General features: G+C 44.2%; 4 protein-coding genes and 2 pseudogenes across 4 annotated transcripts; 2 read left to right on the forward strand and 4 right to left on the reverse strand.

The window, feature by feature from the left end:
* Nucleotides 1-2580: 2580 nt before the first annotated feature.
* On the reverse strand, nt 2581-6425 carry LOC142004830 (olfactory receptor 5V1-like; annotated as a pseudogene).
* A 2459-nt stretch (nt 6426-8884) lies between these two features.
* On the reverse strand, nt 8885-9850 carry LOC142004831 (olfactory receptor 10A4-like). Its single transcript, XM_074982515.1, has one exon. It carries the CDS (start codon nt 9845-9847, stop codon nt 8885-8887), a length of 963 nt encoding a protein of 320 aa, XP_074838616.1. The 5' UTR covers nt 9848-9850.
* A 14408-nt stretch (nt 9851-24258) lies between these two features.
* LOC142004832 (olfactory receptor 6B1-like) lies at nt 24259-25233 on the forward strand. Its single transcript, XM_074982516.1, has one exon. It carries the CDS (start codon nt 24271-24273, stop codon nt 25231-25233), a length of 963 nt encoding a protein of 320 aa, XP_074838617.1. The 5' UTR covers nt 24259-24270.
* Nucleotides 25234-31873: 6640 nt separating this feature from the next.
* On the forward strand, nt 31874-32851 carry LOC142004833 (olfactory receptor 2AP1-like). Its single transcript, XM_074982517.1, has one exon. It carries the CDS (start codon nt 31874-31876, stop codon nt 32849-32851), a length of 978 nt encoding a protein of 325 aa, XP_074838618.1.
* A 6162-nt stretch (nt 32852-39013) lies between these two features.
* Nucleotides 39014-39958, reverse strand: LOC142004835 (olfactory receptor 5BS1-like). The gene has a single exon (XM_074982518.1). The coding sequence runs from the start codon at nt 39956-39958 to the stop codon at nt 39014-39016; it is 945 nt and encodes a 314-aa protein (XP_074838619.1).
* A 6664-nt stretch (nt 39959-46622) lies between these two features.
* LOC142004836 (olfactory receptor 10A7-like) lies at nt 46623-47582 on the reverse strand (annotated as a pseudogene).
* Between the last annotated feature and the right edge of the window lie 18144 nt (nt 47583-65726).

Below are 65726 nucleotides of genomic sequence, written 5' to 3' on the forward strand. Positions count from 1 at the left end.
AAGGTAGTGCAAAACTGCCAGAAGACAACAACCTGGTTCCCTTAAAGCCACCCTGCAGTAGGTCCCAACCCTGTCACCCAAGTCAGATGTGATGAGGATCACTGAAGATCTTATTCATCACATAAAAAAGTTCTTCCAATCCCAAAGGATAGTGCACATTACACCCAGGTTAATGAACATTGCAGATCCTAGCTTAAATACATGTGTATAGACACTGCTTAATAACTAAACTAATCATATATATTATTTGTGCTGTGTCCGTCCATCTGCCTTTCCGGGCAAGGTTCTACCATGTTCCCCCCTACACACACATACACCTTGGTAGTCCCAGATCCCCTGGCCAGCGCAGGGCCTGGCTCAGCCTCCCAGTGGAGCCCCCGCACCATGCCAGCCCCTCCTCCACCCAGCGTGGGGCCTAGCCTAACCCCCACAATGACGCTTCCCCCTGCTCACCCTAGTCCCTTCCTCAAACCGCACTGGGCCCAGTCTAGCTCCCAATGGTGGTCCTCCTCCAGCCAGCATGGGGCCTGGTTTATCCCCCAATGGAAGTCATCTCACCCAGGCAGCACAGGGCCTGGTCCAGCCCCCAGTGGATGTCATCCCTCATCCAGGGTGGGGCCCAGCCAACGTACTTTGGATGCGTATTACAACAAGTCTAGAACTTTCTTCCAGCCCAACTTCTGCTTGCAAGCAGAGCTACAACCAGGCTTCTGGTATTTCTTTAAAAATTAAGAAAAGAGAAAGAGTATTGGTTAGAACATTAGTAACACAGCAGTCAGGAATGCCATTCTGAGCTCAGGGTTTGTAGTAGAGTGGAGGAGGCTTGTAGTGGCAAAAGCATCACTCCAGAGTGGTCAATTCAATGCCCATATTAGGGGTACAGGGACCTCAATCCCCAGCTTGAAGCTTTCCCCATTGAGTATCCAAGCCAATATAAGATAAAAAGGATTACATCCCAAGGGTCTTTGTAGGAATTTTCTGGCAGCCTTTTCACTATTCAGTTCTGGCTGAATAATAGGCTTTGGATGTAACCTTCTGTCTGTCAAACATCGTGGTAAGTAAAGTAAGTTCATTTATCTATTAAGTAGTTCATATACAGTTTGCCACAAACATTAAGAGACATATAAAAATTGCATCAACTTAAGCAAGGTAATATACCAGCACTGTCTGGTCAAACTCTCAACCTCTAACAAGACATAAATAAACACACAAAATTAGTATTACTTATATTCCCATACCATATAGATTTGCACTTCAAAGATGTAGTCTATCTAAATGAATACCCCCAAGTACAATTTGTAAACCTTTCTAACATGTCTCTAAAACTAACAGAGCGGTAGCCATGTTAGTCTGTATTCCAACAAAGTAAACCAACTGTCAAGTAGCACTTGAAAGACTTACAAAACAGTTTATTAGATGATGATGCTGTATAACTGTCAGCCTGTATTGGAAATGCTATTAATCTGAAGAAGTGGGTCTGTCCCACAAAAGCTCATCACCTAATAAATTATCTTGTTAGTCTTTAAAGTCCTACATGACTGCTGGTATATCTCTAAAAGGTTATTTCTGGGTCCTTTGACAAAGGCCTGGCTGGTATGATTTAATTGAGGTTGATCCTGCTTTAGGCAGGGGGCTGGACTAGATGACCTCCTGAGGTCCCTTCCAGCCCTAGGATTATATGATTTGGACTGGAAACTCCCTAGCCCTTCTCTGAGTATAGGCCACATGTCAGCGAGATGTAATGTTTTAATCATATAGGATTCACACCAGGAAGTGATCAGAGTTGCAAAGGATACTTTCTGACCTATTGAAAAGTGGGTGTGGTTCATTAAAGTCCTTGATTTCTGTCATTGAGTTATTTCACTGAGTCATTGAGACACTTTCCCTGTGTCTACACTAGCCCCTTCCTTTCAGAAGGGGCATGTTAATGAGTGGGTTTGAAAGATGCTAAAGAGGTGCTGCCACGAATATGGAGTGCCTCATTAGCATAATGGAGGCTGTGACGATTCGAAAGTGCTGCTTTTCGAATCATGCACTGCCCGTGGAGACGGGGACCTTCCGAAAGGACCCCGAGTTTTTGAAAGCCTCTTCTTCCTATCTGGTGTTAGAAAGAAGGGGTTTTCGAAAACTGGGAGGTCCTTTTGGAAGGTCCTCATCTCCATGGGCAGCGCACAATTTGAAAAGCCACACTTTTGAATTGCCATGACCGCCATTATGCTAATGAGGCGCTGCATACTCATGGAAGCATCTCATTAGCATCTTTCGAACCCGCTCATTAACATGCCCCTTCCAAAAGGAAGGGGCTTGTGTAGACCCAGCCTTTGATATCTTGGAATGTTTTGCCAAATTAATGGAGTGGTCAATTTCTTTTACCCAGGGGCTGTTCCAGAGCTGGTCACTTTGACTCTTCTTTGAAATTCACAGTTGATCACAAAACTCCTTGGCTAGTTTTGCTTTAGGGACATCAGTGTTCTGAAAGCATTCCTTCTAGCTGCTGGCCTTCTCTGAGCATCTTTGACTTTCTCACCACTGAACCTCCAGAATACATAAGCCACTCACTGGTCACTAATTTAAGCCACTTTATGGGATATTGCTCTTCGTTAGGAAAGCTAAGGTTTTGCTTCCAACCTTTCGCAGGGCAGCTTTGACCTCCTTGTTCCTCAGGCTGTAGATGAGAGGGTTACACATCAGAGAGATGACAGTATAGAGCAGAGAAAAAGCCTTGTTTAAAGCTGGTGACTGATTTCCTATAGGGGCTCCATAAACAATAATGATTGTGCCATAAAAAATAGAAACAACCAGAAGGTGTGAGGAGCAGGTGGAGAAGGCTTTTTGCTTCCCAGTTTTGGAAGGGATTCTTCAGATGGTCAAGATGATCCTAGAGTAGGAAGTCAAGATTAATAAAAATGGGGCAAGGGCCACAAAGGCAGATACCGTGAAAGTCAGAAATTCAACCAGATGGGCGTCACCGCAGGCGAGTTTTAATAGAGGCTTGAAATCGCAGAAGAAATGGTCAATTTCCTTGGACGCACAGAAAGACAAGGTGAAAGTCAAGACCATCGTTACTGTAGCTGTCAGGAAGCCTGTTATCCAACAGCTAACTCCTAGCAGAAGGCAAACCTTGAAGTTCATAACAGAAAAATGAGACAACGGATGGCATATCACTAAATACCGATCATAGGACATGACTGCTAACAAGAGGCATTCAGTGGAGGCCAAAGAACCAAAAATACACAACTGGGCTACACAATCCATGAATAAAATCACTTAATTCACTGTAAGGAGACTTCTTAGCATCTTAGGGACAATGGTGGTGGTGTAGCAGATCTCCAGCAAGGATAAATTACCCAGGAAGAAGTACATGGGGGTGTGTAAATTACAATCAGCTACTCCCACCAGAACAATCAGGATGTTGCTGGCCATGGTTACAGTGTAGATGAATAAAAATGTCACAAAGAGTACGGGCTGCATTGCATGGACATCTGCAAATCCCAGAAGAAGGAACTCAGTGAGGGCTCTTTGATTTTCTTTTCCTATTGTGTCCATCTGCTTGATCTAAAAGAAATGGGCACAAAAGATAATTAAAGTGTTTCAGAAATCTCAAGGTTAGAAGAGACCAGTGTGATTATTGAGTGTAATGCAGGCTAGAGAACGTCACCAAAATAATTCTCTTTAAACAAGAGCTTCTTTCTCATAAATGTTATCATACAATGGAACCTAGCCAACTACAATCCTCTTAATGGAAGTAAAAGTAACCACAATATGATTCTTGTGAATCCACCTCTCCCTACAAAAACCCAGTAAAAAAAGAATTAAAGAGAAAGAATCTCAACACACCCAATGAGTCACATTCAGTGGCATCAGAGAAAATGGCAAGTTTATTAGCATTGTTTAACTGCTTCAGTTGAGCTTCAGAAGAGACCCAAACGAAGATCATGCCAATATCTACCTATCTATCTATCTCTATACACTGTATCTATCTATCTCTCTCTCTCCATACACCATATCTATCTATCTATCTATCTATCGTTGTACATCCCCTTCATATATCTATTCTCATGAGAACTGGTCAAAAGTTTAGAGTGAAAACCATTTTTTTCTTTTAAACAGGATTTTAAACTAAAGAAAATTTGTTGCAGAAAGTGCCTTCTTTTTCCTCAGAAATCAAGAAGAGCAAACACCTATCAAAACAGACATTTTTTGGCCTTCAACTGAAAATTTTCATGCAAGAAAACTTCTTTGTTTCTTGTTATTTGCTGGGGATGTTTTGACCTAAACATTTTTCAGTTTCTACTTTGATAATTAAAAGATGACATTTGCCTTGTGGCATTTTACACCCATGATTCACTTGCTTGGTGTAGATGTAAAATGACCACGTAACATACAAAACTACAAGGAATCAAACCCACTATTTTGACTGTAATTTTATATTGTGGTTTGCTTTCCTGTTCTTGACAAATGCCAGAAAATGATGACTGCATTTATTTTGATTAACCAGCAAAATCTTTCACCTCTGATTTGGCCGTGGTCTTAATACACTATTTTAACCCTCGCTTTCACCTCTACAACAATTGAAATCTTGTTTCTCTTGTTTATTCTTTTTCCAGCCTGTTGCCCTCTATGAAAGAATTACATGAAAATATACATCATTTCCAGTTTTTACCTCCATTCCATAAGTCGTGAATCAGCATATCCCAACTCAGATGTATACATACAGACATATTGTCTCATTTTGCAACCCACAGGGCCTAATTACATTATTTATCGAGTATGATCAGAAGTTCTATTTAAACCAAACTAGTAAGTCCTGTGGGGATATTCTCCTCCCAGCTGCAATGTCTAAGGGCTTCTGCAAAGTCCTTTGAAGTCAGCAGAACATTACATCAGACACTAAGATGGTGCAGTGAAAAGGTGAAAATTATGCCACTTTTGGCTTCATCGAGTTCCTTTCTGCACAGAAGTCCAAATTAAACTTTTTGTAGATGGAGAGCACCCTAATGGTGGGTTATGTGAATGGAAATGTCTCAGTTCCAGCCCAGACAGTCCTAGTGACCTTACGTGTTCAACTCATCATCTGATCTCCTGTGTCGCAGGAGAAAATCAGTTCTTTTCCCACAAGGACCAGTCACATATGAAACTCCCTCTCAGGGAAGCTGGCACCTCTTTCTGATTTGCCAGCTACAACCTTCTCCCAAAGTCAGGTGCCTAAGCTGACTCTAGGAGACATAGGTATTTTTGAGAAAACCTGGGCGGGAGGAGCAGGAGCTGTAGGTGGTCACCTGATAACTCTACCAAAATATTGAGTTCCTGGGGGGCATGTGGATACCAGATGAAGGCCCCTCCCACAGATTAAAGGGAAGGAGCTACTGGACCCAGCCTTACTGAATATGTGGGATTACTAATGAAAACCAGAGGTGGGAGTGAAAGTCACAAGGCCAAAAGCAGGGAACTTGGAGGTGGTAATTTGTGATGAGAGCCCTTATTTGGGAAGTTGAAGATATAGATTTTCTCTTCTGCCTGACAAAGGGAAACAATAGGGTCTCCCACTTCTCAGATTCATGTCCTAACCACCGAGCTATGGGATATCTAGGTTGGATGGCTCTCAGTAACTCCTGTCCAAGCTAGTCCACTTTGGACGAAATCTGTGATTAGTCACTGGGCTAAAGATCTGGAGTGGAGTGGATGGAGGAGCCATGTTTACCGCACAGGTGGGAAGCCCTGGCTCAGGTAACCCTTCTTCAATGAATACGTAACTCAAAGTGGAACAACAAAACTAAGAGAAAGCCATGTCCAGCTCCCTGTATGAGAAAGGTTAATCTGCTTTTTTGAATGGCAAAAGATCCCCATCTAAACCCTTCCCCCCATCAGGCAGAGGGGGAATTGGATGTCATGTGAGTGTTCTCACCAATGGACTAAAAGTTATGAGGTAGGCTCCTTTTCCAGCTGTATTTTGAATGAGCCAGAACTCACTACGCCTCTTCTGAATACACCTGGCAAACAAGGCCTTGCAGGATGACATTGGTGGTCCCCTTCATCTCCCTTGGTTTCGAGACTGCAGACAGGGCCCCACAGACAGGGCTCAGCAGGTGAGACTGCATATCTTCCCTGCTTTGGGGATAGCAGGCAAGGCCCCACAGGTGAGATTGGTGGTTCCCTGTCTATCATCCCTGGTTTGGGGATTGCTCTGGAGCTAAGCCACTGAGCCAAGGAGTCTGCACACCAGGAGTCAGAAATATAGGCAACCAGGAAACTTCTACAATGAAAACTTAGGCTCTGAGTAAACATCCAGGACCATGGGGTGAATAGGCACCTCTGAGTGGAGGTTTTGTGATTTTCAGGGTGACCTAAACCTAGGCTTTAGGCACCTAATGTGCAGTTAGGAGCCTAACTCTGTTATACCTCCAGACATATGTGCCTACCTGCATCTTTAGACATTAAAATAAATTTGCAAATCCATTTCACAGTGTGATGGAGTTGCCTGGGGACCCGTACGCACCCTGGGGTTTGTTACGAATGTTGAATGGTAGTCAGAAACACGGGCAACATTTTTGTTTTTACTTGAGAGCAATCCACGCACTTTTCGTTGAAAAAAAATTTTTTTTTAAATTTTAGTTAGGTTAAGGCTCCAGTGTAGCCCTAGCTCAAAGCAAGCCATGAAAATTAGCATGATGCAAATTGCATAATTCATTTCAAGGCATCTTATTTAGAACCCAGTGTGGGCTGCACTGCACTGGAGTTCAAAATAAACACTTATTTCAAACTTGCCAATAATCTTCATGTAATGCACATGTTTGGCCCTGTGTACACACAAGTGTATCCTGAAACAGAATCAATAGTGTACCCTTAGCCTTAAAGAAGACACCACTGACAGCAAATAAAAGCAAGGTCTTCACAGAGCTGCTCCATCCATCGGACAAACTAGGGAGGCTGCCCCAGGCCCCACGCTTTTTTGGGGGGCCCCATGGCAGCTGCTCCAACCATCCTATGGACAGGAAGGATGGTGGGGTATATGTAGGGCCAAGGGTCAAATGGTGGAAGCAGCAGGTGTTGCCTTCCCTTTCCCACGCACTCACCACAGGGTGAGTGCCACATTGCGGGGAGAGCAACACAAGCCATCCTGTCCCACTGCACCTCATTTCTCTGCAGTGGTGGGAATCAGAGTGCCCCTCTGGTTCCTATTGCCTGTGGAGGTTGCAGAGGGCTGGGAGGGCACATGGTGGAGCCACCTGACCCTCGGCTCCAAGTAATCCCCAAGCCTCATTGTTTGTAGGGAAGGGTAAGGAGGCAGGGCAGGGCTGGAGCAGGGATGGGTCATGGCTTGTGGTGCAGGGGAGGTTGCCTGGGGCACTGGGAGAGGTGTTGCTCCAAGCCCTGCCTCCACCTCAGGATGGCCCTGCTCTTCACATGAAACATACAATGATAGCACAATGTGATCTTCTCAGAACTCATGAAAACATATAAGCAAATCTTTTAGTTCAAACGCACAGAATGCACCAATTTCCTCGTCTACATCTTCAATTGATTCCCTACAAAGATTCATCTCTGGACTTAAATTGAAGGAACGGAGGTTTAGGTTGTACGTTAGGAAAAACTTTCTAACTGTCAGGTTGGTTAAACAGTGGAATAAATTACTTCCAGTAGCTGTAGATTCTCCATCATGGGAGATTTTTAAGAGCAGGTGTCACGTGAAAAGACATAAGCAGGCCCGAGGGCCAGGAGGGCAGTTTCCATTCCCAAAGTAGAACCAAGTTCCCCTCGTTATGTTACAGCCTGTTACAGCCTTAAGCCCTGCAAACATAAACACCAGGCAGTCATATCACCCCTCATACCTACACTTGATTTGGGAACCAGTAAATATGGCAATTTGGCTTTGGTCTCATGAGAACGCTAAGAGAGACATTGAACCGCTGCACGCTCACCTGATGAACAGCTAAAGGATAAAATCACTGTGTGGTCCTGCCTCTGAAGAGTCTCCCTTGGGAATTTCAGCCTCAGAGATGCCCCAGATTCCCCCAGCTGGAGCCATGTCTGCTGTAGCCCTGGTGTGAGGCAATGGGGATGGGACTTCCAGTGTTAGAAGGGATGTAAGTGTTCCAAGTGCCTTTTACTCCTTATATACGTTGCTGTATGATGCTTTTGTTTGCTCACGTGTGTACTGTAATAGTTGTATAACAACCATTCCACAGCATTAACTCTGTAGGGGCAGTAGAGAAGTAAGCTTAATAAAGTAAACTCTCCCGAATTGACACTGAGTTGAAGCAAATCCAAAAGGTGTCATGAGGAGTCATAAGGAGGAGGGAGAAAACTTCTTCTTGGCCTCTGAGGATAGAAGAAGAGGCAACGGGCTGAAACTGCAGCAAGGGAGGTTTAGGTTGGACATTAGGAAAAAGTTCCTAACTGTCAGGGTGGTCAAACAGTGGAATAAATTGTCAAGGGAGGTTGTGGAATCTCCATGGCTGGAGATATTTAAGAACAGGTTAGAGAGATGTCTTTCAGGGATGGTTTAGACAGTACTTGGTCCTGCCATTGGGGCAGGGGGCTGGAATCAATAGCTTCTCGAGGTCCCTTCCAGTCCTAGTGTTCTTTGATTCTGTGATTCATAATCCTGTCTGCCCATGGCCTTGTGAGCTGAGACAGGTTTGAGAAACATCTATCAAGGATGATCTAGATGCCGTCTGGTCTTGTTGTGAGAGCAGGGAACTGGACTTGGTGACCTTTTGAGGTCCCTTCTGGTTCTAGTATTCTGTGATCCTATCATCTAACCAAGAGTGTTAAACTTTAGTTACTTTACACTGGCTTTGGACAAGTAACAAGACAGGACTTTGAAAACAGAGCACTTAGATTCTGCCCCAATGCCTGAACCTCATAGTTCACACGCTCTGTTTCATTGCACCCTTAAAAAAAGTGAACTCATGAAATCTGCAAATTTCCTGAGTGCTTTCCTTATAGCCCCCATGACCTCTTTGTTTCTCAGGCTGTAGATGAGAGGGTTGACCAGAGGAGTCAGGACTGTGTAGAAAACAGAGAACACTTTGTTCAGTTCTTGCAGCATCTTGGTTTTAGGTAAAATATACACAATGATCAGAGTCCCATAGAAAGTGGTCACCACAATAAGGTGGGAGGAGCAGGTGGAAAAAGCCTTGTGTCGTCCAGCACTAGAAGGGATTCTCAGGATTGCAGCTATGATACAAACATAGGACATCAAGGTTAATAGAAACGGTGGCAAAGTGAACAGAAAGGAGCCAAAGAAGGTCATAAGTTCCATCTCACGAGTGACACTGCAGGACAGTTTTAACAACGGTGTGAGATCACAGAAGAAATGGTCCATTTCATTAGGGCTGCAGAAAGTTAGCTGTGATATTAAACAGAAAATTATAGTAACAACCAAAAATGCACCTATCCAAGACCCCGCTGCTAGCTGGAAGCAGAACCGATCATTCATATGTGCTTTATAATGAAGAGGTTTACATATTGCTAAATACCGATCGTAAGACATTGCAACTAGGAGGTAACATTCTGTACCTACTAGAGAACCAAAGAAATAGAATTGTACCAAGCAGCCAACAACAGAAATGCTTCTGTCTCCAGTCAGGAGACTGCCCAGCATCCTGGGCAGGATGGTGGAGCTGTAGCAGGTCTCCAAGCAGGACAAGTTCCCCAGGAAGAAGTACATGGGGGTGTGAAGGTACTGATCAGCCACAACTAGGACAACAATGAGGATGTTCCCAGCCACAGTCACCATGTAGATCACTAGAAACAGCAGGAAGAGAAGAACCTGTGACACAGGGACCTGCCCAAAGCCAAGGAGGACGAATTCAGTGATGGCCGTTTTATTTCTCCACTCCATCTTTGTCACTGTCTTGTCTAGGGAAACACCACGCCAAAAATAAAACTCAGAGACAATAAACATTAACCACATCTTCTACCAAATTCCAGAAATGTTCAAAACTCGTCATTCATTGCTATTTACCTTTTCAAATGGGATCACCCCATTTATTTGTCTGGTATCCCACATGGTGGAACAAATTGTACTTATTCTGCCATCCGAACTCCACCAAAAAGAGCTCCAATAATCAGTCATGCTACCCAACTTAGAAGTTCTTGGGAAATTGCTTTACTTTGTATTTTTCTTGAAACATAAAAAGGTGGACAAAATAATTGTTTTGTCACCATTTTTTACCAATTTAGCAGAATATGGAAATTTTCACAAAATCATCTACCTAATTTAAAAGAGCCCTTTTGCTTCCAAAAGAAGGATGGTGGTGAAAATTTTCACGCCAGAACTCGAAGATCTAAGTGTTGTCATGAAAATTCATGATTTTTACAAACCTTCCGTTATATGTGAAATATAGGAGCCGAGAAATGCTTTTACTCAGTAACTAGTCAGCAGCTGATAATACTCGTTATTTGTTATTTGGCGAGGGGGTGGGGATTTCCTTATTGCTCATTAACATTTTTCACTCTTGTAGATGCTCATGTGTTGCACTGATTGTTGTGGGATATCTACTTGAATTGAAGAAACTAGGACAACACTGGCACCACTGGCAGGGATCTAGTTATGCTCGCCCTGTTGGCCATGTATCAGAATGCTCCCAGGAATTCCTAATGCTGAATCACATATGCACTGAGTGTACTGAAGATGGGCAGGGTTTAACTCCTGTCCCTGGCTATGGGATTCCAGGTGCAGGCCTTCTGTCTAACACCCCTCTTGCCAGGTCTGAAATTAGTGCCTTCTCCCCAGTCCTTCCTAGTTGTGCTTGTGCATTCGCTAGAATGCCTCTCAAAGTGTGAGCTCTCTGGTTTACTGTGAGAGACAACAGATGCCTGGACAGAGTTAGTACAAGGTTCTAAAACCCGACTCCTATTTACTTACCAGCATGAGAGAGAAACAGAGCTACCCGAAATAATGAACACACCTATCTGCAGTTCCCCTGTTCAGCTTTGTCTCAATTCGGTAGAGTTCTCCGAGATTCGGAAACACCCCTTGGGTGTCTGGAATCCTTTGCTACCAACTCACGACTTATCTACACCAGCCAGCCTTATCTTACTTGGTTGGTCCACAGCTAACCAAGCTGGAATCCAACATCTTCTATCCAAAAATTTGTCCTTCTATCTTTTCAAGTGTCTTGAGTCCATAGGTCTCCAGACCAACACCTGATTCATTTGGTTTGCTTCTGCTGTTTTCCAAAATCCTCCATCACCAGCCCAACCTGTGACAACCTGAGTGAAATAACTAATCCAACCACCAGCCCACTTCCTAAGGGCACCAAGTGCTGAGTCACAGTGCAGCCATTAAAGTTAATGACTTCCTATTGCCTGGTAGGCACAGGTTGTACCTTTCTTGTCTGGCACAGTAGGTACCTGACTGGTGCTGGATGAGAGAATTTGCTGGACAAGAGGATGTCAATATTTTCTTGCATATTATAAACAGTTCCTCTATTTACTGGGCTCTTAGGAGACATTATACGGGTAAATTACAGCTCAATAACAGCACAGAACAAAGAGAGCCAGGACTGGTGACTATAAACAAACTTTTTTGGCCCATGGGAAACTTGGCCACACCCATAATAAATGGTCACCTGGTGAACTAAAATCACGTCAGATTATGGAGTTTGCCAGATGAGAGAGTTCCTGATTAGAGAGATTCAACCTGTACTGTCCTTTGGCCCATGTCAGCAAGTAGTGAACTCCACATCGATGGAGCACTATTTCCACATACCTCCGTTTTGTAATAACTTCATCACTTCAACCAGAGTTCAAAAATTGCGCAGATAAATTGCCTGAGTCACGCAGCCAAAGTGCACTCGGTCCATAAACCTGACGACAAAGGACAAAAATCACCCTCTGCTACCAAAATGTTGGACAGTCTGGGGCTTGGGTGCCTCTTCCTGCCTCCCTTTCTCTCTCTCTATCCCCCGCCTCATCGCTCCAGGATCTAACAACTCCCGCTATTTGCTTTCAGCAAAAATGGTCAAACCGGAGTGAGACAAACCATGCCCCAACATCCATGCATTATAGGAAATGGGTTCTGAATATAAATATGCATAACTCAGAGATGCTTTGGGCGAAATGCGTTGTCTTATGTTTCACTTTAATGTTACAACTTGCTATATCTGTACATCATATTTTTGCGAACGAATCATTCTACTATGTGAATATGGAAATATGAAGTGTACGTCTGTTTATAGTTTTAAAGGTGTGAATGAAATCCATTTCCGTTGCTTCTGGAACAACCCAATGGAGTCGTGTGTCTGACGAAGCAGGTCTTTGCCCACAACAGCTTATGCTCCAAAATATTTGTCAGTCTATAAGGTGCCACAAGACTTCTAGTTGTTTTTGAAGATACAGACTAACTGTGCTACTCATCTGATACTTGTCACCAAAGGATACAGTTATCTTCCCTAATGAATGAGCCATCAACCTGATGATTTGTAAAGTGCTTTCTTTGTCCTGTACACCTGGGCAGTGGTTGGTTTAGGAAGACATGTGGCCATGCCACCGTGCAGGGCTCCATTTTGATATCCAATTTGTTCCCATTGGGGGAGATGCTTGAACAAAGAATTCCCGCCCAGGGAAAAGCCTGTTTAAGCAACAGTAATCTTTAAGTTCCTTCATCTTCAGCTTCCTCCATCTTTTGTCTTACCTGCCTTGGAAATTGCGTGACACATGCTAAGAAAGACAGAGAACTTTACTGGAGACCAAGGTGAGGATATGATCATTTCTGACCTGAAGATTTCACCTGATATAAAGGCAGTAGTTTTTGGGTAAGAACTTAGAAGGGAACAGAATTAGCTATCTGTTTTCTCTTTTGTTTCATATGGTAACTCACTTCGATCTGTTTGTTCTTATCTATAACTAATTAAATCCTACCAGTTTGCTTAATAAAATCTCTTTTGTTTATAATCAGTCCCAATGTACAATATTATTATTCTGCATCAGATTTGCTAATTACACGGCACTGTTATCTGACTACACGTTGCTATCGGAATTTTTACTGAAATGTGGAGCCACCTGATGGAGAGCTGTCATGTCCATCTTTGCCAGTTCCAGGGATAGCAATCCTTAATAACTGACCAGCAGAACCCATTTGGTTTCTGTTAAATCATAACAATGTTGCTGTGAATGCAAATTTGGCATTCCTACCCATCTAGACCCCAGTTTGTTTTGGAAATCCAGTGACATTTCAGTTTCAGATGAGAAAAGGCTTCAGGAAGACATTATTCAGCACAAAAAAACAAACAAACAAAATAAAAAATCATTTCCCTTTAGAGGTAGGAATTAATATGGAAACTCTATGGCTGTGTTCCTCAGGAGGTCCAAGAGGTTTGCCATTGTTTCTTCCGGCCTTGGAATCTATGAACATGTGTATTTTTATTTCCCCATCTGTTTCTACCCTTTCAAATAGGAAGAGGGAGAAAAGGTTGCTTTACCTCGCAGACCAATTTCCATGATCTGTGAAAAAATCTCTTCATTTGGAAGACTGGCATGTAGGTTTCACTCTCAGCTGTCAATCACCATCTTCTTCAACCACCATCTCCTTCACTTGACTTCATTCTCTCGTTAGTGATCCTGAGGGTTCCCCTTCCTTTTTATGCAATACTAAGGAGCCTGCATCTCATCCTGAGTCATTATTTATTCTTCACGTGAAAAGGAGGCAACTCCCTTGGTACTTCATCTGATTTAAGCCAAAGGGGAAAAGCTAAGCATATCTATACTCTCTGGACAGCATCAAGAACAGTGGGAATAGAAACAACAGCTAAACTCAATGGGAAAATTAAGAGGGGAGAAGTACTTCTGACTCAAAGGATGTCTTTGTTTTTATTAGGTTGATGACATAACAGTTTTGGTAATTATAAACCAATAACTCAACAGGCCTTGAAGACCTCCCCTGCCCGCTTCCTGGAGTTCAGGCCAGGACCAGGGAACACATTCCACACCCCTCCTCCCGAGCAATTCTGGGGAACTTTGATAGCAAATAAATAAAACAACAGTAAACTCTACTCAAAAGAAGACACCCACACACACAGTCAGAGCAAGAGAAAGTAACACAACTAATCAAAAACACACATGCTACTGTAGTAGAAAGGTCTCAAATACAAGCCTTTGTGTTAGAGGCCTGGTCTGAACCCTAAGCTAAAGTAGTTGGTAAGGACTTATTGATAGTAAGCAACGTTAAAAAGTCAGGCTGTGAGCAGAAGCCAGTGGGGTGATTCAGTGTCCCATGTAGTGACACCTAGGCCACTTACTAAGAGAAAGAAGGAGTCTGCCTGTGAGTGGTTACATAAGTTTATGCTGATGTACCTGTACTCCATGGCTACATCTACACTAGAAGCATCTGTCTACAGAATTTCTGTTGAAAGAGATGTTTCAACAAAATTTCTATCAACACATCGTGTCTTCTCATAAAAGCAGGTCGATCTTTTGATCTGCTCTGTCAACAAGGGGGCCCCCAGAGCATCTACACAGCTTTTTTGGTCAACAGTTTCTGTCAACAAAACACATTTTGTGTGCAGACACTCCACAAGTATTGTCTAGAAAACACATTTGGTCTACAAACCTCTAGCATAAACTTAGCCCATGAACGTATCATATTTTTCTTGGAACCTTGTTGCAGTCTTGGGTTTTACACCATCCTCTGGCAGGAGTTCCACCTGTCGTCAGTGTATTGGATGGTAAAATAGAAAAAAAAAGCATTCTTTTGTTCGTTTTAAACCTGCTGCCTATCCATTTCATTTGGCTGCCCTTAGTTCTTGAGTTATGAACAGTAAATAACACTTCCTTATCAATCTTCTACACGTCACTATTTTATATACTTCCCCATGTCCCACCTCTGTTGCCTCCCTCCCAAGCCAAAAAGTCTGAGTCTTATCGATTGCTCATCATATAACAAGCACTCCATTACACTAATCGCTTTTATCAGAGAGGTAGCCGTGTTAGTCTGTAGCTTCGAGAACAGCAAGAAGTCTTGTGCCACCTTATAGACTAACAGATATTTTGGTGCATAAACTTTTGTGGACAAAGACCCTCTTCATCAAATGAAGTGGGGGGTGGGTTCAGAGGGGTATTTAAAGAGTGGGATCCCACTAAGGGGGAGGGCCAGAGCTGACAAGGTCTATTCAGCAAGGTGGAAATGGCCCAGTATCAACAATACTTATCAGAAGAGGAAAAAATAAGTCAGATAAGACAGGGGGATGTGAACCTTTGTCAGAGTCTAATGGGGAGCTATCAACACCCAGAGCAGAGAAACTGCCTTTGTAAGCTGCGAGCCACTCCCAGTCTCTGTTTAATCACGGTGGAACTCTTCAAGAGCTTCCTTCCCATGGGTCCAGATGATGAAGATGTCATCAATATAGTGTGGGTAGAGGAGGGAAGCTAGGGGATGAGAACTGAGAAAGCATTGTCTTTCCATAGAAGAATAAATGGACATAAATCAGACATCAGGAATGGTAATGTACAGAAGCCGGTGGGGGAACACTTCAATCTCCCTGGGCATTCAGTGGCAGATTTAAGGGTGACAGTCCTGAAACAAAAAAATTTCAGAAATCAAATGGAGAGAGAAATCTCTGAGCTGCAATTTATTTGCAAATTTGACTCCATGAACCAAGGATTAAACAGAGACTGGGAGTGGCTCGCAGCTTACAAAGGAGCTTCTCTGTTTTGGGTGCTAATAGCTCCCCATTAGACTTTGACAAAGGCTCACATCCCCCTGTCTGATCTGACTTGTTTTTACCTCTTCTGATAACTGCTGTTGATAGTGGGCCATTTCCACCTTGCTGAATAGACCTTTTCAGCTCTGGCCCTCCCTTTTACCGAGACCCCACTTTTTCAAGACCCCTCTGAAGCCACCACGCCCATTCATGCATCTTATGAAGCGGGTCTTTGCCCACTAAAGCTTATGCTCCAAAATATCTGTTAGTGTATAAGGTATCAGAAGATGTTGAAGCACAAGAGATCCCCCTGCGCCTTACTTGGCATGCCAAATAAAGATTCTTCTTCTACTCTCGGTGTGATGAATTAGCTTTGCGCACCGGGCACGAACTACCCCACTGCCATCTCTGGTGGCAACATACTATTCAAGAAGTGGGCACACAATGGATTTATACAGAGGCAGTATGACACTTACAATGTTTATAATATATAATTTAATTAATTGGGGGGCTTATTTTGAGAGTACACCTTTCTACGTAAAGGGAAATGATAAGTTACATGCAGCAGGTTCCCGAAAGGATTGGGAATGTCGTAATTCTTTCCTGTCCTGCAGAATTATTGGCTTTTAGGTAAGGTTAGTTTCGTCATGTGAACATTTGTCATCACAAACCACACACATGCTCAGTCAATTGGCTGTACTGTTAGTGAGCACCATGCTAGAGTTCCACGTGATTGTGGTATTGCTGTGATAGGTACCCAGACAAACAAGATTAAAGTTAACACAGATGGCTCAACCTGTGATGATGATAATGATGTTTTCTCTTAAGATGGAACCTTGGTCCTCAACCATAGACCAAGACCCATAGATGTTAGGTGCTCTACCAACACAGAACACACATTTAAAATTTAAAAAGGTTCGCCGGGTTTAAAATCTTTGATTGCAGACATTTCATTACTGAATGGAGTAACATCATCAGTGCCTAGTAAGACATCTTCAAACTATTGTTAATATAGTCCTTTCTCATAGATCTTACCAGTAATTGGTTCTTAATTAGTTACTTGAGTCTTCTATTTAGGACCAATTGTACCTGAACACGGCCTTATTAGCAGTCCTTTGATTGTCTAAGTTCAAGCCCCAGGTCCAAATTTAGAACACACACACACACACACACACACACACACACAAAAGCTCCATCCAAAGAGCTTTCAGTGTAAGAAAGAGATAACAGATAGGTACAGACATGGGAGTATAAGTAAACAGTGATCTAGTTGGTTGTCATGATTGTTAGTGGTCTCAGAAACCCATTTTCATGTCACCGAGTTTTTTTTTTTTTAAGTTATCATGGTAAAGAAAAATTTTAAGCAAGGATGTGAAGGAGGACAACAAGCTAGCTTGGAAGATGTTTAACGTGCGGGGTAGGGCGCTTTTCTCAGGGAAGAGAGACAACATGGGGAAAAAGAGACTTACAATCATAGAATCATAGAATGCTAGGACAGGAAGGGACCTCAAGAGGCCATCGAGTCCAGCCCCCTGCCCTCATGGCACAACCAAGTACTGTCTAAACCATCCCTGATAGACATCTATCTAACCTATTCTTAAATATCTCCAGTGATGGAGATTTTACAATCTCCCTTGGCAATTTATTCCACTGTTTGACTACCTTGATAGTTAGGAACTTTTTCCTAATGTCCGACCCAAACCTCCCTTGCTGCAGGTTACGTTCATTGCCTCTTGTTCTATCCTCAGAGGCCAAGAAGAACTAGTTTTCTCCCTCCTCCTTATGACACCCTTTTAGATACTTGAACTGCTGTCATGTCTCCCCTCATTCTTCTCTTTTCCAAACTAAACAAGCCCAATTCTTTCAGCCTTTCTTCACAGGTCACATTCTCTAGACCTTTAATCATTCTTGTTGCTCTTTTCTGCACCCTCTCTAATTTTTCCACCTTTCTTGAACTGCGGTGCCCAGAACTGGACGCAATACTCCAGCTGAGGCCTAACCAGTGCAGAGTAGAGCGGAAGAATGACTTTTCATGTCTTGTTCACAACACACCTGTTAATGCATCCCAGAATCATGTTTGCTTTTTTTGCAACAGCATCTCACTGTTGACTCATATTTAGCTTGTGGTCCATTATAACCCCTAGATCCCTTTCTGCTGTAGTCATTCCTAGACAGTCTCTTCCCATTCTGTATGTGTGACACTGATTGTTCCTTCCCAAGTGGAGCACTTTGAAAACTTACAAAACTTAGAAAACTTCGGAGACTGACTCTGCCAAAGAGTCACATATCAGAGGGGTAACCGTGTTAGTCTGTATCAGCAAAAACAACAAGAAGTCTTGTGGCACCTTATAGACTAAAAGATTTTTGGAGCATATGCTTTCAGGGACAAAGGCCCGCTTCATCAGATGCAAAGATCACTTGTGACCTTACACAAATTATATGGGCCCAGATTTATAAACATACTTTCCTGACAAATGGGATTTTCAAAAGAGCATTAGGTACCTCAGCAGAGGGCAACGAAAATGATTAGGGGGATGGAGCGCATGAACTATGAGGAGAGGCTGAGAGATTTGGGCTTATTTAGTTTGCAGAAGAGGAGAATGAGGGGTGATGTAATAACAGCCTTCATCATCCTGAAAGGGAGCTCTAAAGAGGATGGAGAAAGATTGTTTTCAGTGGTGACAGATGGCAGAACAAGGAGCAATGGTCTGAAGTTACAGAGAGGGAGGTGTAGGTTGGATATTAGGAAAAACTATTTCCCCAGCAGGGTGATGAAGCACTGGAATGCATTGCCAAGACAGATGGTGGAATCTCCACCACTAGGTTTTTAAGTCCTGGCTTGACAAAGTCCTGGCTGGGATGGTTTAGTTGGGGTTGGTCCTGCTTCGGGCAGGGGGCTGGACTCAATCACCTTCTGAGGTCCCTTCCAGCCCTACAATTCTATGATTCTAGATACCTTTCAAAACTTTCACACACATACCTACTTGCTTGGCGTAAGAGGGTGAAAGCAAGGCCAGGCAAGGCAGGGGTTAAACAAGGCCTGTTGGCCCAATCAGCCCCACCCAAGTTTACTTGCAAACAGTGTCAGGCCTGGAGGAGTATAAAGGGAGGGAAGCCACCCCAGTTGAGGGCTGACCAGCCAGGAAGCGGGAGCTGGCTCTGAGACAGCAGGCCCCAAGCCTGAGCTGCCACCTGGTCAGCCACCAGAGGGTGCAGCCCAGGACCCTCCCCCAGGCATTGAGGGGAGTGGGAAAATTCCCCACCCCCCAGGGAATCCCTCTCCTGCCAAGTGGGAACTAGATTCTAGGGGCCATGCCCCAAACTTAACCCATAGAATCTCAGGTGGGGCTGAAGATCCACCTAATAGGCCCTGGCCAGGAGGCCTAACCACTAGACCACCCAGCCCCAGGTGGGAACCACTCACACATGGATGTTTCTAAAAATCCCAATAGAGGCTAGATTTTAAAAATTATTGAATTGCCTAGTAGTGTTTTTAAAGGGCTATAGCATCCATAGACGTTGGTATCCATTGGTGACGACTATTCACAGGTTTGGGAAATCCCACTGTACTCTGCATTGGTTCACTCTACTCTTTGTGGATTAGGCCTCACTTGGAGTACTCTGTCCAGTTCTTGGCAGCACATTTCAAAAGAGATGTGAAGAAACTGGAGAGGGTCCAGAGAAGAGCAAAAAAAATGATGGAAGGTCTAGAGACCATGACGTAGGAGGAACAGTTGAAAGAACTGGGTCTGTTTAGTTTGGAAAAGAGAAGACTCGGAGGGGATATAATAATAGCCTTCAAGTACCTAAAAAGGTGTTACAGGGAGGAGGGAGAAATATTGTTCTCCCTGGCCTCTGAGCCTAGACCAAGGAGCAATGGGCTTAAATGGCAGCTTGGGAGGTTTAGGTTGCAGATAAGAAAAATCTTTCTAATTGTCAATGTGGATAAGCACTGGAATAAATTGCCGAAGGAGGTTGAGAAATCACAATCATTGGAGATATTTAAGAGCAGGTTAGATAGACATCTATCAGGAACGGTTCGGACACCACATGGTCCTGCTGTGAGGACAGGGGTCTGGACTCAATGAGCTCTTGAGGTCTGTACCAGTTCTATTAAGACATGATTCGAGGCACCTAAATATCTTTAAAAATCTGGCACTACACTTCCCTCTCTATCTAGTCACTTTTGAAAATGAGACTTAGGATCCTAATCTTCGGAATATTTTAAAGGGAGGCAAAAAATTTCCAAAGGAAGAAAATGAACATGGGGTCCCAAGCCCTCCTTTATATGCATAAGGATTAGAATTTCAAAACTATGATAAAATTCACCCTTTTCTGAACATCAAAATTCACATTTTCAACTTTTTTCATCAATGTTGGGAAATAGGAAATTTTCACCCAGAAAATTTTTTCTTTGCTTCAACATTTTAAATGTGATGAAAAATGTCAGTAACAACATGGAAAACTCCAAACATTTTTAATACAGGTTGAACTTCTCATCTGGCACTTTCTCATCCGCTAACTTCGGTGGTCAGGAGTGACCGTAGTTAATCAGATGTGAATTTATCATGGCTGCGGCCAAGATTCCTAGGGCCCAATAAACCTTTGTTTACAGCCACTAGTCCTGGCTCTCAGTGTTCTGTGCTGTTACTTTGCTCTAATTTATCCCTAAATGACTTCTAAGAGCCCAGTAAGCAGTGGAAGTGTTGGAGGTGTTACTAGACAATAACAGTCTCCTGTTGTTTGGCAAAATCTCTCCTTTGACACTGGAAAGGTCCCAAGCGTGCCAGACTAGAAAGGTTCAACCTGCAACTGTATGCTGAGCATGGGGTGTGTGAGCACCAGGGTGGAACATCTTTGTCTTAGCAGCTCTTCTCATTACATCTTTACTGTTTACTTAGCTCTTTACTTTCCCATTGAGGGTTGATGACTTTTCCACTGGGGAGAGGGGTTGTACAATCTAGAGCATAGGCGTTATTTATGTTCCCGTCCTCATTAATTTTGAAGACACACCAGCGAAAGACTCAAGGCTCACTTCCCTTTCAGAAGGATAAATACTGAGCTGGGAAAGGCCTTCATTTGCTGTAGCTGGTTAGACCATCAGACATAACACATGTGAAGATAGAACCATGTATCCTTTCTGAGTGACCAGACGCATGTGAGATAGACGGGGACTCCAGACAGCATGAAGAAATGGCATCAGTGGTACTGAGGGAAGTAGTCAGACCAAGGTTTCAGTATTATGCCCAGCATCCTTAAGGTAGAGTAACTATTGAATAATTCCTGTAATTTGCAAATTGGTGAAACAGAATTGTGGGATGAAGTGATTTAGTTCATCCAACATCATCATCCTGCCCCAGGGCAGGATTTTCTCATATTTTTGCACTTTCTTGTGCTGAGGGGATGATATAAGGCCCTGGACACATACATTTATCTGGTAAATGGTTGTAGACGGCTTCGCTCTCCGTTGCAAACCTCAGCCTTAAGAATTTATAGATTCTAAAGCCAGAAGGGACCGTTCTCATCATCTTGTCTGATGGCAGATCTACATTACAGTGTAAGATCAAATTCAGGTACACAGTTCCAGCTACGTTAACTAGGTAGGTGGAGTTAACATACTTTAATTCAGGCTTCTGTGCCATCTCCACTAATGGAGGTTGACAGGTGCATTCACTTCTGTCAACTTCCCCTACTCCTAAGGAGGGGGGCAGGAATACTGGAACCATTATGGGAGCCCTGTATATTCAATTTATCACATCCCTACCAGTGATAGTAAGTTGAACTCTGGAAGATTGAGTGCCGTGGAGTTGATCTTCCTTGTAGTGAAGATGTATCCTGACCTCCAAGATATCACCAACTGGAGAACTTTCACAAAATAATTCCAAGAGCAGAGCATTTGGCAAAACATCCCGTCCTGATGTTAAAATTGCCAGGTAGGGAGAATCCTCGTGTGAACTGCCAACGCCTCAGCCAGATGTCAAGAAAATCCAATGGCACGTCCACAGATTAAGCAGCCCGACTTCTGACAGAGAGTGGATGTGGACCAAAAAAAAGGTACATTTTGAAAAGAAGCAGTTTAAAGTTCCTGTCCACAAAGATTTTTTTTTCCTCTGGAACCTAAACTGGGGATTATTCTTGTACAGTGGAAGAACATCCTCTTTCAAAAGTGTCTTTGGAAAGAAAACATATGTAGATGCTCTGCAGGCCCTTTTTTCAAAAGAGCAATCCTCTCGGGGCTTGATTTTTTGATCCCTGGCCCGTTCTTTTGAAAGAGAGGGGGCTGTGTGGATGCTCTCTATCGAAAGAACAGATTGCTCTCTCGATGTGCTTTTTTGCATGTGAACACGCTCTTTAGAAAGAAGTTCTTTTGGAAGAGATCTTCAGGAAGAGCTTCTTTCGAAAGATCTTTGTAATGTAGATGTAGCCAACAAGATGCACATTCTTGGAAGTTTGGGATTAAGGATTTGCTGGTGTTGTTCTACAGTGTCATTCCAGAGTAGCTGGAAACAACTTACTTCCTGGAGTTTGGGTGTGAGAACAGGAGAGGTGACTACAACAACAAAAAAGGTAACCCAGCTCAGGGAACTGAAAGGACACAGATGTCCAAATGTCCAGACTGTACTTGGGGAATGTCACAGAAGGAAAAACTGCACATTGAATGTAAAGTTCAGGATCATACAAAGTGTCTAAGGCAGCTGAGTGCCCATATTTCACTGAGTGTGAGGAGACAGGGCATCAGAGATGGTGAAAACAATTCTGATGTTACTGACGTGGTGAGTATATAAACAGCACCAGCTTACGTGCTAATACAATGAGATGGGTTACCAGAATTAAAATAGATTTGTATAATGGAAATATCAGACATTCAGATGGCTGGGATCCCAAAAAGTGGTTCGATACATTTGAAGAATGGGTGGTTGAAATGTCAAGAAACAGGTCGAAACTCTCTGGTATGGTACAATCCATGGTCTGGCATGAGTCTAGTTACCGGATGTCCACTTATCATGGTGTGGCCAACTTTCCTGTGGTCCCATAAAGTTCATTGACTGCCACCAGTCCTGGCTTTTGGTTTTCTGTACTGTTATTTAGCTGTAATTTATACCCAAATGTGGATAAGGGAGAAGCAGTGGATGTGTTATACCTAGTTTTAGTAAGGCATTTGATACAGCCTTGCATGAAACTCTCATCGATAAACTAGGCCAATATAGCTTAGATAGGGCTACTATACCGTGGGTGCAAAACTGGCTGGATAACCATACTCAGACAGTAGTTATTAATGGCTCAAAGTCCTGCTGGAAAGGTATAACAAGTGGGGCTACACAGGGGTCTGTTCTGGGACTGGTTCTGTTCAATATCTTCATCAATGATTTATATATTGGCATAGAAAGTACGATTGTTAAGTTTGCAGATGATACCAAGCTAGAAGGGGTTGCAAGTGCTTTGGGGGATAAGTTCATAATTCAAAATGATCTGGACAAATTGGAGAAATGGTCTGAGATAAACAGGATGAAGTTTAATACAGAGAAATGCAAAGTGCTCCACTTAAAAGGAAAAATCAGTTTCACACCTACAGAATGGGAAGTGACTGTCTAGGAAGCAGTATAGCAGGAAGGGATCCAGGGGTTATAGTGGACCACAAGCTAAACATGAGTCAACAGTATGGTGCTGTTGCAAAAAAAGCAAACATGATTCTGGGATGTATTAAGTGGTGTGTTGTGAGCAAGACACAAGAAGTCATTCACTGGTTAGGCCTCAGCTGGAGTATTGTGTCCAGTTCCGGGCACTGCATTTCAAGGAAGATTCAGAGAAATTGGAGAGGGTCCAGAAAAGAGCAACAAGAATGATCAAAGGTCTAGAGAACATGACCTATGAAGGAAGGCTGAAAGAATTGGGCTTGTTTAGTTTGGAAGAGAAAAGATTGATGGGCGACATGATAGCTGTTTTCTGGTATCTAAAAAGGAGGAGGGAGAAAACTTGTTCTTCTTGGCCTCTGAGGAGAGAACCAGAAGCAAGGGGCTTAAACTGCAGCAAGGGAGGTATAGGCTGGACATTAGGAAAAAGTTCCTAACTGTCAGGGTGGTCAAACACTGGAATGAATCGCCTAGGGAGGTTGTGGAATCTCCATCTCTGGAGATATTTATGAACAGGTTAGATAAATGTCAATCAGGGATGGTCTAGACAGTACTTGGTCGTGCCATGAGGGCAGGGGGCTGGACTCGATGACCTCTTGAGGTCCTTTCCAGTCCTAGTAGTCTATGTTTATATGAAATATCTTCTAAGAGCCCAGAGAGCCATAAAACTGTTGGTAATTCTATTAGACAATTCTGACCTCCTGTGGTCTGGCAAATGCTCTGGTTCAGCACCGCTCAACTCCTAATGATGCTGGACTAGAGAGGTTCAACCTATATTAGAAAATTGACCTTTATGATCTGGGGTCTTGACCCCCTTGCTGGAAAGGAAATAGCTAAGCAGTTCGGTAAAGAAACCAGATCCCAGAGAAGAGGTGAGGATTTTGGTATTTGTGGGCCAGAATAAAGGATTGTTTGATAAAAGAAAAGGGATCTCCTTCAATATAAATGGATGAGTTTGGTTTCTTTCCCCTTAGATTCAATCTGTGGCAAACATGGAGTGGAGAAATCAATCAGTCATCACAAAATTCATCCTCTTAGGATTTGCGAATAACCAGGAACTGCGGCTTCTTCTCTTCTTGGTGTTTCTAGTGATCTATGTTCTGACGGTGGCTGGGAACATCCTCATCATTGTGCTTGTTGCAGCTGATCGACATCTGCACACCCCCATGTACTTCTTCTTGGGGAACTTGTCCTGGCTGGAGACTTGCTACACCTCCACCATCCTGCCCAGGTTGCTGGCCGATCTCCGGACTGGGGACAGGACCATCTCGTTCACTGGCTGCATCACGCAATTGTATTTCTTTGGCATTCTGGCAGCTGCAGAATGTTATCTCCTTGCAGCAATGTCTTATGACCGGTATCTGGCCATATGTAAACCACTGCACTATACAATCATTATGAATGGTAGATTCTGCCTTCAGCTCGCAGCTGGATCTTGGATAAGTGCATTTCTGGCTACTAGCATAACAATATCTTTTGTGTCACAGTTAACTTTCTGTGGCTCAAATGAAATTGACCATTTCTTTTGTGAGCTCAACCCAGTGATAAAACTCTCTTGCAATGACACCAAAGTGTTGGAACTTCTTGTTTTCCTCTGTGCCTCCATTTTCATTGTGACTCCATTTCTCTTAACCGTTATCTCCTATGTTCTTATCATCACCCTGGTCCAGAGAATCCCTTCGGTTACTGGGAAGCAAAAGGCCTTCTCCACCTGTTCCTCTCACCTCATAGTAGTGACAACTTTCTATGGGAGTCTCATGATTGTCTACTTGTTACCAAAAAACAAAACACTCAGTGATTTAAACAAATTGTTTTCTGTCTTCTACACTGTCCTAATACCTCTGGTCAACCCTCTGATCTATAGCCTGAGAAATAAAGATGTAAAGCGAGCTCTGAAAAAAAAAATATTCTCGTACCTTTTTGGCTTTGCAAAGAATTCAGAGGAACAGAGCTAGTCCATTCATGATGAGACCGCATTGAAGGAACCCACCTTATGTTTAAACCAAAACAATATGGTCTTCTTTCAGAAACCAAATGTGGTAAAAAACAAATCAGTTCTTTTGTTTTTGCAGTTTACTTTTTCCTCCCCCCCCACACCCTCCACTGGAAGTTAGAAGAAAATTTGTTGATATTTTGTTTCTTAATTTTCCCTTATTCACTTCTTGCATTTTTTCTTTCATCCCCCTTTTTCCTATAAATTCCCATTTTTCATAGTGAAATAGGGAAAAGGACAGCATGAAGGAAAACATGGGGAAGGGGAATAAAGGACCGGGCATTACAGTCGGTGAGAAGCTGGGCATGACTAAACAATGTTCCCTTGCAGCCAAGAAGGCTAATGGCAGATGAGGTTCTTTTAGTAGGAGCATTGCCAGCTGATTTAGGGAAGTGATTATTCCCCTCTATTTGGCACTGGTAAGGCCACATCTGGAAGGTTGTGTCCAATTCTAGGACCCTCCATTACAAATAGGATGTGGATGCATTGGAGAGAGTCCAGCAGGGGGCAAGCAAAATGATTAGGGGGCTGGAGCTCATGACTTATGAGGAGAGGTTGACGGATTTAGATGTATTTAGTCTACAGAAGAGACGAATGGGGTTGATGGTGGGGGAATTTGAAAAAAGACTTCAAATACCCAAAGAGGGATTACAAAGAGAATGGAGAGAGGTTGTTCTCATTAGTGACTGATCACAGAACAAGAAGCAATGGTCTCAAGTTGCACTGGAAGAGGTCTAGTTTGGATATTAGGAAAAAGTATTTCACTAAGTGGTTAGTAAAACACTGGAATAAATTACCCAGAGAGGTAGTGGAATCTCCATCCTTAGAGGTTTTAAAGTCCTGTCTTGACAATGCCCTGACTGGGATGATTTAGTTGGAGTTGGTCCTGAGGTCTCTTCCAACCCTATGGTTTGAAAGGGGAAGGAAAAGGGAAGGGGAAATTGTAGAGACAGTGTGGAAAAGGAAATTAAAAAAAAAAAACACAAGCCACAAAATAAAAGATTTCTTCAACCTATTATTTCAATAGCAAGTTGTCCTTTTCAAAATATCCCAAACAAAAATTATTTTTAAAAGCTCATGTTTCTATGGGAAATCTTGACTATTTTTTCAAACAACTCCTCATTTTAGTTAATTGTTTTGCAAAGTATGTAAAGTTGGATTGTGTGCTTAGGAGTTTTCGAAGTATGCAATGTGGCCTTATTGAAGGAAAGCGTCTTACCAGCTGTGCATCAGAGACAAATCCTTGTCTGTTTGACTTAAAGTTTACCAGGAGGTACTTGTTGTTTTAGCCTGACTATGGGCTGGGCTTCACAAAAGCTGTGACTACACCTAAGTTTTGTATGTCAGTTATGGGGCAGGACTTGATGACCTCCTGAGGTCTCTTTGAGCCCTAGGATTCTCTGATTCTATGAGTTATGTAAGGTATGTAACAAAAGGTATATCTTAGGTTGAATTGCAGCTGTTGTGTCATTAGGAAACCTTCCATCTCACACCCCCAAAATATTTCTGGATCAATGGGCTTAAATTGCAGCTTATGAGGTTTCAGTTGAGCATTAGAAAAATCTTCCTATTTGTTGTACTCAGGGGCACTGAGCCCCCATCTGAAGTGAGTGAAGTCTCTGCTCTACAGCCTCCACTGAGAGCCAGCTGGCTTTTAGCTCATGTGGTAATGTGCAGGGCTTTAGACCCTATGCTTGCAGGTTCTATCTCTGGGGCCAGCAACCCAGGTCTGTTAGCATCACAGCTGGTGCATTGGCTGAGAAGAACTGCTGGAAGGTCTCAGAAGCTTGGGATGTGCTTCCTCAGCCCAGAAGCATGTAGTACTCAGAGGGTACTGAGATCTCATCTGCGGTGAGTGAAGTTTCTGCTCTACAGCCTTAGCTGAGAGCCAGCTGCCCTTTAGCTCGTGGGGTACAGTGCAGGGCTTTAGACCCTGTGCTCACAGGTCCTCTCCCTGGGACCGGTAACGCAGGCCTGTCAGCTTTACATATTTATCTGGGTGAATGAGGACCGGAATATATTGCCTGGGGAGGTTGTGGAACCTACATCTTTGGCAATATTTAAGAGCAGGTTATACAGACATCTATCAAGCATGGCCTAGATAGTGCTAGGTCCTGCCATGAGAGCCGGAGACGGGACTCAATGAGCTCTTGAGGTGTCTACCATTTCTAGTATTCTGATTTTATGCATCTAAATATCTTTAAAAATCTGGCCCTACCTTTCTCTCGCTATCTAGTCACTTTTGAAAAAGGGATCTCGGATCCTAATCACTTAGCTGCTTTGAAAAATTGTAACTGTAGGCAAAATATTCACAAAGCAAGAAAATTAACATGGGGTCCCAACCACTCCTTTACGTGTATGAGGGTTAGAATTTCAAAACTGCAACAAAAATACACCTTTTTCCCTCCACCAAAATTCAAAATTTCAACTTTTTTCATCAATGTTTGGAAAGAGGAAATGTTCACCCAAAAAATAGGAAGGTTTTCAATGCCCAAATGCATGAAAAGAAATATTTTTCTTTGCTTCAACATTTCAAATTTGATTTAAAAATAAAATAACAAAATGAAAAATTTGAAACATTTCTACTTCAGGTTGAACCTCTCTTGTCTGGCACTTATTCATTTGGCAACATCAGTGGTCTGGTACGATTGCAGTTAGCCTCATGTGAACTTATCATGGGTCTGGCCAAGTTTCCTAGGGTCTCATAAACTTTATTTACAGCCACCAGTCCTGGCTCTCAGTGTTCTGTGCTGTTATTTTGCTCTATTTTACCCCTAAATGACTTATCTTAGCAGCTCTTCTCTTTAGTTCTTTACTTTCCCTTTGAGGGTTGATGACTATTCCTTTGCGGGGGGAGATTGTACAATCTAGAGAATACACTTTATTAAAGTTCCCATCCTCATTAATTTTGAAAACACACCAGCCAAAGACTTTCAGAAGCATAAATACTGAGCTGGGAAGGGCATTCATTTGTTGTATCTGGATAGAGAGTGAGACATACCACACAAGAACAGAGAATTCTGTCTGCTTTCTGTGAAACCTGATGCAAGTGAGATAGGCAGGAAGTCCACACAGCCTGCAGAAATGGCATCTATGATACTGAGGGAAGAAGTCGGATCAGGGTTTCAATATAATGCTCAACATCCTTAAGGTAGAGTAACCATTGAAAACTCCTATAAAATGCAAATCTGAGAAACGGAATTGCGGGATGAAATGATTTTGTTCATCCAACACCTCCATCTCATCCGAGAGCAGGAATTTCTTGCATGGTTGCACTTTCTTTTGCTGAGAGGATGATATTAAGCCCTGGATAGATTGAATTATCTGGTAAATGGTGGTAGACGGCTTCACTCTCCATTGCGAATCTCAGCCTTTTGAATTCATAGATTCTAAGGCCAGAAGGGACTATTCTCATGTTCTCATCTGAGGGCACGTCTACGTTACAGCACAAGGTCAAATTCAGGTAGACAATTCCAGCTACATTAAGTCAGTAGGTGGAGTCAACATACCTTAATTCGGGCTTCTGTGCCATCTCCACTAAGGGAGGTTGACAGGCGTATTCACTTCTGTCAACTTCCCTTACTCCTAATGGAGGGCAGGAATACTGGCACCATCATGGGTGCCATCTATATTCCATGTATCACATCCCTACCAGGGGTACTAAATTGACCTCCGGAAGATTGACTGTTGTGGGGTTGATCTTCCCTGTAGTGAAGATGTACCCTGACTTCCAGGATATCACCAACTGGAGAACTTCCACAAAATAATTCCTAGAGCAGAGCATTTAACAAAACATCCCATCCTGATGTTAAAATTGCCAGGTAGGGAGAATGCTTGGTAAACCGCCAACACCTCAGCCAGGTGTCAACATAACCCAATGACACATCCACAGATTAAGCAGCCAGACTTCTGCAGGAGAGAAGACGTAGGACCAAAAATATCTACATTTCGAAAAAGAAGCAGTTTGAAATTCCCATCCACACAGATTTTTTTCCTCTGGTAGCTAAAGTGGAGATTATTCTTGCACAAGAGAAATGAGTATAAGATGAGGGAGCATACTGCCAAATCATCTCTCTCTTTATTTTTAATGAGAGCTTCAGCAATATGTGAAGGACCAAGGGGTAAATTAGAAACAGGTTAGGGACTGTGATCAATATAGAATTATAAAACACTAGAACTGGAAGGGGCCTCGAGAGGTCATCAGGTCCAGTGCCTTGCCTCAAGGCAGGACAAAGCACCATCTAGACCAGGCGTAAGCAACCAAAATAGCAAGAAGAACAGTGTTATTTTCCCAACTTAATAAAAAATTCAATAATTCAAGAGCTGCAATGAATTTGAATACAAGACAGTCCTTTATAGATTACATCAAACCATAATTTTTGTAACCCCTATTTTGAGAACCATTCACACAATGATTTGTAATGTGATACATGTTTACTGCAGGACTTTCACAATTTTTTTTGCATATTCACCCAAGGTTGCATATTTTGGTTGTTGGCAAATTTCTCACTACAAATGAGACAGAAAGGGAGCCCAGGTGAGCTAGATATAAATACAAAGGATTGGATCCATTCAGCTGGAAATTCTGTTTTCATGTTTGATTTTTCTCTTTTTTGGAACCATTCAAACCCCACTTTAATTATGCCAAGTTTATTTCACATGTAATTTCAGTTTTCTTTCTTAAAATCCACATTACCCTTCCAAGCAGGAATTCCGCAAGTTTCCTTTTCCCTTTCAATATCAAGACTTTGTTAGCAACTCGATCAAACTACAGCTACAGTATATTGTCCCACAATGCACTGCACATATTCAAGGGGGAGTTATCCAACATTTAGAGGTCATACATCATTTGCTATTTATATATGAGTTTTTCATTTTTGGGCTTTCAGATGTTTACAGTTTATTGAAAATAATCAGAAAGGTTTTTTTTGGTTTTTTGGGTTTTTTTTACTTTGCAATTATAGTGTTGGGAGCCACAAAGAAGTCTTTTGGAAAAACATATGCAGCTCTGGAGATGCAGGTTGCAGATTCCTGATCTAGCCCTTACCTGACAGATGTCTATCTGACCCATTCTTAAAGTACTGGCAGGTTAGCTGCAGCTACACGCGAGCCGGCACTTCGAAGATTAAAACTTCAGAGTTGACGCTGGGGTGAATTTGCTGAATGAAGTGCGGCATATGTACCGCAGCACTTCGTTAATAAACTCCCAACACCCTACTTACCATCCTCCCTTCGAAGTAGGGTGGTGTTGTAGACACAGCCATGGTGAGGGAGTCCTTTGCTTTGAATTCACTTAGCTTGTTAAGTCACATATTAGTTGTATTTTACCTTTTATTTATCTGTAATCATTTGTGATCTTTATGCCTCATTACTTGCAATCACTTCATATGTATTTTTCTCTATAATTAATGCATTTCCTTTATTATTTTATCCTAACTGGTGTGCTTGGATTGAAGTGTTTGGGAAATGCCATTTGAGATCACAGGATTTTGGCATATCACTGTCTACGAATGAAATGTCAGAAATTCTGTTTGCTTATTTTGTCCAGGAGGAAGCTGGACAGTACAAGATGCACATTTCTGGAATTGTGGGACCACGCATTTGCTGGTGTTGTTATGCCGTGTAATTCCAGAGTAGCTGTGAATGATTTACCTGCGGGAGGCTGGGTGTGAGCAGACCTGGAGAGGTGGCTATCACAACAAATCAGTATGAAAGACAAACCAGCTCAGGGAACACAGACGTCCAACAGTGCAGATTGTACCTGGGGAATGTCACAGAGGAAAAAAAATATATATTTTTAATGTAAAGTTCAGGATTGTTCAAACTGTCTAAGACAGTTGGGTGCACATTTTCATTGAGTGTCAGGAGACTGGGCACCAAAGAAGATGAAAACAATTCTGATCTCACTAATGTGGTCCTTGTGTATAGAGAGCACTGGCTTGCATGCTAATATAATGACATGAGTTACCAGAATTAAAATGGATTTGTATAATGGGAATATAAGACATTCAGACAGCTGGGAAACCAACAAGAGGTTAGATACATAAAAGGGATGATTGCTTAAAATGTCAAGCTACAGGTTGAACCTCTCTCGTCTGACACTCTCTGGTATGGTACCATCCATGGTCTGGCATGACTTTAGTTACCGGATGTCCACTTATCATGGGTGTGGCCAACTGTCCTGTGGCCCCGTCAAGTTTCTTGATAGCTGCCAATCCTGGATCTCAGTGTTCTGTGCCTTTATTTAGCTTTAATTTACCCTCATATATCTTCTAAGAGCCCGTTAAGCAGTGGAATTGTTAGTAATGCTGTTAGACAATATTACCCTCCCGTTGTCTGGCATAGTCTCTGGTTCAGCATCAATCAGGTCTCAAGGATGCCGGACTAGAGAGGTTCAACCTGTATTATAAAATAGACCTTTATGATCTGGTGTCTTAACCCCCTTGCTGGAAAGGAAATGGCGAAGCAGTTGGTTTAAGAACCCAGATTCCAGAGGAAAGGTGAGGACTTTGGTATTTGTGGGCCAGAATAAAAGACAATTTGCAAAAAGTAAAAGGATCCCCTTGAATGTAAATGGCTGAGTTTGGTTTCTTTCCCCTTAGATGCAATCTCTGGCAAACATGGAGTGGGGAAATCAATCGATTATCACAGAATTCATCTTGCTGGGATTTGAGACTAACCAGGAACTGAGAGTTCTTCTCTTCTTGGTGTTTCTAGCGATTTACTTTCTCACGGTGGCTGGGAACATCCTTGTCATTGTGCTTGTTGCAGCTGATCAACATCTTCAAACCCCCATGTACTTCTTCTTGGGGAACTTGTCCTGGTTGGAGATTTGCTACACCTCCACCACCCTGCCCAGGCTTCTGGCCGATCCCCGGACTGGGGACAGGAACATCTCGGCCACTGGCTGCATCACACAATTGTATTTATTTAGCATTCTAGTAGCTGCAGAATGTTATCTTCTTGCAGCAATGTCTTATGACCGGTATCTGGCCATATGTAAACCACTACACTATGCAACCATTATGAATGGTAGGTTCTGCCTTCAGCTCACAGCTGGATCTTGGATAAGCGCATTTCTGGCTATTAGCATAATAATATCATTTGTGTCACAGTTAACTTTCTGCGGCCCTAATCAAATTGACCATTTCTTTTGTGAGTTCCACCCCGTGGTAAAACTCTCCTGCGATGACACTAAGGTGGTGGAATTTCTAGCTTTCCTCTGTGCCTCCATTTTCACTGGGCCTTCATTTCTATTAACGATTATCTCCTATGGTTTTATCATAGCCATGATCCAGAGAATCCCTTCTGCTACCGGGAAGCAAAAGGCCTTTTCCACCTGTTCCTCTCACCTCATAGTAGTGACAACTTTCTATGGGACCCTCATGATTGTCTATGTGTTACCAAAAAGCAAAACACTTACCAATTTAAACAAATTGTTTTCAGTCTTCTACACTGTCTTAACTCCTCTGCTCAATCCTCTGATATATAGCCTAAGAAATAAAGATGTAAAGCAGGCTCTGAAAAAAATACGCCAGTATGATTTTGGTTTTGCAAAGAATTCAGACAATCAGAGATAATCTATTCATGATAAGACCACGTTCAAAGAATCCACCTGATATTTAAACCAAAACAAAACGGTTATTTTTCAGAAGCCAAATGTGGGTCAAAAAGTTTATTTTATTTGTTTTTGTGGTTTACTTTTCTTTCCATTTGAAGTTGATATGAAAATGTGGTTTTGGTATTTTAGTTATTTATCACCTTTTCACTTTGGCTATGTCTACATGAGAAGCCTCTGTCAACAGAAGTCACTGTTGGAAGCGACTTCCTGGCAAAATTTCGGTCAACAGATCACATCTACACATAAAAGCAGATTGAAAGAGTAATCTGCTTTGTTGACAGACTGCAGCCAGACTGCCTGGCCCGCTCTCGACAGAGCAGCTGACCGGAAGCTCTGGAAACAGCCTCTGTTGACAAAAGGGCCCTAGAGCATCTAAACAGCTGTTTTGTCAACAGAACACTGTCAAGAGAGGTGTTATACCTGAATGGGGAGAGGTACATGGCTGCCAGGGGATGTGCCAGGTTTTGTCAATAAACTGTCGACAAAGTGCATTTTGTGTGTCGACACTCCGTGTTTTTTCCCGAAAAAAGCCCAGTTTTGCTGGGAAAAGCCTCTTGTGTGGACGTAGCCCTCTTGTATTTTTTCTTTCTTCCCCTTTTTTCCTATAAATCCCCTTTTTTCATAGTGAAATAGGAAAAGGAACACATGGGGAAGGAGAATAAAGGTCCTGGCCATTGCTGTGGATGAGAAGCTGGACATAACCCAACAATGTCCCCTTGTAGCCAAGAAGGCTAACAACCCATTGGGCTGCATTAGTTGGAGCATTGCCAACAGATCTAGGGAAGTGATTATTCCCCTTATTTGACACTGGTGAGGCCACATCTGGAATACTGTGTCCAGTTCTGGGGCCGCCATCACAAAAAGGATGTGGATGCATTGAAGGCAGTCCAGGGAAGGGCAACCAAAATGAATAGGGGGCTGGAGCACATGACTTATGAGTTGAGGCTGAGGGATTTGGGCTTATTTAGTCTACAGGAGAGATGAGGGAGGGGGGATTTGATAACAGCCTTCCAATACCCAAAGAGGGATTACAGAGAGAATGGAGAGAAGCTGGTGTCAGTAGTGACAGATGGCAAAAAAAGGAGCAATGGTCTCAAGTTACACAGGGGAAGGTCTAGGTTGGATATTAAGAAAAGCTATTTCACTAAGAGAGTGATGAAATACTGGAATAAATTACCCAGAGAGGTGGTGGAATCTCCATTTTAGAGGTTTTTATGTCCAGTCTTGACAAAGCCCTGACCGGGATGATTTAATTGGGATTGGTCCAGGGGCCTGGACTTGATGACCTCCTGAGGTCTCTTGCAACCTTATGGTCCTAAAGGGGAATGCAAAGTGAAAGGGAAAAATGTAGAGACATTGTGGAAAAGGCTAGAAAAAAACAAGCCTCAAAATAAAAGATTTCTTCAACTTAATATTTCAGTAACAAGCTGTCCTTTTCAAAATATGCCAAACAAAAAAGATTATTAAAAGTTTGTATGAAAATCTTTACCATTTGTTTCAAATAGCTCTTCATTTTAATTAATATTCTTTGCAAGGTATATAAAGATGGATTGCGTAATTAGGATTTTTTGCAGTATCCAATGTGGTCTTATTGAAGGAAGGGATTTACTAGCTGTGCATCAGACAGACCTATTTCTTTCATTCATGTGGATTTTAAAACACAGAAAGGCTTGTCTGTATCAATTAGGCTGCTTCTACACTGGAAAGACTTTTTTTCTATAAAGCCTTTTTCAAAAAAAAAAAACCTGCAGAGCGTCTACACACAAAATGCAGTCTTTTGATCTGAAATCGAAGGAACAGGGCTCTTCTTCAGATGAGGAAGAACACCTATTCTGAATTTTTTTTTGTGGGGGAGGGGAAGAAAAGATGTGTAGAAGCCCCGGGGTCCCTTTTTTCAAAAAGGCAGTCCTCACTGAACTGGATTTTTTGACCCGTGGCCCATTCTTTTGAAAGAGGAGGGGCTGTGTAACCCGTTCCTGTTGAAGGAGCAGATTTATCTTTTTTGGGTGTGGACGCACTCTTTTGAAAGACATTTATTAATGACCTGGATGAGGGACTGGATTGCTCCCTCAGGAAATTTGCAGATGACACTAAGCAAGGGGGAGAGATAGATATGTTGGAAGGTAGAGATCGGATCCAGAGTGGCCTGGATAAATTGGAGAATTGGGTCAAAAGAAATCTGATGTGGTTCAACATGGAAAAGTGTAGAATCCTGCCCTGGCAACGGAAGAATCCCAAGCATTGTTATAGTCTGGGGACTGATTGGCTCAGCAGCAGTAAAATGGAAAGGGATCTAGGGTCTCTGGTAGACAAAAGGCTGAATATGAGTAAATAGTGTGTCCCAATAGCCAAGAAGTCTAATGGCATATTGAGGTGCATTAGGAGAAGCATTTCCAGCAGATCTAGATACGTTGTTAGTGAGGCCGCATCTGGAATATTGTCTCCAGTTTCGGGCGCCCCAGTATAGAAAGGATGTGAATGTACTGGAGCAGGTTCAGTGGAGGGCAATGAAAATGATTAAGGGGCTGGAACACATGACCTATGAGGAGAGGCTGAGGGATTTGGGCTTGTTTAGTTTACAGAACATAAGACTGAGAAGTGATTTTATACCAGCCTTCAACTTCCTGGGGGGGCAGCTCTAAAGAGGATGGAGAGAAACTGTTCTCAGTGGTGACAGATGGCAGAACAAGAAGCAATGGTCGAAGTTACAGAAGGAGTGGAGTAAGTTGGATACTAGGAAAAACTACTTGACCAGGAGGGTGGTGAAGCACTGGAATGCATTACCTGGAGAAGTGGTGGAATCTCCATCCCTCTAGGGTTTTAAGCCCTGGCTTGACAAGGTCCTGGCTAGGATGCCTTAGTTGGGGTTGATCCTGCTTGAAGCAGGTGGCTGGACTTGATGACCTCCTGAGGTCCCTTCCAACCCTATGATTCTAAGACCTTCTTTCGAAGGAACTCTGTAGTGTAGAAATAGCCTTAATGTTTACCACACCTGGAAAAGCTCAGGAAGAACTCATTGTTTTAGCTGGACTATGGACTGGGCTTCACAAAAGCTGTGACTAGATCTAAGTTTTGTATGTCAGTTACCGGGGCTGGACTTGATTTCCTGAGGTCTCTTTCAGCCTTGGGATTATTTGATTCTATGAGTTATGTAAGGTATGTAATACAAGATGTATCTTAGGTTGAATTGCAGATGTTGTGTCATTAGGAAGCCTTCCATCTCGCACCCCCAAAATATTTCTCTTTTTTATTTGTTTGTTCTCAACCTTTGCTGAAGAGCCATGTAACTGAGAAAGACCCAGTGTTCTGTCCAATTTCTCCATGCATGGGAGGAATATTATGTGCACCAAGGCATGTGTGGATGTATACCATGAGTAGAAAAACATGCTGCCCAAGCACTCAGCTTATAGGGAATGTTGTCTTTGACCTTGAATTCCTATTTATGGGTTCACTTCCTTAACATATTTTGGCTTTTCTTGGTGTTCTGAATTGCTAGAGTGTACGCAAATTATTATCTGGGAAGGCGGTGATGGTTTTCATGTATATGTGTGTGTTTGTGTGTATTGCTCTTTGTTTATATATGTATGTGTGTGTGTGTGTGCAGGACACAGCTGGCAGTGGGATGGTGATGGAAATATATTTGAACCAATGTAGGTGTCTGCAGACATTACCAAAGTCTTTTGGATTGGAGTTATTGATTCCATTTGTACTAAAACCTGTTTACAGAACCCCAAAAATGGAAAGGATCCTTAAAGGAGAAGTAATATAAACTCTTCACTCATACTTTGAGCTACCTGGACACAGCTACATTGGTGTCAAGTGATCAACAGAGAAATGAAAATCAGGTCAAAAATATTTCTAAATATGATGTACATCTAGTACTGGGGAAAACAAGAGACAGCTCTCCATGAACAACAGTTTTTCAGGGGTAGAGGCTGTTGTGAGTCCTCTGGAGAGAAATGAGAATAAAGGGAGTTTTTATCGACAGGCTTCATCGATACAGCTGTAAGTTCACCACACTAGTCTGATACAACAGATTTTGTAATGGAAAGTAACTTAATTGTGAAATAACTTTGTCTTCTTGGTAAGATGAGGTAGCTGAAGGTCCCTGCTGCTCTTCCAGAAATTTGCCTTACTCAAAAGTCAACCAAACTGTACTAGTGGAAGGGGTAGAGCTTATACATCTGACTTAATGAGCGGTAAAGCCTAGGATGAACACAATTAAATAGTCTGCTGGAGAATTTCTGTAACTGACACAGCCAATTGGTTCTTAGGTATCAAATATGTTGACATAAATAAAAATAATTCAGATTCCATCACAAATCTTCATGACTTTTTTCAGTTTTCTTTGGAAAAAAAACATGTTTCGTTAAATAAAACTGTTCAGTTTTATACCAAAAAATTTCTTGGACAGGGTTACTCTATGAGCGCAGGGAGCAGTAACTGTGAGACATGTAGATTTTACCCAGTCTCTTATAACAGTACCTCCTGGTGTTTTCATAGGCAAACAGGAGAAACCTTGTCCAGGTGAAATTGCTCTCAGGTGGATACAAAAGACTATGGAAGATCTTACTCTAAGTGCAGTTACACATGATTTACTCTCAAAACAAAAAGCAGTCAAGTAGCACTTTAAAGACTAGCAAAATAATTTATTAGGTGAGCTTTCATGGGACAGACCCACTTCTTCATTCTGGTCTGGCTATGGTCTGAAGAAGTGGGTCCGTCCCACAAAAGCTCACCTAATAAATTATTTTGCTACTCTTTAAAGTGCTCCTTGACTGCTTTTTGTTTTGATAGTATATAGACTAGCATGGCTCCCTCTCTGTTATGATTTACTCTGTAACTTGGAGGATGTATGTAGTAGAACTCTGTAACAATGCGTCTTGGGTCAAGCAATGTTCAATTTTCTTATTAATAGCGTGGATGATACAGTGGAGAATATCTCTTTAAAACTTGCAGGTGACACCAAGTTGCAAGGCATGGCAAGCAACATGAAAACTAGGGTTAAAATTTTAAAACTACCATTAATTGTTTCGATAAATGGTTCAGACTTAGCAGTATGAAATTCAAGAAAAACAAGCGTGAATTATTTCCGTCAGGACGGGAAAATGGAATGCACAGCTACTAAAAGAGAAGTTACTGATGAAAAGGATCTGGGGGGTTGTGGTGGATTACATATTTAATGAGTCAGCAATGTGGATGTGATGACGCATACCGCCTCCGGGTTGGTGAACAGGAATGTGGTATGTAAGATGGAGCAGTTTATTGTCTCAATGAACTTGTCACCCATGAGATCTCACCTGGAGTCAAATGTCCAGTTGTGGGTGGCACATTTTACGGAAGGTGTGGAAAAATGGGAGACAATTCAGAGTAGAGCAACACATCTGATAAAAAATTTAGAGAATTTGATCTATGAGGAAAGGTTTAAAAACCTGGCCATATTTAGTCTTGCAAATAGAAGGCTGAAGGGAAAATAGACAAGCAATCTTCAAATTTAAGGGTTGCTCTACATCAGACGAGGTTCAGTTGTTCTATGGGTTCACTAAAAGTAGCAGCAAGGGTGATTTAGGTTAGGCCTTTGGAAATCTCAGGGGAGCTGAGCTCTGCATTTGGCTTCCAAAGGAGACAGTGGAGCCTCTTTCATTGTGGGTGCTTAAAAAAGGTTTGGATAAACAGCTACCAGAGCTCATCTTGTTTGTATAAGTGTATACAGTCTCAGAGGCAGTGTACTTGGCTAGTGAAAGGTCTCACCACTGACTGTGTGTGTCCATCTTCAGAAGTATACACATATTAAATGTAATTGTAACAAATAGAGGGCACTAATACCATGCTTTGGCAACAATGAACCTGGCTGGGTGCCTTCACTGCTAAACAGGTCTATGGTTTATGGGCAGACCTAATGGATCCTGTTGACCAAGCTATATGACCACAGCCAATGCAGCATACAGTGAGAACACGCACACAGCCAACATTTGACAACAACCCCAACTGGTTACAGACACATCAGTGCGAACGCATGCTCAATGTCTTGCCACAGCACATACTAGCAGAAATCCTGAGCAGTCAGCTATTGAAACGTCTCTGCGTCCTTATTCAGTGTTCAACTTCATGGGGCTTTGGGTTACCTGGGAGCTAGATGGTTCCTTCCCCGCATTAGTCTCCTCAGAGCTGCCTTCACCTCCTTGTTTTTCAGGCTGTAGATGAGGGGGTTTAACATGGGGGTTAAGATGCTGTACTGGATGGACACCAGTTGATCCAGCAACACCGAGGAGGCCGAACTAGGTCTGAAATATCTAAACAAGCCTGTTCCATAGCATAAACACACCACAATGAGGTGGGAGCTGCAGGTGGAGAAGGCTTTCTGCCTGCCCTCCGCAGAGCGCATCCTTAGAATAGTGGCAAGAATAGGGATGTAAGAGCCCAGGGTAAGGGAGAGTGAGACCAGACCAATCATCATAGCAGAGGTGAGAAACACCGTATCGCTTGTGAAGGTCTCGGAGCAGGACAGAGCCACCAAGGAGGGGATCTCACAACTGAAATGGTTGATCTTGTTAGGCCCGCAGAAATGTAGAGCCAACAGAGGGAGTGTGTTGCTGAGGGCATACAAAGACCCAACCAGCCACGCACCAGCCACCAGCAGGCTGCAGACGCGCTTCTTCATTGTACTCATATAATGCAATGGGTCACAGATTGCAGCATACCGGTCATAAGCCATCACCGAGAGAATGAAAACCTCACTGCATCCCGACAGGAGGAGGAAGAACATCTGGGCGATGCACATGCTGATGGAAATGGTTTTCCGCTCCGAGAGGAGGGTGTCCAGCATCTTTGGCACTGTGGCTGAGGAGAAGCAGATATCTGAGAAGGATAAATGGGAGAGGAGGAAATGCAAGGGGGTGTCCAGGTGCGGATCAGCCTGTCTTACCAACATGATAGCCCCATTGCCCCCTATGGTGGTCAGGTAAATAAAGAGAAACACCAGGAAGAGGAACAGCTGCAGCCTTGGGTCACTGGACAGACCCAGGAAAATAAACTCAGTCACTGAGGTCTGGTTTGCCATAGGCATTTATTCAGCAAAATCTTTCGACCTGTAGGAAACAAAAGAAATCAATCACTGAGAAGAACTGTTTAATCCTGAGAACCTCCCTAAGTTTCCTGCAGCAACTAGCTGGTGTGGGTCAAACTGCCCAAGGGATTTAGACACCTAAAGATTCAGGCAGGTATGTATTCAGATTCAAGCTGGAGCTCAGTGGGAATTAGGAAACTAGATTCTTTTGAAAATCCCATTAAGCAGGTGGACGCCTCAAAAATGTCGACCCCAGATGATTTATGGACAGTTGACATCCATGGGATGACATCAGTGGGTCCTGTCCTGAAGGACTGGGACCCAGCTCTGGACCTTGTAACCCTTATGATACACAAGGACACAGCACCACTTGCTAAATGTTTGGCCCACCCACTACTCCTCCATGATGATGGAGAGGCAACTGGGCCAAACCTGGTGCGAAAAAAATTACAAGAGGCCGAAAGAATTTGACACAGCTTTACTAATGTTGAACAGTAACAGAGAGGGAGTCATGCTCATCTATATACTATTAAAACAAAAAGCAGTCAAGTAGCACTTTAAAGACTAGCAAAATAATTTATTAGGTGAGCTTTTGTGGGACAGACCCACTTCTTCAGACCACAGCCACACCAGCACAGACTCAATATTTAAGGCACAGAGAACCAAAACCAGTAATCAAGGAGGACAAATCAGAAATCAAAAAAGGAGGACAAATCAGAAAAAAATGATCAAGGTGAGCAAATCAGAGAGTGCGGGGGTGGGGAAGATCAAGATTTTCGCACCGCTATTCAAAGGGAAACAGCAGAGCTGTCTTTTATATTCAAATTGGGCACATTAACACGTGATTTGAACCGGGATGGGAATTTTCTGAGTCACTATAGGGGCTCGTCTGCATACTTGGCTTAATTTAATTCTTGACCTTCCCCCCACACCCTTCCACTCTCTGGTTTGCTCACCTTGATCATTTTTTCTGATTTGTCCTCCTTGATTACTGGTTTTGGTTCTCTGTGCCTTAAATATTGAGTCTGTTCTGGTATGGCTGTGGTTTGAGGAAGTGGGTCTGTCCCATGAAAGCTCACCTAATAAATTATTTTGTTAGTCTTTAAAGTGCTACTTGACTGCTTTTTGTTTTGATAGCTCTTCTGATCTGTGTCTTGAGGCATCAGAAGACCTATGAAAATCTGGTGTCTGGAGATCCCTTAATGGGGCATAGCTGGGGATCGAACCTCTGACAACTGGATGTAAAAACTTGAGTTGCTGACCTCCGGGCTCCGGAAACAAGTGTGTGACACACAGCGTATAGTGAGGAACCGGCTTATGGTCACTAGAGTTGGAGGTGGAGTTGGTCTGGGTGCGTTTCCCTCCCCATCCCCATGGGTTTTGTGTCAGGTCTTGCCATATTCCCAGAACTTTCCTCCATTCCCTCCTAGGAGGGCATGCTCCTCAGTTTGGGGACAATAGGTCTAAGAGCACAGCTCGGGGGCGGGGGGGTTCCTAACCTTTTCAGTAACCTGGTACATTTCAGTGAGACAAACAATTTCATGGCACACCCACTTTTTCAGCTGAACTGATTGTTCATAAACATCACATTTACTTATCAGAGAGGTTTGCAACATAGCAGTATATACAACAATCTGAACAAGGATCCAACGCATTAATGTTTCAAATCCATCACAGAATATGCCATCTTAAGCAGCGAGCACAAGAGTATTTTCAAAATCTGCTCAACCTCCCTGCTAGGGATGTTGAGTAAATGAGTAACCACTGAAAGCAGGTCCCCTTCCATACCAGCTTGTTGGACACATCATTTAAACCAGTGAGCTCCCTCCCTAGCCCACAGCAGGGAGAGGGGCAGGATCCCTGCCAGCTCCTTTGGGCCCAGAAGCAGCATTTCAGCTGCCTCCTGGCGCAAACAGGGTCCTAGGAGGTCAGCATTTCCCCCTGTGGTGCTCTCTCATCTGGCACCCTCAGGCGCTGACCAGTGCCAAATGAAAGAATTTGCCAGACCACAGGAGGTCAATATTGTCTAGCACATTACCAACACATCCACTGCTTACTGGGCTCTAAGAAGCCATTTGGGGTAAATTACAACTAAATAACAGCACAGAGCACTGAGAGCCAGGACTGATGGCTAGAAACAAACTTTATGGGACCATGGGAAACTTGGCCACACCCATCTTAAGTTACAGTGGGGAGGATATTAAGAAAAACCCTTTCCCCAGGAGGGAGGTGTTACCTAGACAGGTGGTGGAATCTCCATCCCTAGAGGTTTTTAAGCCCAACTTGACAAAGCCATGGCTGGGGTGATTTAGTTGGGGCTGGTCCTGCTTTGGACAAGGGGCTGGATTCAATGACCTCCTGAGATTCCTTCCCGCCCTGGGATTCTGTGGTGCTCATGCAAAAGTTCAGTGTGCAGAGATGGACACTCCCTCTGCTGGTCCATCAGTGTTTTGGCCAGCAGGCTCTTCATCCCCCAACTTCCAGACAGCACAAGCCACTTGCTTTTGTCGTGGTGGAGTGAGGACAGGAAGTTGCTGTTTATGTGTCATCTCTGCTGCCCACCCATTGGCCCTTCATATGCATCCCCTCTCACTGTCCTCTCCCTGCTGTGCCTGTTCGCCCACCACCAGCCCTGTTGCTCCTCCACAGCCCCCTGGTGGGGTGAGTACCGCTCCTGGTGCTGTGTGGAGAACCAGCTCCTGGCTGGATCATTCACCCCACCCACAGCCTGGCTGGCAGGCTCCTTCCCCCATCCCCACTGTGGCTGGCTGGGCTGGCACCCAGGAAAAGCTCAGGACCCTCTGATCCATGGAGCTGGCCAGAAGGAGACAAAAGCTGCATGTGCCAAAGTTCTACCCAGTGCTGGCATGGGGAACCTCTCTGTCCCTCAGCTAAACTCTGGAGTTGGGCGGCAGAAGCTATTTCTACCCTGTTTGTGCCCTGGCCCAGAACGTCCCCAGACACTTAGTATAGTCTTCACTCGGTGCCCCTGCCCTAGGTCCTGTCCCCAAAGAGAGCAGGGTTGCTCTGTCCCTGAGGCACCCTCCGCTTCTGGGTCACTTCTCTGGCTGGGTTCACTGACGCTCCTGCAGACAAACTGGGCTCTGCTGCTCAGGGCATCCTTAGGGCTTAACTCCTTTCTGCCCGCACTGTAGTCAGGGGACGGGGCAGATAGGTGATGTCAGTGGCCAGCAGCAGCTTTGAGATTTTCAGCCGCCTTTCACCACTGTGTGGGCAGGAAGGGACAAGCTGTTGTTCGCCATACAACAGCGGGCAGGGCTGTGGGGGTGGGATGGCAGGGATGACCTCTGGAAAAACATGGGCCGGGTCGTCTCCATCTCCACCCTTCCCTCAGCTCCCATCCTGTCCCTCCTGCAGTCCCAAAAAGCTGCTGCTGGTCACACTCTGTGACCCTGGCAGAAATCTGGCGCGGAAGGGCCTGTGACCCTGCACACTGCCCACTTGTTGCCCTGAGAAGATGTAATCCTGGTATCAGGAGAGGCAGGTCCATCTGAGGAGACCCAGCCAGGCATGGAGGGTGGAAAGCCCTGGGTACGGTGGGAGTATCAGAGAGGTAGCTGTATTAGTCCGTATCCGCAAAAACAATGAGAAGTCCTGTGGCACCATATAGACTGGCAGATTATGTGGAGCATAAGCTTTCATGGGAAAAGACCCGCTTCACCAGATGCATCTTTGCCCATGAAAGCTTATGCTCCAAAAAAATCTGTTAGCCTATATGGTGCCACAGGACTTCTTGTTGGTTTTGGGTAGGGCGGGCTGGGTGAGGTCGCTCAATCACCCACCTCCTCATGTAAGAGGTGTATGGAAAAGCGGGAGGGTGTCACTTCTCCCCAAGCAAACCTTAAAATAAGAAGGTAACAAGAAGACTACAGGTCATCAGTACTTCTTTTGAAAAGGGGCTCAGTCAATCTGATGTCAACTTGAATGTTTCTACTGAACAGTTCCGATTGGTTGCCATTGAATTCACTTAAAAATGAGTAATTTTACGTGTCCTGTGTTTAGCACAGGGTCACCCTACTCTCCATCACTAAATACTTTTAAAAATCTGACCGCTGGTGCATTTTTGGCCTGTTTTGCCTCTGCTGTGAACTTATGGTCATCACTTAAACTAGCGCAGAGGAATGGAAGAAGCTGCTGGATCTCAGTACGTACGCTCAGATGTGGTTAAATGAGCATGCATGAACCATGCAGAATTAGGCACCCCTCTCTGCAAGTACAATGACAGATGGAACAGGTAAAACAGAATCAAACTCACCTGCAATTCATGGGCCCATTGCGTGAAAGGTGAAGGCTTACTTCCGTTGCGTCTGGGTCACGGCGCAAGAATAAACATATGAGATCGTCCATCTCCTAATTAAGCCACAAAAGGTCATCAGATAATTCAGACCTCAAACAGACGAGTCCCTAGTAACTGAGAGGAGGCAGTTGTGAAGAAAGGAGCTTTCGCAGCTCTCTGGTCTATCGCTAACCCTGCTTAGGAATTAAAGCCATCACCTTCTTTGGATCAGGGATTTATGGTGAAAGCCAGGACGATTTGTGTATCTGATTCCTTTGGGATTCAATCCCTGATGTTACCCCATCTTAACAACCCAATGCTCATTATGGGTCAGCAATTCGTTAATGTTTTGCTGCCGATGACACCAGATTCAATGAGTCATCTGAGCTTCTGATTTTATTTATTCATGTAAGTTCAAATTATCTGACTTTAGCGGCATTACGGGTCTCACAACATTAGCTACTTAACACTCCCCTTTCCAACTCCCGTTTGCTTAGAAAGGTGCCCAAATTTTCCTTCTTGGAAAATTCTTGGTATGGATGAGTTTTGAGGGGTGGGAAATGACTGTTTTCAGTAGCTCGACAGATTTCTTTCGACATTGGTCGCTTACGGCCCGTAACATTCCAGCTGGGGCTTGCCAGAGGAAACTAGGGGAGTAAAATATGCTCAACCCTATGAAAATCTCACGCCCCAAACCGTGCTCCTAGGCCTGCGGTCCCAAACTGTGGAACGTGTCCTCCTCGGAGGGAATGGATGAACACTCTGGGAGTATGGAAAGGCCTGGACCAGCACCCAGAAGTGTTTTATACCCAGAACAGCAGCAGAGGTCACTGGGAGGGCATAGCCCACCGCATAAATAGTGCCTTAAGTTAAATCAGCTACAAAGGCATCCAGAATGAGCAGGCACTTCTGCCAACTTTACTCCTGGTAGGAGACAAATAAGCTAGAATCACAGGACTTTAAGGTATCTCGAGAAGCCATCTAGTCCAATCCCCTGCACTCATGGCAGGAATAATCATCCCTGACAGGTGTTTGTCCAACCTGTTCTTCAAAATTTCCAATGATGGAGATTCTACCACCCCACAAGTCAATTTATTCCAGTGATTAACACTCTGATAGGAAGTTTTTTTTCTAATGTCCATCCTAAACCTCTCTCATTGCTCATTTCTTGATCTGTCTTCACAGCTTAAGAACAATTCTTTTCCCTCCTCTTTGTAACAATCTTTTTGTATTTGAAAACTGTTATTCCATGCCTCAGTCTTCTCTTTTCCAGACTAAACAAACCCAGGGTTTTTTTTTAAATCTTCCTTCATAGGTCATGTTTCTTAGACCCTGAATCATTTTTGGTGTACTTCCCTGGGCTTTTCCTGTTTGTCCACACCTTTCCTGAAATGTGGCGACAGCCTCTAAGGACTAAAGACAGTTTGGGAATTTTTCCATGAAAGTTCCCCTCCTCCCTGGCCAGCAAATTCCAGGCTGTCAGAATGGAAATTCTGGAGGGAAACGTTTGGTTTTGATGAACATTCCATTGGTCTAAAATGGAGAGCCTGCCTCAAGAGTCGACTAAGGTTGGGGCCCTCAGTGGGGAAGTGTGGGGTCAGTCTTTCAATTGTATCAACATTTAAAATGCCAGTAAGATGAATGAAAGCTTGGTGCTTTGGCCCCTTCGCAGGGAGCTGGGTGAACTGAGTTCAATTCCCTCCTTGCTGTGTTTTGGGGCAGGGAACCCAGATCTCCTACAGGTGGCACACGAACCCTCCCCTTTGGCTAGGCTAGTCCCTGACCCACCCCTTCTTTCTGAGGCCCAATCCCTCAGACAGCTAGACAATCCCAGGAAAACCACTGCAAGCTGATGGCCTGAGCTAACCCACCAGTGGCTTTGCAGAAGAGAAGTGTAGGCATAGCCTTCGGGCAGAGCATGTGTGGGCCCAAGGCCTGGGTTAAGGGATGTCTTGACTATAAAACCCATCATCCTTCTGCAGTGGATAGGTCTTGCTCTTGTTCATAGTGAAAAGAAACAACTTTCCATAGGCCTCAGTTTCATCCTAAGGTAGAACAGGCTGGGAAATCTGTTTCCCACTCAGGGCTTGTGAGGAGCAATCTTGTACCATAATGTGAATGGCTGGCTAAATGCAAAAGCAGCTTCCCCTCCCTTGGTGTTCACACCTCCAGATCAACTGCTATTAGTAAGCCTCACCCTTGATGACTGAGCTAACCTTGTTATCCCCACCCTTGCTCTGGCTTATTTATATCTGGCCCTGCAGATTTCCAAGATCAGCATCTGATGAAGTGAGTCTGTGCTCACGAAAGCTCATGCTCAGAACTTTTCTGTTAGTCTATAAAGTGCCACAGGACCCTTCATTGCTGTTACTTGTACCATAAGTTTCTCTTCAGGGCTGTTTGGATGTCCCTGTTCCTCAGGGTGTAGATAAAAGCGTTCAAAGTGGCAGGCAAAGGAGTGTAGAATAGGGAGAGAAGTTTACCGCTGTCTGGAAATTTGCTGGACCCTGAGCGTAAATAAAGGAGGATGCCAGAACCATAGAATAGAGCCACAGTGGACAGGTGGGAAGAGCATGTGGAGAAGATTTTCCTCTTGTTCTCAATTCATGACACCCTGAAGATGGTGGTGATGATCTGGATACAGGACAACAGGATAAGGGCAAAAGGCACTATTCTAAAGAACATGACCATGGTGTAAGTGAAGGTTTCATTTATGGAGGTGTCAGCACAGGCCAGCAATAGCAAAGGGGCTGGGTCACAGAAGAAATGGTTGATTTTTTTGGAGCTACAGAAGGGTAAGGTGAACACCAAACCGGTTTGCACCTCCTGGGCCAGGATGCCTATAGTCCAGGCAACAGCTGCCAACAAGACACACACCTTCTTCTTCATAATCATTGGATAATACAAGGGCTTGCATATTGCCACATAGCAGTCATACGCCATGGTGGCCAGAAGGGAAGACTCCGTGCTCTCAAAGCAAAGGAAAAGGCACATTTGCATGGCACAGCCAACAAAGGAAATGCTTCTATCCCCTGAGATGAAGCTCACCAATATTTTGGGGACAGTGACCGAGATGTAACTGACCTCTAAGGCAGATCAATTAGAGAGGAAAAAGTACATGGATGTGTAAAGGGCAGGATCCATCAGCATTACAAGGATAATGGGGAGGTTTCCCAGAACAGTGATCAGATAAATGGCTAACAGGGCCACAAAGAGTAAAACCTGCCTCTCTGGAGAAGTAGAAAATCCAAGAAGAAGAAACTCAGTCACCCTGCTGTGATTCAAGCTCATAATTTCTTCATAAGTGTTCAGCTGGAAGACAAACATTGACAGGTATTACATGGTGTGACCACCATCTCCAGCTCTTTTATCAACCAAGGTTGGATACCATTTTTCAAAGGGTGGTGGCTCTAGAGCAGACCAATGGTTAAATGGCCCTGGAAAATGAGACTGTGTTCCCTTCTCCAGAGAATGTCAAATATAGTGATTTTCACTGGGTGTGAAACCCAAATTTGAAACACTGAACTCACTCATGAAGCAAAGTAATTTCTCTCCCTGAACTTGATTCATAACTAGAACCTGCCAACATATTTATTTTGAACCACTCTTGTTACGGAATGGGTTTGAATGGGGAGAAAAGAAAGGACTATCAGATTCTACCACTCTGGTCAATAATACCTCCATCTCTAAATGAGTGCCACTGATTTCAAAAGAGACAGTCTGTTACCCTCTCTCTCAGGCTGGGACTTTCAAAGGAGAACAAGGGATTTACGATTCTGAATTTGAATGATATATAGGCACCTCATTCCTTTATGGACTTGAAAATTCCAGACTTGACACTGTTTTCAGAAAGACCATTCAATGATGAGGCACCAATTCCACATGTATAATATCCACTTGTGTGATGAAAATTACTTGAGGCAAAAATCTAATTGACTTGGATCATGATTTTCTGGAGTATAATGCTGGAAAATGATAAATATTTTACAGTGAATGTACTCATGCTCTATGTCTCAGGGCTTGATTTTGTAATCAGATTCCTCTGGATTAATCTACATGTCTGTCTGGAGATTACCGAAGTCACTAGTCAAAATGTAGAGCTCTACGCCAGATGATGTAATGAAGCCAAGACTAGAAAGGAAAACTAGAAAAATCCATGGAGGAGAAGTTCACCCATGGCTACTAGCCAGGATGGGCAGGGATGGTGTCTCTAGCCTCTGTTTATAAGAAGCTGCAAATGGGCCACTGTCCAAAGACAGGATACTGGGTTAGATTAACCTTTAGGGTGACCCAGTATGGCTGTTCTTACGTTCAATATTTTCTGCCTTGACCTTACATATCAGTTGTCTTCTCTACTTTGAGTAAAAATTCTTTGGAGCATGAACTTTCTTTTCCTTTGTCTGTCCAGTTCATAGAATCATAGGGTTGGAAGAGACCTCAGGAGATCATCAAGTCCAACTACCTGCCCAAAAGCAGGATCAATCCCAACTAAATCTTCCCAGTCAGGGCTTTGGCAAGCTGGGGTGTAAAAACCTCTTGGGACGGAGCTTCCAACACCTCTCTAAATAACCTATTCCTGTGTTTCACCACCCTCCTGGTAAAACACTTTTTCCTCATACATCTCCCACTACACCTTGAGACCACTGCTCCTTGTTCTGTCATCTGTCACCACTGAAAACAGCCTCTCTCCATCCTCTTTGCAATCCCCCTTCAGGTTAAGTTGAAGGCTTTTATCAAATCCCTCGTCACTCTTCTCTTCAAACAAAAGGGAATAATCTCTTCTCTAGATCTGCTGGAAATGCTCCTACTAATGCAGCCCAGTATGCCTTTAGCCTTCTTGGTTACATGGTCCCACTGTTGACTCATGTTCAGCTTCTCATCCACTGCAATGCCCGGGTCCTTTTTGGCAGGACTGTTGCTTACCCAGTCTGGCCCCAACCCCTAGCAGTGTTTGGTATTCTTATGTGCTAAGTGCAGGACTCTGCACTTGTTCTTGTTAAACCTCATCAGATTTCTCTTGGCTCAATCTTCCAATTTGTCTAGATCACCCTGTACGTTATCTCTACCCGCCACTGTATCTATCTGTCCCTAGCTTAGTGGTATGCATGAACTCGCTGAGGGTGCAATTCATCCCCTCGGCTGGTGTAGCCAGACAAAGGTCTCCCCCTTACAAGCCAGCTTGCTGCCCCCGCTGAGGTGCCTCACAAGCACACAGGGCATGGAACAGCTGCTGACAGCACAGTCTTTGATGCCTTCCTAAAGGGGCCCAGATGTGCTGGCTCATCGTGACCCTGAGGAACTGAAAACACAGATAGAGGGCTAGCAGGCTAACTGTTAACGAAGGGCCTCAGAGAACTGCCCTTGGCTGGCATTAATTGAGTGATGCGCCCACACAGCCATCCCAGAAAAGAAATCTCTGCCCTTGCAAAAGAATGTCCTGTACTCCCAAATTCTTTATCTCCTGTCTTACAAGTGCAAATTAAGTAAGAATTGCCCTTGTAAAAACTGGCGTCACAAAAGACAGACCAGTATGATCTGGCACCATAGATAAGAAAGAGAATACGTTACCCAGTGAGTATAAAGGTGGGCCCAGCAGCGCTCTGACTCTGAGTGCATCTTCACCAACTACCTGCTGGTCGGGTCAGGTGATTGACTCCCGAGGTCCACAACTGGGGACGCCCAACCTCATATTCGTCTTTCTGCGGAATTGAGTGACTGATCCTGGCTTGGCCATGCTGGTATCGAGAGACGCAAGGAGGGTAAGATATACCCATATTAAGGAGGGTAAAAAGTACCTATATTAAGGTCTCCTTTTGGTGCACACAGTTAAAGAATTAGAGCTCTATAGATAGATGCTGTTGCATTAAGACGTCGTGGTATTGAATTGTAATGTAACCTGTTAACACCTGTACTCTGCTAACATATAAGAAGTAGACAATAGCCTTTTGTAACCGCACGCTTATAACTGTAGCTTAATAAACTTGTAACTAGTTCAGATCTTAGCCTGAGTGCTGTAACTCTTTGTCACTGCAACACAGCTGGCACAATAAAAAGAACTTTAACCGTTTGGTTACCACAGCCTGGCCGTAGGTGAGAGTGCTAAGAGCCTAGCGTAGAGTCGTGCCGCCTCCACGGGGCAGACTCCTGGGGTGCCCGTCAGCCAATCCTGGTTGCCCGCTGTGACGGAGCTCCCTGCTCTAGCAGTAAAAGACTCGGGTGTTTAGGACCCGGGGGCATCCGTCAGTCTGGCCCAGGCTGCCCGCTGAGAAGAAGCCCTGTGCTCTAACGGTTTAAAACTTGGATGGTAACAAGGGCATAGTTGGTACCTCACTGCACATTACCCAGCCACCGGCTAACAGCTGGGTCATTAATGAAGATGTTGAACAAAACTGGCCACAGGACTGACCCCTGGGGGACTCCACTCGATACCAGTCAACAACTGGAGTTCCTAGATCTATAGCAGGGGTGGGGAACCTATGGCTCATGGGTTGGATTGGGCTCGCAGCTTGCTTTGGTCTGGTCCATGAGGTTTGGTGTTTGCCACCACCCCCCGCCCCACACCCACACAGGGAGGTGCCATGGCTGGAGCTGTTGGTGAGGAGGAGGTGCTGAGTCCCAAGCCTAATACACCTGATCTAGGCAAGCCAGGGTCAGATCCGGGCTGCGGGTTTCACCAGGGCAAGACAGGAGCTCCAGTGTGCTTCTGGGAACCACCCCTGCATCTCTCCTATTGGCCAATCGCCACCTACGGGAACAGCACGTGCATCCTGCCAGAGCTGTGCCAGGTAGGTGCCCTCATCTCCTGACCCCTCCTACCCAGGTCCCACACCTCCATCCCTCTCTTGAACCTACTTCTAAACCCCACACATCCACACTGCTCCTGCACTCTCCCTTTCAAACCCCACCTCTCCACCCCCAGTGCACTCCCACAAGTACACTCCCCCATACCTCTTCTTCACCTTCCCTCCTACCCAGACACCTCATCCCCACCGCTACGCTGCTGCTGAATTCCCACCCAGACCCCACATCCCCACTCCCAGACTACTCCTGCACCCTCCCTCCCCCCAGACCCCACTTCCACAACCTCTTCCTGTCTTTCTCCCTCCAGACCAGAGCCCACACCCCAAGCTCATTCCTGAATCCTCCCTCCTGTCCAGATTACAGAATCATAGAATACTAGGGCTGGAAGGGATCTTGGCAGGTAATCGAGTCTCAAAGCAGGATCAACCCCAACTAAATCATCCCAGCCAGGGCTCTGTCCAGCTCGAACTTCAAAACCTCTAGTGATGAAGATTCCACTACCTCTCTGGGGAACTCATTCCAGTGCTTCACCACCCTCCTGGGGAAACATTTTTTTCCTAATATCCAACCTACACCTCCCCCATTGTAACTTGAGGCCATTGCTCCTTGTTCTGCCATCTGTCACCACTGAGAACAGCCTCTCTCCATCCTCTTTAGAGCCCCCCTTCACAAAGTTGAAGGTTTCTATCAAATCTTCCCTCACTTTTCTCTTCTGCAAACTAAATAAGCCCAAATCTCTCAGCCTTTCCTCAGATGTCATGTGTTCCAGCCCTTGAATCATTTTTCTTGCCCTCCGCTGAGCCCTGTCCAATGCATCCACATCCTTTCTATACTGGGGAGCCCAGAATTGTATGCTTTGGGGCTTTTCTTTTCCATGCTTTTTCTCTCCATTGTTTATATTTATAATAAAAAGCAAATTTTAAAATTTCCTTATATTTAGAATAAATATCCAAAACACGGAAGTTTATAATAGGGACACTAAAATATTTTGGCAAGTGCTATTAAGGAAATATTTAACTCTGTTTCCTAATACTGTATATTTACCTTCTCATGCCTCCTTTTCGCCTTTCCCATTTTATGGATGTTTATATATTTCATGACCACGGCACTCACAGAACCATAGAATCACAGAACACTAGAACTGGAAGGGACCTCAAGATGTCATCAAGTTCAGTTCCCTGCCGTCTTGGCAAAATGAAACACCACCTAAACTGTCCCTGATAGGTGTCTATCTAACTGGCTCTTAAATATCTCCAGCGATGAAGATTCTACAACCTCCCTAGGTAACATTCCAATCTCTGGAATCTGTAATGGGGAGGAGACCTCTGTCAGCTACAGCTTGTTAATGTTTTCCAGCACAACCGTTTCCCATCCAAAATGACCATTTAATTACATCAAAAATGAGACTTTAGCATTGTTATGATATTCTTGACTGAAGGGGATCAACAAATGAAATTAATAGACTAGAGGTTTAAAAGAAACGGAGAAAGTATTTCTTCACACAACATACAGTCAACCTGTGGAACTCCTTGCCAGAGGCTGATGTGAAGACCAAGACTGTTCCACAACTAGATAAATTCGTGAAGGATATGTCCATTAACGGCTAGTGGCCGGTAGGGGCAAAGGTGGTTTCCCTAGCGTCTTGCCAAAAGCTGGAAAGGGGCAAGAGTGGATGGATATTCTCTTTTGTTCATTCCCTCTGAACAGTCTGGCACTGACCACTATTAAGATACAGGATAGTGGGCTACAAGGACCTTTAGTCTGACCCAGTGCGGTCATTCTAAAGTTAAAATGACAAAGTCGAAACAAAGGGCTTCACATGTAAACAAATGAACCCTATCGATCTCATTGCAATAAAATGTTTTGGTCAGGCTGCATCAGTTCTTCCAGAAAAGAGGAGATTTTTGAATGTTTAGTTTCATGAGAAATTTTAAATTATGGAGTGCTCCATGATGAGTGAAAATTTGGAAATGTCAGAACTGCCCACAGGAAAGAAATGTGAATATTGATCTCCTCTGGTATTAACTTTATATAGAGTCCACAAACAGCTCCATACTGCATTTCAAATTAAGCAATAAGCCAGGTCAGAAATAGGGAGCATTTTCTGCATGCTTTTCCAGATGCAAATAATTAATATTTCCAAGGAAGAGTGGGTTATAGTACATCTGTTTACTGAAAGGTCCTAACCCCCTCTCTGTTTATTCACAATGCAAGTAGTAATAGCACCAGTACTGTTGCATATAAATGTCTCACTCACCAACTGGTTTCCTGTTGTACTGCTTGGTTCACAGTCAAGACAGCACCTGTCCCAGAGAACTTACAGGCGGGATGCAAGAGATGGACAAAAAAGAAAAGAAAAACTTAGTATCAATGGAAAAACAAAGGATGAGGCCATCATCCTGGTCTTTTGCAACCCCTCCCAAATACACCTGGTCTATCACCAGCTAATGCACTAGTTTCATGGGGAAAATGTGAAATGTTCCCACCCATTTATTCCATCTTATTCCTTTCTTCCAGCTTCTGGATGGACCCAGGTCCACACAGCCAAACCATGCATCCCTTGTCAGAACCCTACTCCATTAATTGAACTTCTTTCCAGACCTCCTTTATTCACATATCTCACTGGCACCTTCACAGCTTCTCCCAGGCCGCAAGCCAGACATTTCCAAAGCTACCTGACAGTTTGGACACCCCATTCCGAGTGTGTTTCACTGCAAAAGGTACCTAAATCCATGGTCTGCCTTCCCTTAAGTTCTGCACAGAACAACTCTCTTCTCCTTGGTGTCTTCAAAACACCTTATACACAAATCACTCTAACAATACTTTCAGTGAAAGAAAGAAAGAAAGATGCCTGTGCCAATGTCTCAACAGTGTTCATTGCCCAGATGATGGCATTGTGTTCCACTCAGTGCATACATTTCCTATTGTGATCTCTGCTAGCATCTTGGTTTGCCATGATCAACGCCTAGGATTCATGTTCATGTCTTTTCTCCTATTGTAAAGCACTGTGCATCCCATATAGATCTCAGTACACAGTGTCAAGGACAACGTGAGACAATATCATGATCAGTTCTCTAATAAAATCAAAAGAGTTGCTCACCTACTTTGAGAACTAACAGCCACTTCTTCTGTGGTTCATTGGGCTGCTATAACTCTAAGACCAAGAAAGTGTCTAGGGTCCATCAGCCTGCTATGAGTCCAAGAATGTATCTAGGGATATGAGGCTCTACGGGAGAACTCACTGATCTCTACATATATCGGCAGCTTCTCCATAGCATTGTTCAAGCTCCATGAGTCTTAACATAACCACATTGGTATTTCAGTGCTCAAGTGAGCACTGCTCTTCCTCTAGCAGTTAGTCCGAGAGTTCTCCTGCCTACACCAAGGGTTACACATTGCCCAAAAGAATAAGGGTCGTAGGATTGGATCTGTAAGGGAATGTTTATACTGTAGATGGGAGCTACCTCGAATCTAGGCTCTAGGGAGCTAAAACTAGCAAAGTAGACATTGCAGAGATTCAGGGGGTCCTCTGAGTTTGAGAACCAGGGCTTCTCCCTGGGCTGAAATGTGTCCACACTGCTAGTTTTAGCTCACATAGGCTGTGTCTACATGGACCCCTAGTGTCGACAGTTGGATGCAAATACTCAGTCTCAAAAATGCAAAATGGCAGCTCATTAGTGTATTCACACAGCTAATGTGCATATTAACAAGGCTAATTTGCGTACCAGCAGCAGAAATTGAGCCATGTGGACAGGAGTGTTTTGCTGACGGAACCACATCTACACTGCCTGATTCCTGCCACAATATGTAAATTGGACCATGAATATTCACATTAGTTGAAAGAATATGCATTGCACTGCAATGTAGCATTCTGGAGACTGCTTATTTACATCAAACTGTCGGCATTAGGACTCAGTGTCAACACAGCCATGGAATCATAGAATACTAGAACTAGAAGATGCCTTGAGAGGTCATCAGGTCACATCCCTTGAAATCACCATGGCTACGTCTACACGTGGAGCCTACATCAAAGTAGCCTATTTTGATGTGGCGACATCGAAATAGGCTATTTCGATGAATAACGTCTACACGTTCTCCAGGGCTGGCAACGTCGATGTTCAACATCGACGTTGCACAGCACCACATCGAAATAGGCGCTGCGAGGGAACGTCTACATGCCAAAGTAGCACACATCGAAATAAGGGTGCCAGGAACAGCTGCAGACAGGGTCACAGGGCGGACTCAACAGCAAGCCGCTTCCTTAAAGGGCCCCTCCCAGACACAGTTGCACTAAACAACACAAGATCCACAGAGCCGACAACTGGTTGCAGACCCTGTACATGCAGCATGGATCCCCAGCTGCAGCAGCAGCAGCCAGAAGCCCTGGGCTAAGGGCTGCTGCACACGGTGACCATAGAGCCCCGCAGGGGCTGGAGAGAGAGCGTCTCTCAACCCCTCAGCTGATGGCCGCCATGGCGGACCCCGCTATTTCGAAGTTGTGGGACGCGCAACGACTACATGGTCCCTACTTCGACGTTGAACGTCGAAGTAGGGCGCTATTCCCATCCCCTCTTGGGGTTAGCGGCTTCGACGTCTCGCCGCCTAACGTCGATGTTAACATCGAAATAGCGCCCAACACGTGTAGCCGTGACGGGCGCTATTTTGAAGTTAGTGCCGCTACTTCGAAGTAGCGTGCACGTGTAGACACGGCTCATAAGACCAAGCGCCAACTAGATCAGTGATTCCCCACAAGCGTATTATTCGGGCGGGGGGGAGGTTCATGAAAAAAAACAATAAATAAAAGTGGCGTAGAAAGTAAGTTTGAAATAAGTTGCACACCCAATAATGTTATTTATTGCTGTCTGAAAATTTATGTTGTGGTTTCCTTTTTCATTTAATGAAGTGAACATTGCAGCTAGAATTAGCTTTGATGGGGGTCCACAAATGGTTTGGGACAGTGATTGGGGGTCCACAAAAAGTCTGGGGGGTGAATGAGGGTCTGCACTAGAGAAAAGGTTGGGAACCACTGATCTAGACCATCCCCATTAGGTGTCTATCTTACCTGCTCTGAAATATCTCCAGCAATGGAGAATCCACAACCTGCCTCGGCAATTTCTTCCAGTGTTAACCACCCTGACAGGTAGGAAATTTCTCCTAATGTCCAACCTAAACCTCCCTTGCTGCAGTTTAAGCCCATTGCTCCTTGCCCTGTGCTCAGAGGTTAAAGAGAATAATTGTTTCTCTCTTCTTCTTGTAACTCCATGTGCAAGTCTGTCTATCCAGGCTGGGAAATCTTATGCCTAGCTGCAGGGGAGATCTAGCCCAAGGGGTTTTTTTTTAAATCCACTGGGATGTCCACTGAGTTTCCTGAAGGTCTTATTCACACAGGTAGTAGTTATACATTGCAAGTCCTCGTGCAAAGCCAGTGTGGTCATTTGGATGAGTCATAGCTATTCATGTAGGGGTGGCAGATCCAGGGCTAGGAAGTTCAGGACTGGACCCAGGTGAATCGCACCGAATGCACTCAGAACTCCGCAGTTTGTGAAACCAGAAGGAGCTAAGTATCCAGAATGAGGAAAAATAGAAAGCTTGTGTTGATCCTATGCACAGATGACCCTGTGGTTTAATGGCTCTGACTGTGGCAACTTGTCACCTGCAAGGGGCCGTGTTAAACGGAATGAAAACTGGGTGATTCATGCACAACCTTTGTGCCCCACTGGTCAAGGTCCAATGCAAGGGAAGTGCTTAGCACTTGGAAAACTCTCTTTCTCAGTCTTTAAAGTGTTCGGATCCAGGCTGCCGACCTTTCTGGAAGATGATTTAGTCCCATGGTGTCCAAAATGCCAACCACTAGGAACATGGCAGGTGCAGAATCCTGCACTTTGGACAGAAGAATCCCGAGCATTGTTAGAGGCTGGGGACCGATTTGCTAAGTAGCAGCGCAGCAAGAAAGCGCCTGGCGTGTTACAGAGAATGAGAGGCTGGATATGAGTCAACAGTGTACCCCGGCAGCCAAGAAGGCTAACAGTCTATTGGGGTGCATTAGGAGGAGCATTTCCAGCAGATCTAAAGAAGTTCTTTTTCCCCTTTATTCAGCACTTGTCAGGCAACTCTGGAGTATTGCGTCCAGTCCTGGGCCTCCCAGTATCGAAAGGATGTGGACCCAGCAGAGGGCAATGAAAATTATTAGTGAGGTGGAGTACATGACCTAGGAGGAGAAGCTGAGGGATTTGGTTATTTTAGTTTGCAAAAGAGAAGAGTGAGGGGTGATTTGATAGCAGCCTTCCACTTTTTGAAGGAGGGTTCTAAAAAGAGGATGGAGAGAGGCTGTTTCTAGTGGTGACAGATGGCAGAACAAGGAACAACGGTCTCAAGTTACAGTGCAGGAGGCCTAGGTTGGATATTAGGAAAAACTTTCATTAGGACAGTGATGAAACACTGGAATGCAATACCTAGAGAGGTGGTGGAACCTCAATCCCTAAAGGTTTTTATGTCCTGGCTTGACAAAATCCTGGCTGGGATGATTTAATTAAGGTTGAGCCTGCATTGGGCAATAGTCTGGACTTGATGACCTCCTGAGGTCTCTTCCAACTCTAGATTCTATGATTGTATTCTAAGATGTGGGCAGTTGAGAGTGGTTAGTTGGCTCAAACAACAAATATATTTTCAGAAAAAAATGTGGCTAATTTGCTACAGCAGTAGCCACAGCTTTTAGTCAAATGAGATACATACATGGCTAAATGGATGAAATTATCCATCAATGCTCTGCAAGAGTCAGATTAGACAATCTAGCAGGTCTTTCTGGCCACCAAATCTATTAGTCTATAAAAAATGACAAAATAACTAAAATCTAAGGCCATTATTTCCAAGACCTGTTTCCAGCTTTGGGCTTAATTTCCAGAGTTCCTGGCAACCCCCACATCAAGCAGAAGCTAAAGAAAACTGTAGCCTCTCGGAACTTGTGAAAATAAGCCCAGCAACCAAAACTGTTCAGCCTTTCCACTAAAGTGGGATGTCTCATTTGTAGAACTGAGAACTAGGTTTTAAGATTTTTGAGCGCTCTCAGACTCCATGGATTTCAGTTGGGATTCTGGGTGCACAGCAATTTTGAAGAGAAGCTCCAGACTGGCTGACATTAAATTGAAGCATCCAGTGGTAATGGCTCTTTTGCAAAATTTGGGTTGCGAAAACCCATCACTGTTAGGCTCCCACTTTTGGTAGAATCAGATCTCTAGCACACTGCTCTTCTGCTGTTTCTTAGGGGCCTTGGTCTGTCTATCATCCTTAGCTTCATCATGTCAGTTCCACCACTGAAGTCAACCAGAGTTAGAAAAAACTGTAAGGATCATCCATCACGATCTCTAGCTAAGATGCAGAATTTATGGTGCCTAAACGATCCGTGACAAACTGTTATGCAGCCTTCTTTTTGAAACCATCCACAACTCCCCAAGCAGTCTGTTCCTTTGCTCTGAATAGTGGTCTGCATAATCCACAGATTAATAGATTTTAATGGCAGAAAATAGCAGCATGGTCATCTGGTCTCCACTCCCACATGACACAGGGCAGAGCATCCACCCAGTGCTTCCTGCACCTAGCCCAGCAAAAGAGGTTTGAACTTGACACTGTGGTTCAGAAAAGCATCTGTTCTTTTAACAGGCTGGGGTTTTCAAAAGATCCTTAGGGCTCCAAAAGGCCTAAGTCCTCTTGAATATCTGTGAGGTTTGGGGCCTTAACTAACTTAGATTCCAAGACTCTCAAAGGTTCCAGGTTTGTGAGTTTTCAGGGGAGAATGAAGCCTTTCTCTCGTTAAGTCCTGGCTCTGGAAAAGCTCCCACGATATTTCTATTCCATGTAGTTCCATGATGCCAGTTCAGCTACTTGTCTTCACTTTCATGGCCTACCCCTGCATGACCCATTACCTCTCATCTTCTGTTGAGACGTTGACTCCCACCTCTGACTGGCCCATGATATCCACTTCTGTCACTGTAAGTTTACGTGCATCTTTATTGACTATGTTTTTCCTAGGCCTCTTGAAGGAAATAACAGCCAGTGTGGACTTCCATCACTGTTATAATTTGGAGGACATGTCATGAATGAATTCAGGGAAGGGGTTAACCATAGCAAAGGGCTCGTAGCAGGGGGTGGTCAGGTAAGCCAATGGGAGGGAGAGAAACTTTTTTGAACTGAGAACAGTTGCAGTCTGAGGGGTCTTTGTGTGTGCGGCTGCAGAGCAGAACAGAGAGAGGTTACGCTCACGGTATGTTAAGCTGGGCATGGGGCACAGGCACACCTTGCTATTTACAGCATTATAAAGCCTTGTGTTGCCATAGGATTGGAGCATCTTCTGGTCACTAATATATTTACCCTCAACACACCCCTGCAAGGTAGGAAAGTGCCATGCACTGATGCAAAATAGAGGCACACAGAGACTAAAGGCCACGTTTGCAAAGGTTGTTTATGTGCCCAAATTAACGTTAGTGGGGGTTAAGTGTCTGGGAGCTCTAAAAGGCCACTTGGCGTTGCTCTGAATCTTTAGGCACCCCCCAAATCACTTTACTAATCTTGGCAGAAGTGGCCAGCCCAAGATGCCACCTCTACCAGAGGCAGGCCTCTAGCTGAGTTCTGTATCTAAACACTATGGAACACATGGCATCATAGAACATCAGAACTGGAAGGGACCTAGAGAGGTCATTGAGTCCAGCTCCTTGCCCTCTCAGCAGGACCAAACACCATCTAGACCATCCCCGATAGGTGTCTATCGAACCTGCTCTTAAATATTTCCAGTGATGAAGAGTCCACAACCTCCCTGGGTAACTTATTCCAGTGTTTAACCACCCTGGCAGTGAGGAAGTTTTTCCTAATGTCCAACCTAAGCCTCCCTTGCTGCAGTTTAAGTCCATTGCTCCTTGTCCTATCCTCAGAGATCAAGGAGAACCATTTTTCCTCCCTCCTCCTTGTAACCTTCTTTGAGGTACTTGAAAACTGCACCCTCCAAGTCTGGTAGGTTCAGGAGCCTAACCAGGCTTTGGGGCTTACAACAGATAACAAAGTCACATGCTGTACAGCAAAGGAAAAGATTAGGGCCCTCGTCTTTACTCTCTCACACACAGCAAGACTCTATCACTCACATTAAAAAACATTGCAGTTATTAATAGCTGCTCACAAACCCTTTAACCTGTTTGTGTGTTCACCACTAGGTGGCGGAACCTTCTCTTACAACACCCGCACACCGCCAATGCACCAGAATCTCCCTGCCGGAGTCCGCATTGGACCAATTCAAAATGTCATCTTGAAACATCCTGGAACGAGGAGCTTTTTGAAATGTGGGACCAAATTATATGGCTGGAACCATTCACCATTTTCCAACCAGTAGAGCCAAGTAACTACTACTGGGATGGAGAAGAAGCATAATCACTGATTTGTCGAACACATAATAGGGGCCAAAACGGACATTTAATATTAGCTTTCAATAAATTTTGGAACTCCGGTGAAGTTTCAGAAGATTGGAAGAAAGCTAAATTTGTACTGATGTTTAAAAAGAGAAAATAGGACGACCGGATAATTACTAATTTATTAGTCTTGTCATTGATCCTGAGCAAGAAAATAGAGTGACTGATAAAAACACAGCAGGACCCTAGCACTTACAATAAGAAAACACTGCTGTTATTAATACCCATTACAAAAGAACAGGAAAATGAGGATCAACCAGTCCAACAACACCACCATGATGGGAGGGGATGACCTGGAAGATGTGGAGCAGTGCACCTACTTGGGGAGTGTTATGGGCAGAGACAGAGGAACAGACGAGGATCAATGTCAGAATAGGGAAAGCAACAGCTGCATTCAAGAGTCTCTGACCCATATGGAGTTTGCAAATAATATCTGCGAAGTCAAAAGTGTGGATCTTCAACACAAAAGTGAAGAGTATGCTGTTGTATGGATGCAACATCTGGCATACTATTAGTAGTAGCAGTAGTAAAACTCTGCCACTCCTACATCTTGGAGCATAGGCCACAGACAACCAGCGTCCCCTGTCCTGGGAGATCTTTTCCAGTTCTAACCAGGTGTAGCCCATCTTTTTAGTGTCTGCCTTTAGCTCTCTACACCAACTGACTCACCAATTTCCTGCCAGAGAAAAAATCAGGAAGAGAAAATGGCGATGGATTGGACATACCTTTAGAAAACCAACCACCACCATCACAAGGCAAGCCTTAAGTTGGAACCCTCAAGGAAAAATGAAAAGTGTGTGCTGAACAACCTGGCGTACTAAAAAGCCTTCAGATCACAAGCTACAGACATTCATAAACAGATGCCTAAGGTACATCTTTCGCATGAGATGGCAAATCTTGGTCACAAATGACGAATTTGTAACCAAGAAGGACAAGAATCACTTTACGTTCAAATCAAGAGAAGAAAGTGGGGCTAGCTAGGCCACACGCTCGGAAAACCATCATCCAACATAGTCCATCAAGCTCTCCAATGGAACCAGCAAGGAAAACGCAAAAGAGTAAGGCCTCGGACAACGTTGAGATCTACTGAGATTGAAGGACAACACCTGGGATACTTCTGGGGTCAGTTAGACATTTTGTCCCGGGACAGACAGAAGTGGAGGAGACTTGTAGATGACTTATGCTCCACCCAGAGTAAAAGGGTTTACTACTACTACAACTACTACTTCTACTTCTACTAATACTAGTAATAATAATAATAATAATAATAATAATAAACCAAGCCCTTCATCCTGTATGTGTGCTCATCCTAGGTGGCAATACCTTCTCTTACAACATGCACACACTGCCAGTGCACCAGAAACTGCTGCCCAGAGTCCACACTGGACTAACACAAAATCTCACCTCAAAATGTCCTGGAATGAAGAGCTTTTTGAAATGTGGGACATAATTATGTGGCTGGAACCATTCACCATTTTCCAACCAGTAACATTTTCCATTCACCATTTTCCAACCAGTAGGGACAAGTAACAACTGCTGGAATGGAGGGGACACCTGATCATTGATTTGATGAACGCATAATAGGGACCAAAATGGGCATTTAGTATTGGTTTTAATGGTTATCTCATCTGCCATAGTTAAATAATTGTCTAACCCCCTGAGCAACTGTCTGATAACTTTCTGCAATCATGGGCATTTAAACTGACTGAAATCGGGAAAAAAAAGAAAGAGCTTTAAAAGTTAACACTGATGTTGTCCGTCAAAATGATCAAACAATAAAAACCGAATTCTGCTTAATCTAAATCTAGTAGGTCTGGGATTTTCAAAGACTGGCCAATGGGAGCTGAGAGATTTTGCTGGGGGTGGGGACAATGTGCAGAGCCCTCTCCCTGCAGTGCAGAGAACCACATGGAACAATTAGCCCCTTAGCACAGTCTGGGGCTGCTGGCAGGCACAGAAGCCTTCCTGAGAGTACTGCTGGCTGGAAGCTGCTTCGGTATGTGCCTCCTGGCCAGAGCCTGCCTTTGACACCTCACCCCTCCTGCACCCCAACTCCTTGCCAGGCCCTGCAAACACACACACACACACCAACCCTCCCCAGGCCAGAATCCATTCACATGCTCAGACCCTCTCCCGGACCCCACATCCCAGTTACCTGCCACAAGTCACCACCCAAACTTTCTGCACCCTCGTCCCTGCAACCCCAGGTCACAACTCCCTCTCAGACCCTGCACCTGCTCTCACATCCCTCCCCCAGTCCAGAATCCTCTCTGGCACTCCTACCCGCTCCTGGATCTGGACCCTGGTACCCTGCCCCCGGTCACAACCTTCTCTTTCACCTAAATTCCCTTTCAAACCCTACACCCTCCCCTGCATCCCAGTCCCCTACTGCGAGCCTCCTTCTGCACCCAGCCTCTATCCCAGACACCCCAGATGCTCTCTCTAGAAAAGAATCGCTCTTGACCATTCACGAAAAACTTGGAAGCCCACCTCCATGCAAGGGTAACAAGGAAGGACTGATCAAATGCTCTTACCCACCCAGTCCTGGCAGGGATATAGTTGGTGCTCAAATAGATTGATAGCGTACCAGCTGTGCTACAGTTATGCAACGGATGGGTGGAGACACAGCAGCTCTGATCTTCTCATTGGGCTGCAGGGGTCAGGTTAATGGACTCTTCCACCTCCATAGCTTCACTCCAGTCCTCTTGCTCTGCCTTGATGCTTTTCCATCATATAGAGTGGAAAGGGAGAACTGGTACTTGGCAATGGCAAAGGTGATGGGCGTGTTAGACTCATTAAAGATGACCTCTGAGGTGCTGAAAGCTGACCCCCGGGTGATAGTCAACCTACCAGGGAGGAAGCTGACCACATTAAAGTGGAAGGAATAGGAACATCATCCAGGTTTGGGTTGAAATTGGTGGTTCAGTAATATTAGACCCCTCATTCATCATGGGGCTTCATAAAGTCATAAAACCCCCAGGAATGGAGGCCATCTCTGCAGGAAGGGTGAAGGCTGAATTCGTCAGCATGAGAATCTTTGTTCACGTTGGTGACTCCCATGCTCCAGAAAATGACGTAAGAGTGCCCGAAAGCTAAGCGATAATGGTCTCCTCCCTGGCAGTTGGGGTGGAGATTGTAGACTATGGCATATGTGTCCTTGTCCTGGTGATAAGCCCCTTCTTTGATGGTGTGATCCTGGTGGGCAAGACAGTGCCCCTGCAGACTATACAGGTTCTGAGCTTTGCCTTGGTTGAAGTTGGTCGTCAACCTTACATAGAAGCCCAGGTCTGAGCAGATGATGTAGGGATATTCATTCACCCTGCCAAAATTGACCCCAGAGGATTTGCTCTTGGGAACTATTGAACACATTGTGTGTGGCACTAGCAGATAAAATACTTTCTTCTGCAAACACCTAGCATCCCCAAATGCAGGAGTCATGGGCTGCCCACGCACACAAGCCAGTACTGTGCGGTCTACAAATCCCAGAGTGTGCAGGAAAAGGTAAATGAGCTTCTGTGGGCTCTATCATCTCTTGCCCATTACATATGCAACTCATGTCGGCCTTAGAGTGAGGGCTTCAAAGGCTAGAGCCCAGTTCAGGGACTGCACTTGACAAGCTCTCAGAATTCTATTTAGTTCTATAATTCTATGATTCTAGAACAGGGATGAGCAATCACTGGCACGGGTGCCAGGCATGACTTGTGCGCCAGTTTTCATCGACACGCAAGGCAGGAGGCTCAGCCCTGTCCTGAAACCGGGAGCTTGCTCAAAGCCTGCAGATTAGCAGAAGAGCCGCTAATGCTACAAACCACCACCTAAGTGGCAAAGCTCTGCATCTTATTTTATTGTTTTAATGGAGCTGTTGTAAGCAGGACTATTGGTGACTTTAAAAAATATCACTGGGTCTTGGACCATACATAGAGGTCAAAATGTCAATTTTTGGCACTCTGCCTCAGAAGGGTTGCTGACCCCTGTGCTAGAGATTCATAATGTCTAAGGCAAGGAAAGGTGGTTAGATCCTCTTGTCCAACCTCTCATGAACTCAGGCCAGAGAATTTCACTCCTGAACTGAGCCAAGTGACCTGTGTTTGATTAAATTATCCTGTGAGTATGGCAGGACCACTGGGACAATGTTTCCAAATGACCTGTGGAGTGAAAAGATCATAAACTTGCTTAAAAACTGGATGCTTAAGGGAGATGGTATGAGCCAATGGATGGGGCAAAGGAAAGGAAGTATTTCCTCATGGTTACAGCACATGGTCTCTGCATCAGGAGGCCTTGGTCTGGACAGGGGTGGATTTAAAGTGTGTAGAGATGCAGGAGACTTTGAAGACCAGATTTCTAGGTTTCTATTCCCACTTTTGAGAGGACAGTCTAACTGAGTGGCCAAACCACTAGGAGCTGAGAGTCATGAGCCCTGGGCTCCGTACTGGACTCTGGGAGGTCCTGATTCCTGTTCTCTTATTGTTACCATCCACTCACCCAGCAGATGGTGACAATAAGGGAACAGGAATCAGGACACTTGAGTTCCCATCTCAGCGAGGCCAAGGACTCAGACAAGTCACGTGAGCCCAGGTCTTAGATATTTAGGTGCTTAATTCCCAGTGGGGACTATACAACTCAATGCTTTTGAGGAAGGACCTGCACCTTCATCTCTTTCTGTGCCTGCCTCTCCACCTGCAAAATGGTGACAATACCGCCTGCCTTTGGGCTACAGATGGACAAGGAAATTCTACTGTGAAATACACCAGAGCCAACCTGGGGTATGTCCACTGAAGTTAATGGGGTTATGTCAGGGTAAGTGGGCGCACAGCTTGGAAATACCGTATACCAGGATTGTATTACTTTCCTTGGCAGATTGGGCCAAAATTTCCCACATTTATATTTCCCCCAAATGCTATTGATGTCCTGCCCTGCAGATGCCTCCCACAGCCTTTGTTAATGCTGACTCTGGATACATATTGGGATTTCCAAGGGCGTGTGAGACAATGAGGTGCCTATGGAAATCAGGCTGCCTAGGCACTTTTGACATCCTGCTAGGTGCTTTTCATCATCTTTAGGCACTTAAACAACCTTTTGGAATGTGTCTCTCCACTGCCAGTGTCCTTCTGTAGTTTCCGGGTCTGGGATGGTGTGAAAACACACAAAATCCCCAGTGTGCTCTATTTTAACGATACTGTAATATTTATAAGCAGTTTGGAGAGGATGAAAACAAACACAA

This window comes from Carettochelys insculpta, chromosome 32 (genome assembly GCF_033958435.1).
Source record: "Carettochelys insculpta isolate YL-2023 chromosome 32, ASM3395843v1, whole genome shotgun sequence".
Classification (NCBI taxonomy): Eukaryota; Metazoa; Chordata; order Testudines; family Carettochelyidae; genus Carettochelys; species Carettochelys insculpta.

Coding starts and splice junctions, on each gene's coding strand:
- LOC142004833 (XM_074982517.1), top strand. CDS start 31,874: ATGCAATCTCTGGCAAACATGGAGTGGGGAAATCAATCGATTATCACA.
- LOC142004832 (XM_074982516.1), top strand. CDS start 24,271: ATGGAGTGGAGAAATCAATCAGTCATCACAAAATTCATCCTCTTAGGA.
- LOC142004835 (XM_074982518.1), bottom strand. CDS start 39,958: ATGCCTATGGCAAACCAGACCTCAGTGACTGAGTTTATTTTCCTGGGT.
- LOC142004831 (XM_074982515.1), bottom strand. CDS start 9,847: ATGGAGTGGAGAAATAAAACGGCCATCACTGAATTCGTCCTCCTTGGC.